Genomic DNA, 71,929 nt, shown 5'->3' with positions numbered 1-71,929 from the left:
ATGAAAAGGTGCTGTAAGCACTAACAGAGTCTCTTTTTGAAATAAAATAGTCCCAACTGGACCCCATGTTCCCCATCCTCACCCACTTGAGGAAGAAGATAAGATGTCAAAAATAATCAAGGCCTTGGATATTACTACATATTTATTAAAACTAATTGCATAATATTTCATGTGGATTATCTCTTTCAATACTCACCGAATCTGACTGGTTCTATGATCATGCAGATTGTCCTGCAACAAGGGGGCAGAAGCAAGATTTGAACCCAGACTCTGCTACTCCAGAGGTGTGAGCTTCACCTGGTGCTGTGGATCCATTTGTGGAGATGGCCTTGCCCAAGTTCAGGATGCCATGAGGGTCTCTAGACCTGGGAAAGTCCCACAGAACCTGGGGTCTGCCACTGCAGCAGAAGCTGGGAGGAAGATGGACACTGTGATCAGGCACGTTGTCTGGTTTCCTTTGTAAAGTCCCATGCAAGAGGCTGCTGTTGCCTCCATTCTACAAGGAGAATTAGGGAAAGGAAGAACTTGTCCCAGACTGTGCAGCTAGAAGAGGTGGAGCCTTGTTATCATTTGGATATGGAGTATATATGAGATAATGCAAGAAGGTTCAGAGGTGAAATGATCAGATCAGGAGAGCTGTGACTAATCAGTGGATTAATTCACTTGGATAGATTAACTGGATGGTAACTGTGGGCAGGTAGGGTGTGGCTAGAGGAAGTAGAAGACAACGCTGGGAGTGTCTTTGGGGCTTGTATTTTGTCCCCGGGAGAGAAGCTCTCTAGCTGCTTCCTGACTGCCATGTCCTGCCACCCTGTCGTTCTGCCTGACCGCAGGCCCAGGTGTCGGAGCTGCCCAACTGTGCACTGAACCTCTGAAACCATGAGCCCCAATAAACTTTTCCCCCTCTAAGTTGTTCTTGTCAGGTATTTTGGTCACAGTGACAAAAAGCTAATACAGCCTTTTGCAAGCACAAGGGCCCTGGGTCTCCTCCACTATTCCAGTTTGCCCTGGAAAGAGTTTCCCTGAGATCATGTCCTAGAGAGATTCTCCCCACTTTAACGCAGGAGTAAGAAAGTTTTCCTGTATTCTTATTCCCTGTTGACGTGCCAAGACTGAAATTCCTTCTTTGGATGTCTTTTGGAGTGTGCAGGGTCCCATGGACTGTGCATGGGGTGGCCTGACATATGTAGGGGGCTTGCATTTTCATGGTCTACTTTAAGTGCATTTATACATCCCTCAGCAGTTAAACCCCAACGATCCTCAGTGTGTAAAGAGGTGACAGCATTCCCATCAGGCATCCAAGAACTACAGGAGACTGGCAAGCCCTATGGAGTGGTGTAGGCCTGGGCCCAACGTGGCAGCTGAGGCTGACAAGGGCCCTTCCACCCTTCTGCTCAGCATTGAAGTCACCCTTTCTGACACAGGCTGATGCATTTTTGAGCCAGGGCTCTGGACTGGTAGCTGTGTGGCCTTTGGGGGCTGTGACTGCTTGAGGGGCTCAGGCAGCCATCTTGTTCCTTAGAGCTTATTTGCTCAAGAGTCCGTGCAGACAGGGAAGAAACAAAATTAGCAAACTTCTCTGTGCGCCACTCACCACATTAATATCAGAGGCTGGCAAGAATGAGCAGACGGTGGAAAATAATCAAGGTGAGCCTTCACTAGAGATGAAGATAAATTCAGAGGGATTTTTCATGCGCATGAAGGGCCTGGAGTTCAGTGAGGGAGACATGGTGGCCTCTTAAGACGAGACAGGATAATTTATTGAGAGAGAAGGAAAACAATGAAACAGAAATTCAATGAATATTTTCCCAAGTATTCAAAAAGATGCTGTGAGCAGATGCTTGGGTTGAATGCACATCCCCAGGGAGAAAGCACTACAGAAAGAAATCAAGACCAGATCGGAAAAAGGATGATGAAGGAATTAGAAATGCCAAAGACAAACAGAACTCAGACACCCCTAGAATCTGTAAGAGGGCCTGGAAAGGGGGGACTGCGGAGGGGCTCCTCCCCTTGGACTTCTGGCGCTGGTCCTTTGGGCTACAGTAGGGTGTAGGCACTCTTAGTTCCAGGTTCAGGGTGTGGAGTCAGGTCAGAGAGTGGCCAGGACTGGGAGCCAGCTCCAGGACCATGTCCAGGCTGGAAGTCCAAAGGGGCCAGGCAGAGGCTGGGAAAATAACCCTGAGCAGAGCAGGGATCATGGAATGAGGCATACAGATGTCAGAAGGGGTTTGGCCTTCCAGATTTTAAGGTTGAGCTAAGATTCTTTGGCCAGGTCAGAAAAGATAAAGGCTCAGAATCGTAGCCAATTTCTATATGGAAATTTGGGGAATCAAAAAACATAGTTTACTGAAGAGACTTTTTCTTTTTTCCTAAAGAAGACTTTAAAATGACCAACAGAGATATGAAAGGGGGTCAGCATCATTAAACATCAGGGAATTGCAAATTAAAACCATATGATTCATCCTCTCACACCTGTTAGAAGGTCTTAGCCAAGAGATGAGTTTTGGCAAGGGTGTGGAGAGAGGAGAGAGTACTGGTGCATGTTGGTACCATTATGGAAGACACTGGAGGGATTCCTCAAAAAAATTAAAAATACAATATCATATTACCCAATGGTCCCATGCTGGGAATATGCCCAAAGGAAACGACGTCATGATTTCATAGAGGTGTCTGCCCTCTCACGTTCATTGCAGCAATTATCCTCCACAACCAAGGAGAAGAGCTGAAGTGTCAACGGTTGATGGCTGGAGGGGTGGAGGACGGGAGTTGTGCAGTCTTAATAAAGAAGGTCGTTCTGTCATTTGTGAAAACGTGGACGAATCTGGAGGACATTGTTATGGTTTAGATATGAGTTGTCCACCCAAAGCTCATGCATAAGACAATGCAAGAAAGCTCAGAGGTTAAATAAGTGGGTTAGGAGAGCCTTGACCTAGTTAGTGCACTAGTCCCTGGATGATAGGGATTAACCGGTGGTAACTGCAGGCAGGTGTGGCTAGAGGAGGCGCGTGGGGGGGGGTGTGCCCTAGGGGTTTATATTTTGTCCCCCGCGAGTGGAGCTCTCTCTGCCTCCTGTCATCCCCTGAGCAGCTTTCCTTTTCTGGATCCTTCCGCCATGATGTTCTACCTCACCTCGGCCCTGAGGAATGGAGTCTGCTGGCTATGGACAGAGAACTCTGAAACTGTGAGAGCTAGATAAACATTTCCTCCTCTAAAACTGTTCTTGTCAGGTCTTTTGGTTACAGCAGTGAAAAAGCTGACTAAGACAGACGTTATGTGAAGTAAAAGAAGCCAGACTGTAGAAAGAAATAGACTGTGTGATCTCACTTATAGGTGGAAAAAAAAACCCCAAAAACCTCAAATACATAAAGGAGGGAGCAGAATGTTGGCCCCCCAGAGTGGGCAGCAGGGGAAAATGGAGAGATGTAGGTCAAGGAGCAAAGCTGCGCCTAAGTAAGAGAATAGGTCTAGGATTCTCATCCATGCCACAGAGACTCTGGGTAATATCCAAAAGCTGCCTACGCATCGATCATCCAACCCTAGTGGAAGATATATTTAAAAAATGATGTCTGTGCTGACCCTTGCCGTTATTCCTTAAACAGTATAGTACAATAACTATTTACATGGCATTTATGCTGTATCAGATGTCACGAGCAATTTGGAAATGTAAAGTATATGGGACTATGCAGAAAGATCACAGGCAGATGCTGTGCTGACCATTTTATATATGGAACTCTGGCACCTGTGGGTTTTGGTGTCTGTGAGAGGTCTTGAAACCAGTCCCTTGGGGACACCAAGGAATGACTGTATGCAGGGGAACTGCAAGGAAAGTGGATTCCAGGTGCCCATCCCACACATGTATGTGCACACAGGAAGGTAACTGTGTCAGTGATTGAATTGCTAATTTGATCGACCACCCTAATAACCATTTCATTAGGTATGTGTACGTCAAACCATCATGTTGCACACTTAAAATATAGACAGTTAAGGGGGCTGGGGAAGTAAATCAGTGGTAAATAAAGTGCTTGCCTGCGTGGGTGAGGCCCTGGGTTCTATGCTCAGCACTGAACAAAAAGAAAAAAGAAAAATTTATACAATTAAAAGAGAAATGGAAACATGGTCCATAGCTGCGAACTCAGAGCGATTAGGGGTGAAAATGGAACCCGGATTCCAGAAGTCACTGCTAGTTGTCTCTCCTAAACTACAGGAACCGCTTTTCCTATCTGTTCTATTGTCAATATCACCACCACTGTTGATTTACAGTGAAGGGACCTAGGATCTCATGGGGAAAACTAGGGATGCAAACATCTGAAATCCCTGGAAATATTTAAGGGGGAAAGAAAAAACGGGGGAAAAAAAAAGCCCGCCCAATACAAAACATATTAATGGAATTATAAGTGTCTGAATTCAGTGTATTGCACTAGTTCCCATTTACCATCCTTCTGTGCCCTAGAAACTTTTTACACGCTCCCTGTTCCTTTTTTGCAGTCTAGAATAAATTTGTTTTGCTTTGCTGCAGTTAACATTCATGCTAAAGAGACTCACTCCGAATCTGGTCCTCCTTCCAAATGTTCAGCGTGTTTCTCACTTTGCGACGGTTGTTAATTCTGTCTTCTTGGATCTCACTGGAGCCCCCCAGTAACTTGGGATGCTTGAGATAGTAAAGATTCTGCATACCTTTATTTAGCCTCCCCCGCGCTCTGTGCCTTCCTCAAGACCTCAGCCCCCGCTGCGGGTTTACGTGGCAGCTCTGAGCCAAAACACTGGCTGGCAGGCCCCGGCTGGCAGGCCCCGGCTGGCAGGCCCCGGCTGGCTCAGCTCTTCTCCCAGCAGAGCCCGACAGCAGGCCTGAAGCCTGGACTTCCTCTCCATTTCCTCTGTGTCTCGCTCAGGTGACTGCATCACACCTCCGGGCCATGTGCTCCGCCGCACTGTTCTGTGCCCGCCCTCAGTGCCCTCGTTCCAGGTTCCAGTGACCCTCAGAACAAGTCATTAGGGCACTGAGCTCCTGGGCACAGGCTTTGGAAACAGATGGACCTGGGACCTGGTTTCACATCTGGACTCTGTACCTCAGTGGACACTTGTCTTGCTCCCCGGGACCCCACCTGCTGGGTTACTTTCCTGTTGCAGATGTCCCAGTTGCCACCCATCTGTGGCTTAAAACCACACACATCTGATATCTGACCATTCTGGAGGTCAGAAACCCAAAGCAGGTCTCTCTGGCCCACCATGGGTGAGGCTGGTTCCCTCCCGGAGGCCTCAGGGAGGATCCTTTCCTGGCCGCTCCCAGCATCCTGAGGCAGCTCCTAGTCCTTCACATCATCCAGGTGGGAGGGCTTCACCCACCCTGGCCATCCTCCTCCTCTTCTGTTTAGCAGGACCCTCGTGGATGGCATTGAGAGCACTTGGATGATCTAACATAATCTTCTTATTCCACGATCTGCCACCTTAATGCCATCTGCTTCCCGAACCCCCCTTGGCCTGGCAACCCACAATACTCAGGGTTCCCTGGGCATCTCTGCAGGGGTGTTGTTCTGTCTTCCACACTTACCTGGGTTAAAGAAAGCTCCTGACTTCTGGGACTTGAAGATACGCAAAGGTCACCTCCTGCTTCAAGGGTGAACAGTGCTGGCCATTTGCTTTCCAAGGCCCAGGCTGGTCACCTAAGTCCAGCCCGTCAGAGGTGTCTGCACTGGTCTGGGTTTGGGACCACAAGAAGTGAGGGAAGGAACTTCCAAGTGCAGTGTGAGGCTGTTGTCCTGGTGGCTTCAACCCAAGCCTGGCTCTTCAGCCTTCTCCATGGCTTCATAGTCTCCCAGCACCTCACCCAACTGTTCCCCAGTGTCATTCTAGTAAAACCCTTTGCTGTTCACACACTGTCATCCCTGGTTGCTTGTAGCTGTGGGTCCTCATGACACAGAGACTTACCAGCTGGGTGACCTCAGGCAAGACACTGAACTTCTCTGGTCTCAGTTTCTTTATGCAGTACTGATCTCAAGAGTCTGGGGAAGGGTAAATGAAGTAAGGTACAAACAAATTGTCATGGAGCTTGGCATCTGAGAAACATTTAATAAACAGAAAGGAAGGAAGAGACCGGGACGATACCTGTGTCCTGAATTGAGAGCAATTAACATCTCAAGATAGCAGGAACAAGATGTACCATTTCAGTGTTGTTTTTACATTTTGAAAAGCACCAAGTGCTGCTCAGAGGTTATCTCCAAACCTACGCCATAAAAGCAATTGATTGAGACACAGCTGTAAACAGATTCAAGCTAGTCAGTTGAGACTTAACAGAAAAAGTCAACAAACAGGTTATTATCCAGCAGAGAGTCTGCAGAGCGCTACTCGGGCTGCCGCCTCTGTGGGGCCCAGGGAGCAGGGTGCTGTGAAGATCCAGCCCCACCCATGCCCAGGGCAGCCTGGCGCTTGCCTCAGAGATGCAGAGACCTAATGCTCCAACCCCGGAGAGTAACCTAGGTGTGATTTCCTGGCCATGAATGATGCACAAGGTCAAATGATGTCACTGTCAAGAAGTCTCTGTTGAGGTGACATGGTTTTGACTCGCTCACCGGCAGAGCAAACATCTGTGGGTTGGCTAATGACTCCAGGCCCTGCCTCTGTCCTCCAAGTGCCAGCCATGGCCAGTGTTTATGGAGCATTTAGCCTGGGTCCATGCTGGGCCAAGAACTTCCCCTGCCTTATCTCACAGCAACCTGCCCAGGTAGGCGTCATTATTAGGTAGGCACCTGGGTCTCTCTGAAGGGAGCTGAGAGGGAGCTGGGAATGCAGATGTCTTTCTGGGGTCTTACTGGGACATATCACCTATGAATGGCAGCAGAGGAGGAAGCAGGATTGGGCGGGCGTGGGGGAGCTGGGGATCCATGCAGAATTCCGCCTCTGACACCACAGTGGAGAATTCTAAATGTGGACCACCCAGTCCAGAGGTCCTAGCATGGGTGCAAATGGCCTGGCCCAAGTGCCCCTGCTTTGCTCAGTCACTGGCCAGTGGCTGAGCAGCTGTCCTGGGGATAGTCTGCTCCCAGCCCCTAAGCAAAGGCGGACCCTGATGGCGTTATCAGCTGGAGACCGTCAGCTTAGCCAGGGTCCTCTTTGCAGTATCTCCTGTCCCTCCAGAGCCTGTCGTCCCCATCAGAGGAGTGAGGCCGGGAAGCAGGGATCAGTTAAAGACCCTGGACTTTGGCTAGCAGTGGCAGAAGCCTGTGGTCTGAGCTGAGCTCCTAACAGCCGACTCTACCTGGAGTCCCCTTTTAGGAACTGAGGTGTTACTCAGATGAAAGGAGATAAGGCGCCTGAAAGCTATTTGAAAAGAATAAAGACCCATAAATGTTCAAAGGATTAGACAAGTGGATATTAAAGAACAATAAGCAATATCCTATTTATTAATTTCCCTCTATTTGCTCACCCTGCTCTCTGAGACATTTTGCTCCAGTTCCCAGAGAGGCAGGAAGGAAGGCTTTTTACAGCATATGAAAAGTATTAATAATTTGGTATGGTCTTAATTCATTTCATGATTCAGTTCTGCCGAATCTACAGAGACGGCTTCCAGCCTAGTAATTATAAAAGGTGCTTCCAAATCAGTCCTGACTCGATCTTACACTATTTGATCGTTTTATTATTCCGTTTTACTTTATTATTCGGTTTGATTTGGCGCTAAGAAACCTAAGGCTACATAAACTGTATGTTTTATGTCTTTAAAAGTTCTGTTGAGATAAATTCTTATATAAAAGGGCCCTAATGCTAAATCAATGTCATTTATTTTTAAAACTGAGAATATTGCTCTAAGAATGAAAATCCTTGGTACCAGATAGAGCATCACATATGAACCCAGTGCTTCTGGTCCTTCTAGACCTACAACCGGTAGGACTCAGTTGGAGTGTTTTTTTTTTTTTTCTTTTAAACATATCAGACTGAATTGGAAACTTTAACAATATGGGCTACTTTTGTGCTGATGTCAAATATGTGGCAAGATATGAACTTATTCTATAGGTGGCCATTTTATTGTAGTTGGAAAAGACAGGATACAATTCAAGGTTCTTTCGGGCAGGTGAGGCAGTTCTGCTGGTCCTCTGTCTCTCACATGGCAAATGTCAAATAATAAATGTTTGATAAGCAGCTATCAAACAAACAGAAGACTCCGGGCCCATGCAGGTCTGCGTTCAAGCCCTGTGGGCCTCATTCAGGGACCAGCTCCTTGGCGGACTGGGAAGGCGGGGTGGATAATCCTACCTCCCAGGGCTGCTGCAAGTCTAAATGGAACCTTCCATGCCTTCTGGCGCCAAGCAGAGGGCTCAGCACGTGGGAAGGCTCAACAAATCACAGTTTGTCAACCTCCTACCAGAGCTGTTCTATTCTCCTTTCCTCGTGGATCCGACAGGATGAAATACCAGAAGTGACAGGTGGAGAACTTCTCAGTTAAGCAACACTGGTTGCTTTGGTCGGGTTACAAACCCTGCCAATCAATCTGGTGCTTTTACTTGAGTGGATGACTGTGTTAGCATTATCTAGCAAAATATCACTTAAGCACACAAGTTCCTAGTGAGCACACGCCCTGCCAGGGGCTGGTCTTGCCGCTCCCTGTGCATTGGCCTCTGTAACCCTTTCAGCAGTAAGCCCCCTGATGGTCACCGTGAAGATACCACATGACTAACACTTTGCAAAGGAGGGGACTGGAGCGCAGAAGTGACCTCCTTCACTGCTGGTTCAGGTGCAGATGGGATGCACACCGAGTGGCCAGTTTCTGGGGCAGCCCTGATAGCCACCAGCCCGTCCTGCCTGTGACGCCTGGAGATACTAGCAGACGTACCTTGCAGAAAAGAAGATCAAACAACTAGCTCGAAAGATCAAAGAATTATTTTTTAAACAAATGGAGGAAATCACCGGATGCTATTGGAGATGGGAAGATAAAATTCTTTTTGTTCTAAAGCAGGTACCATCTCTGAGAGGCTCTGTTTCTCTCTCTCTCTCTCTCTCTCTCTCTCACTCACACACACACACACACACACACACACACACACACACACACACACTCATCCTAGTTCCTGAGCAGAGCAAGTAGCCCTGACCCAGCAGGGAGCTGCATGTGAACCACGTGTTCATTCCGTCTGACATTCACTTGCTCAGCACACACGTGTTGAGTTCATGAAGATACAAAACACAAAGCCAAGTGCTGCAAGAGACAGAGCCATGCAAGACCTATCCCTCGTCCTTTGGGCAAACGAGGGATCATTCAATTAGTTGTACAATCTGATGTCTTTCAGTCCAGCCAGTGTCCATGCCATCTAACACTTACCCAATTAAGTCTTCTTCAGTTTGAAATAACAGGGGTCCCTAGGTCACTAGCTCGGGTCACCATTTGAATTGCCCAGTTCTGTTGCGTGAAGGCCGCTGGCAGCTCCCTTGAATTCCAGTCAACAGTCAGGCTTGGTAGTGGTAGTTGAAGGTGGGAGAAAACAGCAGAGAGGTAGGTGTTCACAAAACGTTTACAAAAGCTATTTGAAAACCAGGCAAACCCGCTTTCTGATGGCTCTGGGTGTGAAGGAGCCTTTGTTCTGATAACAAAAGAATCCTTGATATCATTATGGGAAGAAAGGCACAGTGTTGGAGTTCCGTAATACCACACGTACATGTTTGTCTACCTGCTCAAGCACCTGTTCTCCTGGGAAACACTGCTAATGTTTGACAGTATACTGACAATTAGAGTTCTTCACTTGTTTTTTTTTTTTTTTTTTACTAATAAAGCTTTAACATTTCCAAAGCCTCTTCACATTCCTAAGCTTGTTCGATTCTCAGAATAGTCTCATCCATTAAGTCAGACAGATACCATGCCCAACCCTGGCAAGCAGGCGCTGGACATGGGAGACATCTGAACTGGAAATTATGGTTGGCTTAAGCCACAACCAATATTCACATTTCCAGATTCTGATCTTCTGGTCATTTCCCCTCCAATACTTGGATATCAGGCTATTGTGTGAATTAGGCTGTTGTTTTCAATCTTTGTAAATTAAAATGTATGCAATTGAATTCCAAGTAGGTGTTTCTCATCAGAAGTGACAAATACACCTGTGACTAGAGCAAAGCCAGCTAGTCAACTTGGTCCTCTCTTCTATTAAATCTAAGTGCAGATTTAGAAGCTCCCTGATGTGGTCTGGATATGATTTGAGTGTGTTCCCCAAAGATCCCTGTGTTGGAAGCTTGGTAAAGCCTTTAAGAGGTGGGACCCAGTGGAAAGTGACTAGGTCACTGGGGGTCCTGCCCCTAGATGGGGTCAGTGTAGTTCTCACAAGCGCAAGTTGCTCTCCAAGAGTCTGACCCCTGCCCCTCTCTCTCGATTTCTCTCTTGCCGTTTTACTTGCATATGCTTCTGACATGTGGCCATCCACCATGTGTCATAGCAACGGAGGTCCTTACCAGTGTCCAGAGGATGGATGCTAGTGCCATGCTCTAGGATCTCCAAAGTTATAAGCAAAATAAACCTCCTTTTCTTTTAAACAAACTACAGAGCCTCAGTTATTTTATTATAGCAATAAAAATGAACTAAGCCACCCTTTTAGTATGCAGTCCAGGTGATCACCAATGACTGGAGCTGAGAAACGGAGCTCCTATACCTGAGAGTGCTTAAGCAGAGGTCACATGCCCACTGGTTACTCAATTAGGGGGAATCCATGCACTGAATGAAAGGTGCTGGAGATCAGTGGTTTCCAAGCATGGCATTTAGAGTGGCATTTGTTGAGGTATAGCTCAATGGGGGACCATTTGACAGCAGAAAGGCATTTATTTTTAATGGAGATTTCTGAAGTCTGGCTACGAGCTGCGGAATCCCATTTTCTAAGGATACAACCCAAGAAGCTCTCATTTGTGAATTGTTCAGAGATGATTCCAGCACAAGAGGTCTGTGGCTTGGGCACTGGGCCAGATGAACTCTTACGATTGCTTCTGAATCTGAAATCTAAATCGTGTGACTTTCCCCCACCCAGCGGTGGCAATCTGATGCATTGTGCATTATAGAGTTTCTAAATCACAGTGAAAACAATTAGCCAAACAGGTGAAAGAGAGCACCAACTCGCCTGCCATCTGCATATTAGTGGCAAATTAAACTCCCCCGTTAGCGCTGTTCTCAGTGATATTAGTGCTGCGAGCCCTAATGTATTGTATTTTATACTTCAGAGGCTGGAAGAGAGTGCTAATTACATGCAAGTTTTCCAAGATTTCAGCTGGGAGTATTTCACATGAAAGTTAATTGTTCTTTGGGGGCTTTACCACTGGTTTATGCAATTAACGTGGAGTTTGCCTATATATCATGATTTTGCTTACAGAAGGGAAACCATATTATTCACTTGGATAAAATGGGGCTTGTTCTCAGGGTGTTTTGAAATGAGCCCCGTAGCTTCTGGAGCCCCTCGGCAGCTTCGTTCACCTGCTGCCTCCTGGGCTGGAAGGAGGTTGTCCTGCAGGAGACTCTCAGAGGAGAAAAGAGGCCAGGCCGGTCTGCACCAGGGTCTCTCCTTCTGCTCTCTCTCTACCTGGAAATGGTCCTGGATCCCGTGCACACGTGGCGCAGACAGTCCTTGCACCCATAGTGTGTGTTCCCCAGCTCACAGCCGCTTGCTTTCATCTCCTCTGACCTCAAGGATTCTGCACAGTGGGCAGACGCATCCCCAGTTCTGTGCTGGTATTTTCCCACCCATTCAGCCTATTCTCTCTTGAAAAAGCCTAAACATTTAGGTACAAAGCCTTTTTCGTTTAATGGGGCCTTCTGTCTCCCAGTGAAAGTAAGTAGAGGGTGCTTGGTTTGGTCTTGAGATTGTGTGCACGCCCAGACTGTTTCTGCTGGGCTCTGGGCAGGGCTATTCATCAACCCTGGTTCTTTTCCTCTTTGGCAGGTCTTGAGGGTCAGCGTGGGGTTGGTCTTGGGAAGAGGTCAAGGTCAGAGATTCACAGAGCGAGGATTAGGCATCCATCAACTCAAGAACAGCCCACATCTGAGAGTCAGGGACGCTATGAAAGGCAGTTACTGGGAGGAAAACTGGAGTCACCGAGAGCTGTGAGCCGGGGAGGGAGCTGACAGCAGGAAGTGGGGCCGACATCACTATCTCATCCCAGGGAGAGTCAGCAGATCTCCTTTGGGATTCCTTCCTATCTGTGGCTCTTTGGGGGCAATGTATCACTTGGTCCCTCGAGAGAGGTCCCTGTGGAAGCTGGACCCTGAGGAGACCCAGAGGCCTCACATTATGCCTTCGCTAATTCTCTGAGGAGAGTCATCGCCCCGGGAGCCCCTGCACCATTCTCCCTCCATGTCCACCTCCGTGTATGGCTCCTACTACCTGTTACTTTGCCGAGTGCGTACCAAAGTATCAGTGGGTGTGTGCAGAGGTCCTGAATGGTGTGTTTGCAATTGAGATCTTGTCATTCAGCCCCAAACCAACCCTGCAACTCTGTTTTGTCGGGCTTTGGCTGGGATGGGGCTCTACCACATTTGTTGGCCAGCGGGTTCCATGTCAGCTCCACCAGTAGGGGGCACTGCGGGGAGACGGGCATCCTGCAGGAGGCAGAGCGAGGACTACGAGCTCTTCCCTGTGGCCCTGTTGTTGCTGTCAATGTCGTTCCTTTGTTCCTTAGCACCCTCCTGGTCCCCTGGGTGGGTCCTACTGAAGGATGGCATCAGTATGTGAATTCTGAGAGGGGGCCTTCATGCCCAGCCAGAGCACAGGACCAGCTGCTGGAACTTCTGCAGTTCCTCTTCCAACACAGGAGGATCCCATGTGCCCCTGGACCTCGCAACACATCTGGGATGCTGAGGTCAGTGGCTCTTATCAAGGAACATAGGCGTGCAGGGGCTGAGCTGCCGAGCTCCTCCACGCCCGTATTCCTTTGTGGTAAGTGGAGCCACCTTCATGGAGCTATGAAGACATTGACTTGGAGGCTCATCTTGACGCCTCCCTTTCCTGTTGTTCCCTCAGAAAACCATCTGCTGGTGGTGCTAGCACAGACACCTGTGTTCATGCCTGTGCCCTGGCCCCCGTCTCTACCAGCCCCGTTCTGCCGTAGTCAGGTTACCAGAGAGCGCGGCCTGACCTTCCCAGGTGGAGTGGATCATTTTCCTCCTGGTCTCCAGGCCCTAGTCCGCAGCCTCCACAGAAGCCGCTGTTTGTTTCTGGTTCTGACCCAGCAGCTGCATGCTTCAGTCTCCTCCTGAGCTCAGGCACAGGATGGAAGGGAACACTGCTGTCTGCCATCTCTTTGTGACTTGCCTGGTGCTCAGGGTATTAGCAACCTTCTGCTGACTCCTCCTAGGCCTGTCTGATGACTGGGTGTGGTGGGTGCCTGGTCAGTGTCTGAAGGATTTGATGCACCGAAGCAGAAGTTGGTCTGCTCTGTTTGCTGAGTGGTTCCCAAGGGCGGGTCCCCTGAGAGTGGTTGAAGCTGCTCTGCACTTTGAGGGAAGAGACGAGGGACCACTCATGGGCAGATGAGGATTTTGAAATTTCTCAGGTGCTCGTTCCATCTGGATTTGATTTCGAACTTTGATGAGTGCTCTCCTGGTTTAGGGTGGCTTCACAGGAGCGTGGAAAGAGCCGCTCAGATCTCCCAGGGCCCCAGGAATCTCTTTGGACAATAGCTATTTAATTATTTGAGCCTTTGAAAGGCCTCAGACTCTTTGAAGTGATCTCCAAGAATTTGGTGATTTCCCCAAATCACCTGCTGTTCCCTGGTGGTCTGCCTGGACGCCGGCTTCTGTCTTGGGACTGTCACAGGAGGACAGAGAAAGAGGGGAAGCTTGTCACTCCTCATCAAGGTCTCTTTCCCCGCTTGCCAAGGAAAGTAGGGGTTCAGTGGCTGAGTTTGCAGTGGCTGAGAAGGTCCCAGATTCTCTCTTCTTATTTTTTTTCATCCATAATTTTGTCATTATTCAAGCTACCCACTCTAGAAATTGATTGGAAAGTGCCCACTATAGATTTAATTCGGGAGATTCTGTTCTTCCCATGGCCGAGATGGTCTGATGAGGACCTAAGTGCCTGATATCGATCCCCAGTTGGCTTCATAAAACTGATTTACTTCCCAGTAGACCTGGGACTCTGCAAGACATGGTGGCTCCTGAGCAGAAATGACAGGCTGGCCTCTGTGGCACGGCTGCTCCCAGTCCCACATTACGCATCTCATCTCTCTGGGGGGTCATTCAAAGTATGTCAGGCCGGTTGCATAAGGAAGCAGCGAATTTTATCACCAGGAGAGTTTTAATCTAGTGCCTTCACTTTATAAAGGAGGAGATGAGACTAAGAAAGAATAAACGGCCTAGCTAATGCCACACTGCCTTTTGGTGACATCTCCAGTCCCTCACAGCCCAACTTTTCACCATCCACCCAAGATCCCTCTCTCTCTCTAAGGTGAGAATATGTGGGTAGGTTTAGAAATAAAAGAGGAAGCACTCAAAAATGATAGTTATTTTTATTATTATGTTAAGCATAAAAAGCATAGGGCTTGGAACTGTCTCGCATTTTAACAACACGCATTGTTTCATCTTGCAAAAAATATTTGTCCATTGTTAGACAATTTAGGAGTCGAGAAAAAACATAAAGAAGAAATTAACTGTCTTCTGGAATTATATCATTGAGACATAAGCAGTGCTAATAGTTTAATGTATTTCTTTTCAGCCTCAATCTCTAACATTTTAGGGGCAGCGTAACTCATGATCTAGAGCAGCTGGATGAGACCCGGGAAGCAAAGGGCAATGGGAAATCAAGGTGTGAGGTGGAGACTAAGCACCGATCTTCTGAGGCCCTGTCCAGGGTTCTCCTGCTCCCCTATGCTGTAGGCAGGTGCACTCTGGCCCTGGAGAAGATGGGCTCTAGAAGCTCCTGGTGGACCTAGAAAGGCAGTGATGAGGAGGAGGACCGCTGGCCTCTGGTGCCTGTCAGGCCTGCAGGTGGTGGAGACTGGCAAACCGCTGTGAGGGTGAGACAGCCCTGCCCACCCCCCGGCCTCATTTATTCAGTAAGTATTTGCTGAACACCGTCCTGTGCCCAGCCTGTGTCTGCTCCCGGGTAGCAGGCTCCGCAGACTGGACCCCACGCCGACGGAGCTTAGCGTTGCAGACACCAGTGATGTGAGCTCCTTGGAGCTCTGTGTGTGCGGAGGAGCCAGATCTTCCAGTAGGTGGCTTTCCCTTCCCGTGCCCTCCCTTTCCCCAGTGCACCTGGGAGAACACAGCAGCTGCCCATCTGGGGTCAGGCAGCCAGGTGGAGCATCTGTGTGTGTGCTCTGCCTCCCTCTCCCATCCCTGGCTGAGGACACGGAGGGACTATGAGAACTTTTAAGTTGAAAATGTTCTTTGTGAAGATGACCTAGGTCAACACTGTTTTGTAGGCAAGAAAGGCACAGCCTGTGGACACCCCCGACGTCCCTTCCCTGGAGCCTCTGCGGCACAGGCAGAGCGGGACTGGTGTCTCTGGTGGCTCCTGGTTCTTTCAGTCAGGGGAATTGAGTGAGCAAGGAGTGTGGGCGGGCTGAGGAGGCCAGTGAGCCGTCTCTGAGTGATGACTCCGGGTTTGTCCAGGACACAGGCATGCCAGGCCCTGTGCTGATGCCTTGCATCAGTGACTCATTTCCTTGCACAGTCTAAGTGGGCTGCACAATCATCCTCGTGGTGCAGACCATGAGCTTGGTGCACTGAGGGTTGAGGAAAGCATCAAGGTCACACAGGTGATAAGGTCAGGGCAGAGGGGTAGGTTCAGGGGCCTGTGCCCTCCACTGAGACTGATCTAAGCAGGAGCAGGCTAAGGACACCTCTTCTGGGTCACACGGGCTCCTGCTCCCCTGCTGACGGGGAGGAACTGTCTGTAGGCCTTGTCCAGATCCTGCTCCTTAGGCCAGTTACCTAGGGTGGCAGAAGTGACTCTTACCTTTAGTTTATAGTGATATTGAGATCAAAACAGCATCAGGGTGGAAGGTTAGGCTGGTGGAGAGGTGGGTTGCATGCCCACAAGTGGCATCTCAGTAGACTCTCAGAGACGGCCGGGAAGGCCAGACTGTGGCAGGCTGGAATTGAATGGGGGGGGGGGGGTGTGGAGTCACATGAAGATATGAGCAGGGAAGGACCCAGTCAGTGGGAAGGAAGGCCTGCTTATTAGGGGACAGGACTGTCAGTCCCACTTCGTATGTCTGCATTGCCTCTGGAAGGTGCATGGGCACGGCTGGGTGGAAGGGTCTGCGGGAGAACCTGAGAAAGGGAGGTGAGGAGGAGGTACAAGTTGCATAGCTGTGGGCTGGGCACTTGCAAGCTTCGGGGGAAGAAGGCAGACTGAGGGGCGAGGTGCTACTGACCCTCATTAGGTAAGGTTTAATGTCCTGCAATTCTCAGCAGAGTCCAAGAAAAGAATCATTTTGTTTAAAATGTCTGCCTGTGAGACCATGGGATACTCCCTCCACACTGCAAGAAAGTGCTAGATGGAGATGCACCCCCATCACGCAGGCCCCTGTAAAGAAATGGACAGATGTTCAGAAGGTGATCTCTAGTTCTTTGCAATTGCTCTGCTGAAGTCCACGTCGAGCCTGAGGCCATGCTTTATTTAGCTCTGCATATCCACAGGGCATGTGTTGTGGGGTACCAGGCACATCACCCGTGCTCCGTGACCATTTGCTGAAGCAATGGTTGAATAGATCAGTAAGCTCATTGAGACTTCTTCTGTTTGCCTGGTCACTAGGGCCAGGTCTCTGGTGCTGGGCCAGGTTTTTAAAATCCCACAGCGGAAGAGAAATAACGATGATGATTAAGGTGTAAATATGTGGAAGCAGCTTTGGGGTATCTCCTTTCCGCTACCTACATTACAGTAGGGAGGATAATGGCTCCCAAAGAGGTCTATAGCAATCCCCAGAACCTGTGGGAACGGCATGAGCTTTGCAGATGTGATTAAGGATTTAAGACGTGGGAGATTGTCTTGGATTGGAGTAGACCCAGTGATATCATATGGGTCCTGGTGAGGGCCAAAATCAGATGCTATGTTGCCGGCCTTGAAATGGAGGAGGTCATGAGACAAGGCAGCCTCTGGAAGAACTCCTAAACCCTCCCAAAAGACCACAGGACCACTGACCCGTCTCAGACCACAGACCTCCCAGAGTGAAAGATAATAATTTTGTATTGTTAGTAAGTTTGGGACAGTTTGTTACAGCGCTAATACAACACTGATACATCCTTAAAGACGCACAAGTTCAAGAGTATGTATGTTGTTCCGGGCCATGCAATGACTTAATGCCAATGTCAGTAAGAAGCCCAAGTCTGCTGATTATCACCCAGGGACACGGTCATGATGTCACTGAGAAAGATAACCTGCATAGTCCATTCTGGGGAAGGTTGAGAGCTGTCCACCTTCAGAAACCATGCTTTATATCAATCGTGACAGGGCAGATGGTGCCAGGGTGGAGCTCTGCTCTCCTGCCGGATGTAGTCATGCTCACCTGGTGATGAGGCTTACTGTGAGAGCCAGGATGCACAGGGCTACTGAAGCCGAGGTCTAGGTAAAGGGGCCCACTTGTGTTATCTGAGGCTGGCTGTTGTGGGATGCCGTGATCCACCTTCTGAGTGAAGGAATTTCTACCAAGTGTCTCCTCTGTACCAGAATTCCTCTTCATTTTCCCCAGGAGCAGCAGCTGTAAGCAGCACATTTGAAAACCTAGCATTGAGAGGCAGCAGCAAGACAAAGCCCTTGGAACCATGTTTTGCACCTGTAAAAAGAGTTTGAAAGGCGTTTCTAGCCCTTGGGCCTGCCTATGCATGTGGGCCACTGCACAGGTCTCTGGGGGTGTGTTGGTAGAGTTTTACGCATAGGGAGCTTTGTATTTAGTGAGCTTGGCCTTGGGGTGCAAGGAGAGATTTTCAGGGATAACAGTGGAAAGAGCTCTTCGTAAAGTCAGAGTTTGTACCTTTCTGTTTCCATAATAGTGCAACAGGAATTGCACTGGGCTGGTCCAATAGACTAGAAGTTACAAGGGTTTATTGACAAAGCAATTCATTTTCTCAAGACACAGAAGTCTGGAGGTGGATAGTTCTGGGCTGGCTGGTAGCACACCTCATCAGTGGGAAGCTGGGATTCTTCTCTTTTCTTTTCCTACCATCGTTAGAGGATGGTTTCTACATTCTGCTTCATCTTAGGTCAATGTAGCAGTTGGAGCACCAGCCATCACATCCACAGTCTGAAGTGAGGTAGGAATAAAAACAGAAAGGCAAAAATGCATTTCCAGGTCTCTATCCTATTTAAGGAACATGTCTAGAAATCTTGTCCTTGACTAGAAGTACTTTCCACTTAATTCTAGTGATCAGAATGTAACTCAGAGCTATAAGAAAGGCTGTGGAACTGGGGTCCTATGGCTGGGGACAGGGAAGAGTTGACCCTGGTTAGGTAACCAGGTGTCTCTTCACATGGTGTGGTTTTAGCACACAAAATCTACCTGCAACAGTGCATGTCACCCCTTTCCCACCAAAAGACTGAAGGTCTTGTAAGAGCTAACCTTTACTGTGCAGGGGCCCCGTGAAGAACAGGCTAGAGTCAGTGACTGGACATTATTGGTGCTAGATCCATATCCTTGTGAAGAAGGACCTTGGGCCAAGCTTCCTCCCTCCTCAGGCCCTGAACTCCAGCCTCAGCCTGAGCCAGCACACACTCCTCCTGAGAGCAGGCTGGCCCCAGGTAAGTGCACGGGGGTCCTCTGTCCAGCCGTGCTACCCTTCCATCCCACTCCACCACACCTGCTCTGTCTAGCTTTGCTGACTGAGAGACTCCTCCTGGGCTGTGAGTCCTGGACACTTGCAGATTTCACTCCTGCAGCGTTCTCTTTGTTGCAATGGTATCCCTTGCCTGGGCACTTGTGCCTTCCCAAAATGAACTTGGCAATTCCCTTTTGGACCAATGTTGTTCCTTACGAAGTCCCCCGTCTCCTATTCTATTTAATAACCCCTCAGGCACTGGACAGGTCCCTGAGGGCGTTAGTAGACCGCTGTGGCCAAGCAAAACCAAATCCCTGTTCTCCAGGGCAGTCATATCTAGGGATCTTCTGTCCCTGGGGGGACCCTTGGAATGAGAGGGGCGGTGGGCACCAGGACCCCGAATGGCCTCTGTGGTTATAAATAGCACTTGTCACGGAGCTGCAGGTAGGAAAGGGCTTGCTGTCCGGGTGGTGGGGGAGCCCTGGTTAGGCAAAGTCAGACGGGCTCTCCGCCTGCAGGGTTTCACGGGTGTTCTGTGAAACCCTCAAGAATGGGCGATGGATGCTCGGACAGCTTCCCCAATTATGTGACCATGAAATGCTTTTATTTTCCAAACATCCAGAGATACCAGGTGGAACAGTCTGTCTGGGAAATGCTACTTGAAAGCCTTCCGCATCCTCTCCGACTGCCGAGTGCTGCGTGTGGAAGACAAGATTTGCCTTTGAACTGCTGGGGGGAGGCGAGATCCAGGCTGGGGAGCCAGCAGCCAGGACCGAGAGTTGGCCTCTGGGGCCTGAGCACAGAGCGGTCTGGGTCGTTAAGTAGGCGTGCTAAGTAGCCTTTGTCCCCGGGGAAACACAGCCAGCGAGTCAGATTTCCCAACAGGAAGAGGCTGTGTGTAAGACACATTTGATTTACAGTCGCTTTTGCCATGACCTTGGCTTTCCAGTTTGCAAGCGATGTCACCAGGGTGTCTGACTAATGCACGGTTGTGAATTTTTCATGGCAAGGCATGTATTTGTGCTATCGGCCTCCTGGGCACGGGAGAAAGCAAAGAATGTCAAGAGCAACATAAATTGTTAGGTAAATCTTTATTCCCCCCGGACCGCCCTGCGAAGTCCTGTTGTTCGCGTTCCAGTCAACCGTTGGCTCATTTACAAACATTTATTGAGCCACTTCCATCTCTGAGTGCTGTGGGGATACGGCGAGGTCTAAGCCACCCAACGTGGTGACGTAAGTGAATGGGCAGCAGGTGTGCGTGGGCGAGGAGGGCAGCGTGGGGAGGGAGCCCTCTTTAGCCTCTTCATGAACCCGGACATTCGACACACAGGCCTCTCCTGAGCGGGAAGTCTTTCTGGTTCTGTAAGACTCCCCTCCAGGTGCATCTGGAGGGACCAGGTGGTAGGTGTGTTTTGGGTCCAGATCTCCCCCACGTTACCTGAGGCCAGTCTGCTAAAGCTTCAGGACTTGCTCCTCCCATGTGTAACAGGAGGGCCCTGAAAGAGGTAATTCTTGAAGTTTCTTCAGTAACCAAACAATATCATCCGGAGACAGAGACATACACGTACACACGTGTGAGTGTGTTAGAGGTTTTTACCTAAATTTGTGTTTATGCGTCCCTAGGGAAGAGGGCAGGTGGCTCTGGCTGGAGCGTGTCGGTGAGACTCAGAGGTGTTGAAAAGCAGCCCTTTGCGTGCACTTTAAATGAGACCAAGCATTGGATTTAGAGGGTGGGGATGCTGGTGACACCACTCAGGGCACAGTGCAGAGTCAAAGGCACTGGGGTAGGGAGGAGAGTGGTGCAGGGCAGGTGCCCCTGGATGGCTAGGGCTCAGAGTGGGTGTTGAGGTCCAGGGTAGGAAGAAATCCTAAAGTAGAGGGCTGAGGCTCAGGGTCCTCATTCCTGGCAGCAGAGCGGTCTCCCCTTGCTCACTGGCCTCTAACCTGGCCCTGGCCTGTCCCTCCTTGGGCCACTACACATGCTGAGCTCTCTGCCTGAGCTGTCTCCTTGCCTGTGGGTCCCTTACAGGCCTCACATCCCCTATCTCCTCAGGGAGCCTCCCCAGCCCACCCTGCACATCCTGGGTCTCAGTGGGCAGCTCATTTCTCCTGGAGCCTTCAGCACCATCGGTGTTGACGTCGGCACCACGTCTATCCACCCACCGTTTGCGGTCTGTGTCCTTGGGAATGGAAGCACCACAGGGTAAGGACAGCACCTGCCCGGTCAGCCTTAATATTCCCGGTGGCTACGCCTAAGCTCAGCTGATATTATTTGAATGGATGAATGATCTGGGGTGGGTGTGAGCAATGTCAGGGAATGCATGAAGGCCGAACCTGGGGACGCTTCACAAATGTTTGATGAATGAACAACACGACTCACACTGTGGTAAAGCCTCAGAAGAAACCTACACGAGTATTCCCCCAGTGTGCAAAGCCTACATCACATCACTCAGTTGGACGTCTCCCCAGCGTCGGCCAAACTTCCAACAGACACAGACACAGACAGACATTTTAATCAAGACATTGAGAAAAAAAAAAAAAAAGATGTGGGACATTTGGTGCCTTGCTCCGTGAGCTTTGGTGAAGGAGTCTCTTTCCTGAGGCCCAGGAAAGGGCTTGGCAGACGTAGGCTGAGCTCTGGGCCTGCGAGAGTCGTCTCCTGGTGACCAGCTCTCCCTGGCCGCCAGGCATGGTCCTCCTGAGCCTCCTGAAGCCCAAATCCCACGCCCACACCTGAAGGTCTTCTGCTAGGTGGGAAGCTCGGGTTTCCTGCCTGGAGCTGGTTCCTGAAGCCTTTCCTGTTCCTCCTCCTTCCTGCAAGTGCCCCACCCGGGCACCTGGGCACAGCCCTCAGGCCTTGCCCAAAGCTGAGCCAGGGGAACACTGAACTCCGTGGGAGCTGCCCGACAGTGTCTCTGACCCTGCGTGGGAAAGCTGTGGAGGCAAAGGCACATATTGCCCAGTGAACACGTGTTACCCCAAAGCAGGGCCACACATGTGGGCGCCTCACAGCTTCCTCCTTACTCTCCTGGAGCCCTGAGGTCACCAGGCCACTGAGGAGTCACTTAGGAGTGTAAGGCAAAGTCAATCCTGCCCACAGCTAGAGACAGCACCTTCGAGCAAGCGCCGGTCCTTCCGCGCACGGGCTGGTCAGTGCCTGCTCCTGCGGCACCTGAGTGCATCATGAACTTGGGATTCCTGCCCTCTTAATCCTGTCCCAACAGCAGCCAAATTCCAACACGTGAATATTGGGGGACACAGTTGAGCTGTAGCCCTCACCCTGCTGGGAAGTGGAAGCCCAGGGCGGGAGCCCAGTATCTCAGGCCAGGGCCTGAACCTGAGCCACCAGGCTCTGCTGCATCCTGCGTCCACACAGCTGATGAGCTCCCGTGACATCTGGTTGACTGGAATTCCACCCCACAAACCCCAAAGGGAAGCATGAGATTCCCTCAACCAGTGGCCAGGAGAAGGATGACGACCTCCCGGGGTCTCCCGCGTACAGTGGCCCCGTCCCTGCTGGTGCCCTCCGACTCCCAGGCGGATTATAGGCAGGTTTGTTCTCCTGGCTTTCGGAGCACCTGGACAAGTGGTAGTCAGGGGTTTGTTTGCGACACCTGCTCAGATCCACCAGCCGTCTTCTCGCCCTCTTCGGCCCTGCCAGCAGAAGCCCTGTGGGATTCAATTGGCGGGAAAGACCTCGGACGTTCCCCAGGTGAGTGGTCACTTAGAAATTGCTCTCTCTCCCTCAGGGCTCTCACCAAACTGTGCCCAGGGTTGTTCTGTTTTTTTTTTTTTTTTTTTTTTTTTTTCTGTTTCTTCTTCCTATACCAAACTACTTGCTATTTCATTTTTTTCCCCTTGCCTCGGGAGTAGGGACCTGAATTGCTTTGTATGGAAAACCAAATTATTGAATTACAAAAAAAAAAAAAAGATCTATTACTCCTCAGAATGAAGACAAATATGCAGCTTGTGGTGCAATGCATCAATTTGAGTAATAAATACAGAAAACAGAAATGATATTTATATAGAGGCAAGGAGTAGGGAAGTCGCATTGCCATTGAGGAGAATGAAGGGGAGAAGTCAGGCTGGTGGGTAGAGCTGGGGTCCAGCCCCGGGCAGGGCTGGCTCTGCTCAGGGGTGCGGTGGGTGGGCGTCTGCATCACAGGACGGAGAGCTCTGGGTTTGTGCTCTGCTCAGCCCCACCAGCCACTCAGAGGCCTCAGTGCGTGACGTTGAGCTTGGAGAAACCCAATTTTTTAAATTTTTTGTACAGTGTGTGCACGCTTTTTTAAAAAAGAAGAAAAAGCAATAGCTAATGACATAAGAATTTCACATACATTGCATCTAATCTTTACAACAGGCTTTTAAGGTGGGGACGATTATTGTTGTCACTATTTCTATTAATGAGAAAAGACACATAGAGAACTGAGGTGGTGACTTGTCTAAAGTTACACAGCAGATAGGGAACCGATCCCGGCCCCAAGGCAGGCTGAGTCTCCTGGGCTGGAGGCCATGCCGCTCCTGGCAGGGCCCACTGGGTCTGTCTCGGGTCACCACAGGTGTGTGCCTGGAAGGATCTAGAGGAAAGCCCCTTCGGTGTGGAGGGCTGGGGTCCGGAACCTGATGGGAGAGTGAGCATTAGAGCAAGCACAAACCAGCCTCCCTGGGTTTACATGTGATCTAGAGCTGACGGGCCCAGACGCCAGCGTTACACAGAATCCGTCTGTTAGACAACCTGGACACTGGACCTGCTGTACCAGGAACTGATGACTGCAAATTCACCTGCTGTGGGAGCTGCATGTCAGGAACTGAAGGCACCGGAGCATTCAGAGGGTGTGTGCGCACACACACGAGCACACATGCACACACATGCACACATACGCACACACACACACACGCACACACATGCACACATGCATGCACATCCATACACACACACACACGTGCACACACACATGCATATCCATACACATATATTTTTAAACTAATTAGTAAATTAACTTTTGAAGTTGAGAGTTGCTTTGTGTCCCTGAAAGAAAAGGGAGAGCAGCCCTGGGGATGGCCTCACTGGGGCCTCAGGCCTGAGGTTCTTCCCCCGGCTACAGAGGCAGCTCTTTGGTGCAGAGGGAAATGCCCAGGGCAGCTGTGCCTGCAGGGGACGTCTTGCTGCCTTGGCCTGCAAGCTTGACCCCTGACATCAGGAGTTGCTGCTCTGACCTTTGACAGCTGCCTCGCCCTCGGGTGTTGCTGGGGATCCTGGACCAGACTGCACAGGCCAGGCGGATCCGTGATATGGTGTGACCACCCGCCTCTGCTCCATCCCCGTCCCTCCCTGGATGAGGCCTCGGAGCTCTTCTGGGCACCCATCATGCTCACCTCATCAAACCTTCCCTCTCCACACAGACGGGAGGAGCCAGTGCCACGTGGCTTCAGGAACACACCCCTGTGCTTCCCAAGTGACCAGTTTCCAAGAATGCAGACCTCAGGAAGTCTGTAGTGGCCCCTGGACACGTTGTGGGTCTCATCTGCTTTATCGTTTCCCCACTGTTAAGTTTGGATTTGAGAGGTCCCCCAAAGGCTCATGTGTGAGATGATGCCAGAATGTCTAGAGGTGAAATCACCAGATTGTGACAGTGTGACATAATCAGTGGATTAATCCACTTGAGTGGATTAACTGGGTGCCAACTGTAGGCAGGTCGGGTGTGGCTGAAGGAAGTAGGTCACAGGGGCCGTGTCTTTGGGGTTTGCGTTTTGTCTCAGGTGAGGAGTTCTCTCTGCTTCCTGATCAGTTGTCCTCTGCCATGCCCTCCAGACACCATGTTCTGACTCACCTCCATCCTAGAGCCCTGGAGTTCAGCTGACCCTGGACCCAACTTCTGAAACCACGACCCAAAATCGGCTTCTCCTCCTCCACGTTGTTCTTGTCGGGTCTTCTGGTCACAGTGGTGCAGAGCTGACTGACACACTCCTTCACACGTCACTCACACGTCTCCAGGAGCGATTCCGACTGTGGAGTGCGGTCGTATGCCTGTTTATCTTCTTCAAGAGATTATGAAGGGCGTGATTGTGCTTTCTGTCCAGTTAAAAGAGAAAAGGCTTTTCATGATGAGTGAAAACATCTTCAACTAGCGTCGACAGGCAGCCTGTCCATGCAGCCCAGTGCAGCATGTAGGTGACAGTCCTGGAGGGAAAGGGGGTCCTGTCAGATGGAGTGACCAGGACAGGCTGGAAACAGAACAGGAGTGTGTCCCCGAAAGAGAAGGCAGGAGTCTCCAGGGCAGGAGACCTTGTCTTAAGAAATGCCGGGTTAATAGAGGACAGTCAGTTTAGTGTCATTGCGACCACGATACCCAACAGAAACAATTACAGGAAGACTCCGTTTGTTTGGTTCCTGGTTTCAAGGTTCCGTCTGTGGTTGGCTGGCTCCAGGACTCTGAGCCCAAGGAGAGGTAGAGCATCCTGGTGGGAGAAAGCAGCTGGGAACATGGCAGCCAGGAAACAGAGAGCTCTGCTCATCAGGGACAAAAGTAAACCCCAAAGGCACACTCAGTGACATCTTCCTCCCGCCACACCTTCCCGCCCAGAGTCACCAGCCAGTTCATCCATTCAGGTGGGCTCACCGTGGATGGTGAAGTAGCTCTCAGAGGCTCACCCCCTCACCTCTCAGCACACTTGCGTTGTCTCACACGAGTTTCTGGGGGACACCTCAATTTAGATCAGGACAGAAAACCCTGAAAGGGCAAAAGCGGAGAGCTCAGGGGAAATTCCTGGAAATACGCTTGAATAGAGAGGTTAGTGCTTGATTTTGAAGGGCCTTCGTTTTAAGCTTATTGTACAGGGGATAAATAATTAAAATTGCATATGGACGTGAGGACAGTAGTATTTTGGGATGAGGGATGGATAAATAAAGGCATGGCCTCTATGTTTCTTGACCAGAGCCTATAATTGAAAACTCTCCAGCCCTTTGGTCCATCATGTCTGTCTGTCTGTCTGTTTGTCTCTTTCTCTCTCCTCCTTCTGTAAAGGAAGCTGGTGCCTGGGACCCACAGGATCGTATTGAAGAAAACCAAGTGGTCGAGCTGCAGGTGGAAGTGGGAGAAGCTCCTGAGAGTGAAGCTCGGGAGCTCCCCCCCCCACACACCTTCAAGAGACACCTCACAGGAAGGCGTGTCACACGGCTCCCCACCTGCTCTGTGTGTGCACAGCTCTCCAGGAACACGGGTTGGGAGGCCTTTGCCTCCCACGTCGTAGTGCCCTGTCAGGGACGTCTCCCATCTCCAGCTTTGTGAGAGCACGCTTTCTATAGAGGAGCGCCATGTGATGCGGCTGTTTTGACACCACTATTGTGATACACACAGCGAGCATTGTATCCCTGGCACCTGAACGCAGGCTTTCTTGATGATATTTAAATTGCGAAGTCTCGCTCATCTCTGATGATAGCAAGAGCCGTCTTGGAATCAACTCTTATTCTGCTCTACACTGTGCAGAGCACCTGGCGGGGGTTAGCCAACGCCTTCTTCCTGATCCTGCAGTGGGCGGGAGAGGCCGATCTGTTCTCTTTTACACGGGGAAACAGGCTCAAGGACTCAAAGCTGGTAGAGGGCAATGTCTGGCCTTGACCTTGGACCCCACCGTGAAGCCAGGCTCTAACCCCATTGGCCCCTGACCACCAGGGTCCTCTCTGTGCCTTTCTGGCCTCCCCAGGTTCCTGGGCTGGGGGTAGCAGGCAGCTCCACCGGGCCTGTGCAGGCCACTGGGTGGGGAGAGCTGAGGTAAAGGGTGAGATGGCCCAGCATAGGAAAGTAGTTACGAACATAAAACCCTTGCCATTTTAATGACTTTTGGGGCTAAGTGCTTCGAGCTCTCACCCGAACTAAATGGTAGAAGGAAATAGCATGTCCATATTCGTGCCGTGGAGTGGCCACCGGAGAGTGCAGGGCACCTTGTAGTGGAAGATGCTCATAAATATTTCCCAAATGAATTACTTCTTTCCTCCCATTATAATGTGAATTGATTTCTCTGTGTCTGCAGAGCTGTAGAATTTTTTTCTTTTCGTAATTAACAAAACACTGATTAAAATAGATCGTGGGAATCGGAAGGGGCTTTGGACTCCCACCAGCGCTTCCACTTCATTTAGAGAAGGCGTCCAGAGAGCACATCCCAGGACCCACTAGACGCCAGCCCGTCCTGGGGGAGCAGAGGTGCTCCCAGTTCCCTTCTTACCTATCCAGCCTGGACGTCCAGGCCACGGAGGGCTCAACGGCTGCTATTTATGAGTGGACAGGGCCAGCTCAGCATGAGGAGGGACCCAACGTGCTCCCTTTTCCTGCTCTGTTTTTAAGCCTGGCAGCCACGGTGCAAACTGCCACTTGGAGTGATATGTTTTTGCATATGGTGGCTCGTGTGTCAGCAGCAGGCAGTTGCCAGTGCCAGAGAAATGGACCATCTCTCAGGATGTGTTGGGAACCTGCCTCGGGTACCAGAGAAACTTTTCTATCCTGGGCCTCCCTCTTCAGCTCTCCAAATGCCGGGTGACTAATCTGGCCTGCCTGGGAGAGGAGAGAGGGCTTGAACTGCAGCAGGGACAACAGGTAGGGGATTGTTGTGTTACAGTGCCAGTGACTGCCCTGTAAGCTTCACCTGTGAATTCAGCCGAGCACTGGCCCCTATAGACACGGGCCTAATGATGCCCAGCCAGCCTTGGAATCCCATAGAGGTCCTGCTCAAAGCCCTTTTCTAGGAAAGTTGTGGCTTATTTTCTAAGCAGAAAGGACAATCTGGGGCCTTCCTGAAAAATTTCCCCGAGGCCCAGAATTTGAAGTGTGGTTGGTGCTTAAACAGAACATCAGACAATGAGGCTGTGAGAAGGGCCCGTGCCACAGGCAGAGTCATTGCTTCTGACAGTCCTGGGGTCTGAAGTGAGTTACTCCTTAAGAACTTAGAAGTAAGAATGGCTTCCGGAGTGTTAAACTTTCATATGGATACATAATAGATCAGAGCAGCCATACTGCAAAGTCATCTTAAAGACACAGGAGGATCAGAAGGCCGCCTTATTAGCTATTCGCCTTTCTGCTATTCACATATGCAGAGAAAGACCTTGACAATCAGGAAAGTGTCTAGAGGCACTGGGGGTCTCCTCAGGCGGGGGTGGGGACGGCATTACTTGGAGCTCTTTATGGATTTCCGATGGTGTGGACATGGACACCCCTGTCGGGGTGGATATGAAAGTTGCAGTCCAGCCCGGCACTTGTACCTCACTCTAAACTGAGAAGCTGCTGTCTGGGCTTAGACATCAAGCCTGTCAGCCTGATCAGTGTTAGTTTTCCCGGAGAGGAATCTGCTGGTGACAGAGGGGCTGGTGACACTACATTTTCAGAGAGGGAGAGAGCGGATGGAGGCAAGGTCCCCGATGGTGGTTTGTGAATCAGGTGATGATGGCCACCCCACGAAGACACTTCACGGAGAACCCACTGGTTTCCATGGGGTGGAACACAGTCCAGTGTCACTCCATTTAAGGTCACGAGTTCCACAGTGTTGCCTGATGGAAATACACCCGTGGATGTTCTCTGAGGCAGCCATCATGAAATGCACAGAAAAGGACTCTGTCCCTTATAATTGCTGCTTGGGTGAGGCTGTCTCCTGCAGCCTGGGCAGATGAGTTGAGCCCTGGAGGCAGAGAGGCTGCAGCCTCAGAGGGAACTTCACCCTGGACTGAAGTCTCGGTGACTCTGCCAGGTGCCGTTTGCATCATTTGATTTCCCCCTGACACAGGAGAGTGGCTTACTGTGACAATGATTCTATGGTTCTGCTCTGTGGTGAAAAGTCAAAAGAAAATAACATATTGCTCCACTCAGGACCAGACGTGCTTCAAGACAAAATAAAAGGCCTTTGGTAGAATTCGTTGGATTGTCCTTACGTATTATGAGTCACACAGGGGTAGCTGTTCCCCCACCTTCTCCCATTCAGCAGCCTCTGACCCGCACCTGAGCTGATGGGGTCCTCAGGAAGCCCCCCTCAGCACGCGCAGGTCTATAGGGTTTCCATATGGCCCTGCACACCTGCTTCTACCCTGCCCTCGTTGACTGGTAGGAAGAAGGGAGAAGAAGGGTGACTGAGAGGGTGTGGCCCAGAAAGCTCCATGCAATTCTTCATCTCTTTGGCTAGAGCAGTGTCGCATGATTCCTTTTCTTGCAAGGCATTCTGGGAGACTTTGGTGTTTTTTTAAAGATAACACATAGTGGCCGGATTTCTGATGGAAATGAAGGAGGGCTAATAACCAGCAATCTCTGCCCCTGGCTTCCATGCCAGAAACCTGGGGCTCTGCCCATCTGCCCCCCTGCCTCACCCTTCCCATCCTGAAGCCAACGGCTCACACCAACACGCCATGGTGCCTCTCACTTATCTCCCTTCCTATCAATTCCCCAAATGCCTGCTTTGGTTCAGGCCTCGTTTTCTTCATCTAAACTGGTTCCAGGGCACCCAGGCTCATGTTCAGGTAGCACTCTGTTGTAGACCCCCAGTGTCCCTCCCATTGCCTTCGTGGGACATCTTAGGAAGAAGGGACATTGCTGAGAGCCACAGCCGAGTCAGAATGGCCCCTAGCATTTTCCCAATAGTATTGGTTGAGAGGCGAGCCATTAAGATGATGCTGGATTGATTCAATTGTACATTAGAACTTTACTGTCCAGTATAGGGCGGCTCTTGCTGCCTCGGGTGACCGCTACTTTGAAGTTCTCATTTAATTCTCACGGATTCTGAGAGAGTGAGTGCACGCGCAGCCCAGGGGAAGGAGTCCCGGTTGGTGTGTGGTGTGCCTGGAAGGGCCGTATGGGTGGCGTTCGCGTGAGTTCGGAAATAAAGTTTGTTCCTGATTGAGTGGCTTGTGATTTGTGCCCAGCCAGACATCTTGGGTTCAGGCCTCCAGCTTCACACTCTCTGACTCCATCCGCACCGCCTGGCCTTGCAGCCCTGGCTAGGACCATCATCTTGACCCCTTCGCACCCACCCTGATCCATCCTGTGGGTGCCACCTTTAAAACACACGAAGAAGAACATAGCCCCTTTCCATGAACATCAAAACGAGCAGACGATGGACAAGTGGATGATGTCGGATGCGTGATGTGTCCATCAACACGGGCTGGCTCACAGGGAGCCGGTGAGTGCCTGCCGTGGGAACAGCACCAGCTTTTTAAGTGTTGATCTGGTGCCAGGCAAGGCTCACGCACTATTTCTAACCCATCTCATGCCCCTGTGCGCAGACTCTTACACTTCTCTCTTCTTGGTTTACTGATGATGTTAACAGCTCCTCCTAGTTGGCACAGCTTTCATGCTTACCTGGGGCAGATGTGGGGCTGAGCCCTCTGGATGCTATACCTTGGTCACCTCTCCCTGTAACCTGTGAAGCAGGCTCTGTTCCAGACCCTTCTGCAGATGAGGAAACCAAGGATAAGTGAGGTCCAGCAACCGACCCAAATTCACAGAGCAGCTGCAAAGTGCTTCTGACCCACTCTCTGCACCACACATCTGTCGGACGGGGCTGGAGACACGCCACTCACGGCTTTCCAGAGATTCAGCTGGGAAGCAGGAATTGGGGGATCCTCCTCAGTTTTCGGCTGACTCTTCTGCATCCTTTCTGTGATTTTCTATTTGCTGTGTAAACAATTCACCTTTGTGAGCACTCGAGATATAAGACTGGGGAAGGATGAAAGATGTCAGTGATAATTATCTTCAGTGCCACTGTCTGGCTCTTCCTTTTCAGGTCATAGTTGTTATTTCCTGGGCCTTGAGGGAGATGGCACAGGGTAATAATTATTACAGTCAGACGGTCTGGTTTCAAATCCTAGTTTTGTGACCTTGGGGCTGTTATTTTTCTTTTCAATGCCTCCGTTTTCTCTCCAACCCAATGCAAATGTCATAACAGATCACCTCTCATGGGGTGGTCGCAGGAAAAAATTTCAAGTGCTCATGAGAGAGCCTGAGGTGTAGGAAGCCATTCACCAGGTTAACCTACAGTAGCGGAAATCTTTGGGGAGTGATGGTACTAGTGGTTACATGGTTGCTCTTGTCTTTGCAACAATAATATTATCAGCAACAGATACCTAACCTGGTTCTGCCTCTGGGAGAAGAGTGCTGCCCTTGTGAGCCCCGCCCAGCGTCCCTTGGAGGCAGAGGTAGTGTTTGTGGCTAATCCCAGGAGCATGAGTGCTTCCCAGAATGGATCAGGATCTGTATACAGGTAGCGAACATCTGTCATGGCTCAGAATCCATTTCCTTCTTTTCTGTCGGGGATGGCAGCCAGAACTTCCTTTGGGAAATAGTTCAACATGCAACCCCAGTCTCAGAGTCAGAAATTCAGACACCCGGGGGGCTGGCAAACTTTGTTTTCTAGCACAGTTTTGCAGGTGCTTCTGAAACACCAGCCTGATCCGAGATTTTGTGATGGTTTGGATCCGAGGTGTTCTTCAACAGCTCGTGTGTGAGACAATTCAGAGATGAAACAATCAGATTATGAGAGTTGTGGCCTAATCAGTGGATTAATCCAGTGGAATGGATTAACTGGGTGGTAACTGTGGGAAGGCACAGGGTGGCTGGAGGAGGCAGATGGCTAGGGGTGTGCCTTTGGGTTTGTATTTTGTCCCTGGTGAGTGAAGCTCTCTCTTTTTCCTGGTGGCCATGTCCTGAGCTGCTTTCCTCCACCATGAGCCCTTCTACCATGACATTCTGCCTTACCTAGGGCCCAGAGCTAGGCACTTGGCCCTCCATGGATTCACCTCTGCATCCATGAGCCAAAATAAACTTTTCCTCCTCTATGCTATTCTTGTCACATCTTTTGGTCACAACAACAAAAAAAGCTGAGTAAAACTGGCTTGTCACTCAAAGTGTGGCTCCCCACGTGGCAGCTCAGTTGTGACCTTGGAGCTTGTTAAAGATGCAGAATCCCAGGCCCTTTCCCAGCTCAACAGGATAAAAATTTGCGTTTTAACAAGATACCCAGGTAATTGACAGGGATATTCATGTTTGAAAACACTGATCTAGGGCCTCATTTCCCAAGCTGGGTTGAAAAATGAGAATCCTCTGTCCAATCTCAAGAACTATTGATGACGGGAATCTATTCTGAGAGAAGATTCTGGTTTGACTGGTCGGGGGATCAGCTACAGTTTGGAATATTTTTAACTGTCCCGGAAACTCTGAGATGTAGCAACGTTTGAGTGACATTGACCCAAAGAAGTGGTTCTCCAAGTGTGGTCCCTGTTCAGCCCACATAGATCAGAAACCGGAGCTGGGGCCCAGCCACCCCCTGTGTTTTAACAAGATCTGGAGTGAATGATCCACCGTTAGGCTTAGTTTTAGTGAAGCGTGGGCAGCATTGTAAGAATAGAATCCAACAGACCAAGCAGAGAAACCCAGCCAGGTCTTTGTGAAGATGTTTCTTTGTCCCTCGGTGGTAGCATTTCTTACCTTCTGAGAGTAAGGAACGACCCTCTGAGATGAAAACCTAATGTCTGTGGCCAGCTGTTACACAGAGGTAGGAGAAGATTAGAGTAATAGTGACAAGTTTTATGGTTCTTTGGGGGAAAGGGTTCAGTCTCTGTGGCCCACCCTGAGGAAGAGGAATTCTTGTTTCCACGGCTTTCCTTGAAAGAGCACAAGGGCTGAGACAAGGAGGCAGCAAGAGACTTGGCTTCCGAGGCCTTCATTTTGGGGTAGCCTCTTTTGAGCCTCAGCAGCCGCACCTTGGTGCAAGGGAGGCTGACGCATGTGCCCAGCTGTGTGCCCAAGAGAACAGGAGTCCTTGATGAGGAGTAGGAGTGTCTCTGCCAGGGCTCCGCTGCCAGCCTCATCCTCTGAGCATGCTGGGCCGCAGACATCTCGAGATGTCTCTCCAACGTGCTGGCTAGGGAGGACACATTCTGGTTCCCCAGGGATGCTGTGCTTGCTGCCGACTTCTCTCTGCCAGTTCTCCGATGATGACATCAGCATCTGGTATTAGCAGTTCAACAGGAAAAAAGAAAACAGTCCCCAGCCCTTGCCTGCAAGTCTGCTCCCTGCTTGCAGGCGGGCTGCAGCTGGGCTGTGGCGGAGTGAGCATATGGCTTTAGGGAGTCCATTTGGTTCACTTAGCAGAGTTCTGTGGCCTGTGAATGTTCAACACGTTTTAACATTAAAGTCGGCAGGCAGCTGGCTCCGTTCCTGCCTCCTCGCACCGCCTGGCTATGACGCTGGCTGTGCAGAAACAGAGACGGGGGCAGATGATCCCTGCTGAGGCTGATGGACGGGAACAGAGCAAGGGGCTCTCTGAATGCCTGGCCCACTCCTGAGCATCTCGATTCAGGCTTTATGCAAATGTCATGTCACTTGCTGGGGCAGGGAGCTTGTGCTCTGAAGAGAAGGCAGGCCAGCCCCCTTCGGTCAGGGGGCTTCTTTGAGGCAGAGGGAAATCAGGACACGTGCCAGGCAAGCCTTGGCCTCCAATGACACAGAAAAGACCCGCTGTGGAATACATTGGAGCAGGAATTGCACATGGAGATATGTTGGGTCCCTCTGGGGGGCAAGGTTTTAGAAAGGGTTGTTTTCATCTCCCTCGAGGGAGGCCCCAAGTGTCCTGATCTTTTGGACTGTGGGCAAGGGGCCCCACGAGGGGTGGACAGAGGGCAGGACAAGGACCTAGAAGACATGAGCCCTGCCTTCCTCCCACGCTGCTCATCCTGGATCTGCTCAGACTGCACATGGCGGCTCAGGCTCTCCCAGCTCTCAGGGCAGAGACGGGAGCCTGGGGTGGGGACAGGCACGGACAGGAGACGGGAGCCTTCAGTTGCCGGAAGGGCGATGTAGACCCTGGGCCTCAGAGTACAGAGGTGAGAATGCAGAGGGCAGTGGTGCCATCCAGGGCGAGGCTGGGAGGTGGGAGCTGGAGGTCCTCCGTGGGCGGGAGGGACGTGGACGCTCGGCCTGTTCCTGCGCAGGGCTTCTTTTGACCGGTTCTTGGGTAGATGAACTTGATCTCTCTGAAAGGATCTCTCTTCAAAGGCATTTCAGTTCCATCTTACCTTTCCCCCAATATTAAACAGACCTAGAAATACCTTCTTGTTTCTTCTCATTTTCTCAGGGTCTGTAGTAGATTCCCATGACTGCTATGACAAATGACTACCAATTTTGTGGCTTAAAACAATACAGATTTATTCTCTTGTGGTTATAAAGGCCAGAAATCAGGCTCTCTGGGCTCAAGTGTGGGCAGGCAGCTCCTTCCAGAACCTTTAGGGAGGAACCTGCTTCCTTGCCTTTCTGGCTTGTGGAGGCCCCTGCGCCACTTGGCCTATCACCCCTCCTCCCTTCCCTCCCTTCCCTCCTTATGCCCCCCCCTCTCCGCTGACCTTCCTGTCTTTCTCTGACATGAACCTTGTCACCACCTTAGACTCACCCAGATCATCCAGGACCATGTCCTTATCTCCAGACCCACCATCACACTCTCAAGTCCCCTTTGCCATATCCGGTCACACTCCCGGGTTCTGGGAATTAGGAGTATCTTTGGGGGATGCTGTTATTCAGGGTACCACACCATCCTTCCTCCTGTTCTCCCATTTGAAAACACTTCTTGAGGACATTTTGTGGCAGGTCCTGTACCCGATACGGGGGACATGGTGGGAAGCAGAAATAGACCTGGTCCCTGTTTCGTGAGCTTAGTCTTCAGAGGGGAAGTTGGTGAAAGTCCAATCGTCACACAAGTAGACCTGAAGTTAGATGACCGTGATAGTGTTACACAGTCTACGAGGCTGTGTGGTGCAGCGTGGGCTTGGTCTAGGGGAGGGGAAGTTAAGTGGCTTCTGAAGGATCTACAGATGGCCACAAAAACCTTGCCAGGAGTTCTGGTCTTTCCCCTAAAGACAGAGGAGAGCCACTGGGTGTGTTCAGTGAGAGACGTCTTGAAGCTCTCTGTGGCCGCCACGTGGAGACGAGGTTGGAGGGAGCTGCACGTGCTTGGTGAGAGCAGGGGTGAGCTGGACAAGGTGGTGGCTGGCTGGGCAAGGTGGTGGCTAGCTGTCCAGAGACATCTAGAGTCTCTCCCTCTCTCTCTCTCTGGGCCATGGATTGGCTTGAGATTAAGTTGTAAAGTGAGATTATGACAAGGTCGGGCTCATTTATATGTGCATATAACTCACTGTGAATATGAACTGAGATCTCTGTGGCCACTGAGAGGATGGCAGAGGGGCACAGCTCAATCCCCGACAGAAGAGCCAGCTCTAGCATCTGCAGATTGAATGCCATGCTCCAGGGCTGGTCTAGGAGGAGGTGCCTGGCTCTGAGGCTCCGAGCTGTCTTTTTTTTGGGGGGGGGAGGGTTGTGGAGAACATTATCTAAGATGGCTTTCAAGGGTGGAGGACAGCAGTAATCAAGCTTACGTGAGAACCCAGGAGCATGTCCAGTGAGGTTTGATCTGAATGTGAATTCCAAGCGATGTGGAAGGTAGATTCCAGAAATGGACCTTTTTCAGAGAGAGAGCTGAGGTAGCGGACACCAGAGAGTGTGAAGCGTGCGAGTGGGGCTGAGAGAGCAGGAGTCTCAGGCACAGCCCAGTGGCTCTGTTCTCATATCGAGGTGGTCCCTGTCCCAGACTGGACATTTGTATCCCTCCCATATTGATATTTCAATGTGATGGCATTAGAGGCGTAGCTTGATCTTGGATTTCCCAGTGTCCAGAATTGTGAGCAAAAAAAAAAAATTCCATTGTTTATAGAATTCCTACTCTTCAGATATTTTTTATAGAATCTCAAATAGACTTAGATGGAAACAATAAGGATTTAGGCTGAAAGGAGGAAAATCGTCTAGAAACTAGAGATATCTAATAATAGGATGCTCTGGGGAACTGTTTCCAGAGAAAAACCAGGCAGCTGTGAGTCATTCCCGCAGGTAACTGGGGGTATTATGAGATATCAAGCACGCTGCGGGTGGTGGAGGTGAGGAAGACATGTCCTCGGTCCTGAGTCTATAATTTTTGAAGTCAAATGGGACCTCCAGCTATAATAATGGTCTCAAAGTTATCTTATTCAAAGTTTTCATTTATTGAAATGGAGATTCTCTGAGACCACTGAGGGTGGGCAATCACGTTAGCTTGACCTGGAGATCAAGACGAACCAGGACCGGACTGATGATGGACCCTGAGTGCAGGCTGGGACCTAGGGACAGGCAGTCTATGGCAGGCGAAGATCCACCCAGGCCTGCAGCTGGGGAAATACAGGGTGTGGCCATGTGGGGGGTCCTCATGCAGTGTGCAAGGGACCTTTCAGACAACTGTGCCTTTTCTTCCTCCACCCTCCCATGCCCACGTTCTGGAAATGACCACCTTCTGAGAGTTAAGTCACACTAACAACATATAATGCATAAGACGAGAGAGGTGTCGGGTCTTCTCCGAGAGCCTGAATGTCTCCCAGGCCAGATTAAGACTTGATTGATTGTGTTGGCTTATCAGACGAAAAGTTGCCCATTAGTCAGTCATGGAAGCATGACGGGTTAGTCACTGAGCAAATGCTGGTATTGCTTAGGCACAGATCCTCGCAGAGGGACCTTGACCCAAGGCAGAGGGCCTGTTTAAAATGGCAGGTGTAGACTGCCCAGGAGGATCATTCACCCTGTGGGGACCTGATGGCTGAAAACTGACCATGAAACCAGCTCCCCAGATTTCTGCGCCCATGCCCCAGAGATTCTGCCAACGAGTGGGATTTCCTGGAACAGGAAATAATGTCAAAGGCCTTTAGAAACGTCTCCTCGGCCAGAGGGAATTTGAGAATTTTAGATGAATTTCATCGGAGTGAATACATTTACAGAAGTCAATAATTTGTGGTTAGAAGGAGGTTGTGGGTTGTGACCCTGAGAACCAGACCCCACACTGTAATGAATTCACTGACACTCTGTCACCCTTTTTAGCCTCTGAGTGGCACCTGATGGACTCTGGTGAGAGATTGGAGGACAGAAAAGAGGAGAAGCCTTGGCAGCTACTATTGCTCTTCTAAGAAGGATACCAGGGCACAGTCCCCACCTCGGGCCCACCACAGTTCTAGCTGTGAGGTGGGCCCCAGCTCCTGGGTTCCAGCAATCCTACCTCTACCCTGTCTCTCCCCAGCCATGGGGCAATGGGTGGTCATGGTTTATCTCTCGACCATCTCACTGCCCCCACGGTGGATGCCCCAGCTCTCCCATCCCCTTCCGATTCAATTTCTCATATAAAATTCCCTCCTTTTCGGATACTTGGAGTGGTTTCTGTTTTTCTGCCTGGGCGCTGGTTAAATGCATTTCCATTTATCTCCTGTGTTTCCTGGACTGTAGACCTTCAAATGTTAGCCTGAAATATTTAGAATTTAATGCAGGGATTCATCCTTCTTCCTTAGGAGCACAAATTAACCATTGCACGTTTTCTCGCGTCCTCCGTTTTGCCTGCAGATTCAGGACAAACAAAATAGCTGTGATTTTTATGCCAAGACAAACATATTGTGGGACAAGAGTCACAGGGATTTAAGATGCAACAGGGGACTTTAAAATTGGTACTTGTAAAAGGCCAATGAGTATCCTTTTCTGTTAGAAGAAGTGCTTTCAGGAAATGTGTCCAAAGCATCGGCATAGACGAGAGGTTGGCAAACAGCTTCTCCAGTGGACTGGATGGTAAACATTTTATGTGCTGTAGGTCATCTGATCTCCATGGCAATGACCAACCCTCGGTTCCAGGGTCAGTGAATACGCAAGTCCTTTTTTTATAAAGTGGTGCGGGATCTACCTAGAACCGACACACATCCTTCTGTGTTCCTTAAGTCATCGCCAGGTGACTCATACCAAATGCCATGTAAATACTATGTCAATAGCTGCTGTACTGTATTTTAAGGAAATAACGACGAGGAAAACAAAGTGTGTGCACGTTCAGCTCACATTCTTTTTTTCCCCACACATTTTGGATCTGCTATTGATAGAAGCAGCAGATGCTGAGCCATGGGTAAGGAGGGCAGACCATACTCCATTCTGCCATCGGAGAGCTGAGTAGCTGTAGATGCTCTGTAAATGAATGGCTGTGGGCCGTGTTCAAATAAAACTTAATTATACATCAGCAGCAGGTGGTTTTTATCCCCAAATAGGTGAAGGGTTGTGGGAGTGTTCGAGATTCTTAACAGACAATTACCTAGTTGAAAGTGTGAGAGGAAGATTGACAACAGCTGACTATGTTTGCTTGTAGAGGCAGAGAGGCCAGAGGCAGGCAGATGGGTTAAATGACCATCTCTGCTTTCCAAGAGGGCTGGGTAACCTAAAGCAGTAAGGTCAACAGTTTGCAATATCAGCTCCTCCCTTCCCAGGCACGACTCCCAGAGGGACGGTTGCAATGTCCCCTTCTTTCTCCCAGTTTTGGGAACTCTGAGGTATTACTTTTCCCTTCTTTTCCCCTGGATATCTGCAACTGTTTGCAGAACTCTTTTGGTTGCTTCGGTTTGTTCTCAGGTACCCCACCTGGCACGAACCTGGATTCCTGCCGTTGACCTACCAGTTCCATGGAGAAAGTGGCTCAGGGCTTCTCTTCCAGTTGGCAAGTGACTGCCACATCCCCCAGTGGCGGCCCTGAATGAGTCTGACTAATTAGCATTTGCAGAGTGATTCCAGCAGGCTAAGGTGAGAGCTACCCAGAAGGGCCAGGTATAATCACAGTTCTATCTGTGGCTTGCATACTTCCTGGTCCACCCTGGAATGATTTTTTAAGCCTTGTTAATTGGGGAATTACAGTGTGAGTGCTGAAAACCAGCTGTGGTTTTAAGTGCTATGAACATTTCTGTAGGTGGTATAGAGCTGGGCGTAAATGTTGACGGATGTGTTAGGGAAATTACAGCTCGGGTTCCTGTGCAGCTGCTTGGAGGGAATATTGGACAAAGGACATTTCTCAGCAGATGTGCAATAGGCAATTAGATGTTTTAAAAAGTCATCTGATCAATATTTATGCGTGGTGAGAAAAAAAAAGAAAAGATATTCCCTGTGCATCTAAGATGGGAGTGAAACCAGAACAGCAGTCCCAAGTGCCTGTAATAAGCTTGGACTGGAAGTGAAGTGACCCCAACTCTCTCCAAGTGACAATGTCTCGCACCTAGCAGGTGCTTCGTAAGAGTCTGTGAATGAATGAATGGGTGGATGAGCGAATGAGGGACCCTGCTGAGCCCCCTATTTCCAAGTCTCTTACTTGGAAGTATTCTTCATGGAGGATCATTGGCTTCGAGTGAGGCTCCTTCACTGACCGGATGTCCACAGGTGGAGGACTTCGGGCAGCCTGAGGCTTCAACAAGAGGTGCATTGACCCAGTTCATTGGATGAGGAAGAACCCCAACTCGCACTGTCTGCCTGGTGAAGGTGAAGCCTGTGGAAGGCTCCAGAGCCAAGGACCAAGCCCTGACCAGTTCCTCCATGCCAGGCAACGTGCTGGCTTGTTCCAGCGCCGTCCCTGTAACCTCCAACCAGCGCTGTCAATTATCATGTTCACTTCATGTAACTGGGAAACGAAGGGTCAGGGGTCATGTGGAAATTCCTGGGTCAGGTAGTGCTAAGATTTGGATTCAGATTGTCCCCCTAGGGCTCCTGTGTTGGAAGTGTGGCCACATGAAGACATGGAGCCCAATGTGTGATCCTTAGGTCACTAATGTTAGGGGACAGACAGATGAGGTTGGTGGGAACACAAGGCTAAAGAAAAATTATATAAAATGGACCCACTGTGCTGACCCCCATGTGCTTTCTTTGCTAAAAAAAAAAAAAAAAAAAATTTATCTGCAGCCCTGCCTGGCCTAAGTGGACAGGATATGTCACATTCCTCAGCAAACTACCTGTTATCTGCAAGGAAATGCAGGCAGGAAACACGGTTGATAAGAAGAACCCAAGTTACTTTGAAGGAAGAGACTTTTGTGACCCTTTTCACACACCAGATTCTGGAAGATAAGGACAGTTCCTCCTAACCATAAAATCTATAAGAATGTATGATGAAGAATCCAATTAGAACGGTCAACACGGGCCAAGGGGACCTAGAATTGTCATGGTAATAGGTACACAAGTCATCTTGCTATCAGTCAAAAGCCAAGAGGTAGACCTGGGCGGGACTTTCTGGAAACTTCTCTGGGATCCCCAAGAAAACTGGATGCAGGAAAGGCAGGATGTTCCTCTGCTTTGAGAAGGACCCACTCCCTCCCTTAAGAGTATCTCCTTCCCCTTCTTTTATCCCTTCAATAACCTCATTCCAGTTACTATGAGTGACATGTCTGAAATTTTTCTGACTCAATTGCAAGAATCAGAGTTTGAAGGGGGGGGTCTTCATCCTGCCTCAGTTTCTCAGAAGGCCCCAGTTCTGTAACAACTGGAGTCTATGCCCTGGCAGGGGACTAATGTCATTGAACTGGGACCCCAGTTCTTCTGGGTCTATTGCTGACTTCCTGTCCCACCACAGGATCTCTCACACATGCCCCCACCACGATGCCATTTGCTGTGGGAGCCTCCTGAGCTTACTGATATTGGGGCCATGCCCTTGAACCTACTTGTGAGCCAGATAAACTTATTGCCTCTGCAAATACCAATCTCAGATATTTCATTATAGAAATAGGAAATGGGCCAGAATGTGGCAGAGCTGGGATCAATACTAGGCATCTATGACTCTAAACCTCGTGCTTGTCACTGTTCAGGAACTGGCAGCCTCTCTGCAGCTTCCTGAGGATGTGGTGTTATTGTTTTGCATTGGATAACAATTATTTTTCAACTTGAATTTCAATGCCCTTGGAAAGGGTGTGCATTGCCCCTTCCCCGGTCTGCACTGGGGCAGTTTTCTGTACTTGTGTGCTCTGTCCAGCCCAGAAGGCACCTTGCATGTGCATCTCCTGCTGGATGTGACACATGGGATCTTCACGGTCACGCGTCTCCTGTGCCACCTTCCTGTTCTCATGGAGAAATCTTTCAATGCTTCTCACAGGGGCTGATGTGTCTGACAGCACAATGAGCAGTGCATATAGGAAGCTTACCCGTCCTGGCTCCATATTTACAAGAGAAAAATGATTACCCCTCACTTTCAATGGGTATGGTGCTCAATCCAGTGCATAACAGGGCTGCGGTGCCAAGACGTTCATCCATGCGAGAAATAAAGCATTTGTTCAGGAAAGCAGGCCAATCAGAGGGCGGACTGGGGTGGAGGTGGGGGCCAGGAACCCGCCACGGAGAAAAAGGGTGTTGATGGATGGGACTTGAAAAGCCATGGAGCATGAGCTTCCAGCTGGGCTGCAAGACAGCTGGGCCTTGAGAACCTGCCCTCACCCCCAGCCCCCCACCAGAGCAGGGAGGGTGATGCCCAGGGCTTTGACAGATGCTGGGGAGGGGGATCCACGCTGAAGGAGAGCACTAGTATTTTTTTGTGTTGTTTTGTTTTTTGCCTGGTTGGCTGTTAACACATGATGGTTCTTGAGTTTAATGAATGACACCCGATGGCACTCCTCATGACACCGAAGCCATTCATAGACTCCCCCCTCCTGCAGGGAGCCATCGGGAAGCAAGGGGCAGTAGGAACAAATGTGCAGTGTCACTGTGGTCCTTCTTGCTTCTGTCCTTGGGTGGCTCTTCCCTGACAGCCCGGCCAGCCTTCCACTTGTTTACCTGCATGAGCCGCAAGCCCCAGCATAAAGCCACCCTAGAAATAATCGGCTTTGTTCTCTGTGCAGGGAACAGAGAACAGTCCATAGCAGGGAGACAACAAGGATGGCATTCAGGAGTCAGAGTAGTTGGATCCTGCTGCTGTCAGCCTCGTGATCTGTTGCTTTAGGAGATGCTTTGCCTGCAGCCAAGCTGCCAATACCATGGGGACAAGAAAACGCACGTGGCTTGCCCTGGTGGGCATGGATTCTGTGTCTCGCCTTCTGTGGCTGTCTGGGTCATAAGACTGGGTGGGAGAGACTCAACCACAAGCCAGCCATCTGCTGGTGAGGGATGCTGATCCTGGCCCTGGTGGGCAGTGGCACGCACCGTCTGGCACTCTTAGCCATCTCTAAGGAGGCTGCTTCCAGCTGGGGCAGAGAGGGAGCTGCCCTGGAATGCACAGTGCTCTTGGTGTTGGGAGGAAACTTTAACAGGGAGAGCATCCCTGGCCTTTCCAAAATGAGCTCCTTGGTGCAATCTTTGTAAGAGCAATTTTGCAAAACTGTAGTAGATGCATTTACAGTGTCTCAGGACTTTTGATCCTTTAATCTCATGTGTATTAGGAAAACCAAGAAAACAAAAACCAAAGCTCCAACTCCTTCCAGTGTGTGGTGAGTGGGGAGGCTCAGGGCTGGGCCACATTCAGGACTGTTCCTGGCCTTCTAAGGCTCTTGCATCCCACACCTCTCAGCCAACCCAACCTTTTGCTGTGGCTGCTACCCAGGACTTCTTTAGCAGAAAACTGAAAAAAAAAAGTCTCTTTTCCAAGTTGGGCTTCAATGAGAACTTTAACAATTGGATTTTGTAATTGTTCTTCCTGGCTGTGGACGATCTCAGTATTAAACTCACACATTCAATAAACGGAATGATAAGTATACATCAAAACTGCCCTCTCAGTATTTTATTCAAGCTACAAAAACAAAAACAACAGAAAAAATCAATACAGCTTGTTCCGATTCGATACATGACCAAGAGCAACATGTTCATAAACGTGTGTGTAGAGCAGCCGGCTTTGTTCTTGAACATCTCCCTTTTGCAGAGACAAACACTGAGGCAGGAGAAGGTGGGTCGGGTCCCTGGGGCCCTGAGCAAGGGAAAGAACGTGGGAAAAGAGAGTCCAGTCAAGGCCCTCTGCTCCCATCCCCTGGCAGGCTCTGGAGAAACCTGAGCAATTAACCACAAAGCGCCTCCTATCCATCCAGAGCATTCCCCGGGCCTAGCTGGGTCTGCAGCTTGTAATGTGTTATTTATTTTGGGTTTTAATTGCTGGCAGTCCCAGAAACATTAGCGTTATATATAGTGCTGGGCTCAGCAGGAGTAATTAAAAGGCGGGGGCCCTCGTGGTTGGTAGTAAAATACCAAGTACCGGCTGTTTAAGAAAAATGTGCCATTGATTTGCCATCAGCAAAACACAGGGTGGTAGGGAAAGGACAGAAGCCAAGCAGAAAAATCACACGGAACAGGGAAGGTTTATACAAAGGCCAATGTGGCTGAGTTTTGTGGTGGGGAAGAACCGATTCGGATCAAGATCCTGAGCAGCACCATGACTCGGACAAGAATAGCACCTGGTAAAATTGACACCAGTCACTCGGATCTGTGTGACCTCGTCTAATACTTACGACACCCCTCCCAGGCCAATGTGCATGCTTCTGTCTATTTCTGTTACATGGGGCACAAAACCAGGGTCCAGAAGGACTGCCCTACCTCGCTCAAGAGGAAAATATAGCAGAGTATTCGTATTAGCTGTCCCTTGGAGGCAGATCATGGGCAATCTCTTTTTAATTCTACTGTTCCCCTGATGCTTTGGGAAGAGACAGAGGAAAGAGAAGGAAAATCAGGTGGCAAAGGTGACCGGAGAGTTTGCCGAATGATCTAGAAAGAAGTGTGCACCCTTCAACACAACTTTCATCAGGAGTTTGCTAAAAGCTCTAGAAAGAAGTGTGGGAGGGGAAGGGGCAGTGGACACTCTAGATGAATCGTCTTGTGTAGTTGTTGCTTATTTTACTAATAAGATGAACAAGACTCAGAAGAGTCTTAAAGGAACTTTCCAGAGCACAAGAAATATGGCTCTGTTTGCATACCCATATCATTTACATAAATGTATGGACAACACTGTCCTCTTTATGCATGACCCTACTGCAGCCTATGGCACACTAGAGAGGGCTCCCTCATGTCCTTCACTAAGGATTGGTTTTGTGACTTTTAAAACCTTCCTTGGAACCATTTTCAACTACAAAGAAATATGGAGGGTGCATACCAGCATGGTAGGGCTGTATCACATTACAGCACAACTTTCATCAGAGGATCATCATCATAAACATCATCCATCGTCATCATCATAATGAGCACATAAAAGGTGCTAACTATTGCATGGGAAAGGTATGGCTCCAAGTGCTTTTTACCTGCTAATAGAGTTAATCCTCCTGCTAACTTGGGTGGTCAGTATAACTGACCTCATTTTATGGGGAGGTAACTGAGGCACCAAGAGCTCAGGAGAATTGGTCAGGTTTCTTCAACTAAGCAAGAGGTAGAGCACAAGGAGCGATTTAGAGAGTCTGGTGGCAGAGCAAGACTCTTCACCACTCTTAATAGGGGCGATTATTAATACTCTTTGCAGGTACTAATTTTTAGCGTCTCAGAGGAACTGAAGCAAGAGAGCATGGCAGGCTCCCAAAGGGCAACTGGTCTTAGGGAAGTCCAGTGGGCATGCCCAGGGAAGGCAGAGGTTACTGGTGAGCAGGGTTCCTGGTCAGTTTGGAGACCTCCCTCCAGTGGACTTTGCAGGAGTAAATGCCCAGTAGAGGGTCTGGGTAGGAGTGAGAAGGGCAGCTGCTCTTTGAAATGGGGCTACTGGGCACCACTGTACAGCTGTGGCCTGGTCAGTGCACTGGACTGAGGGGTGAGAGGGGCTGGAGTTCAATTCCAGTTCCACATACTCATTGTGGGACAGCATCCATCCTAATGGAGTCTAAAGAACCACAGGCTTCCTGAGCCATGTATCCTGGGATCTCTATCCATGGAGAGTAGACACCTTTTCTAATTTGCATCATGGAATCCTATGGACTAGCCCTCAGTCCAGAAGTGCCAAATACAGTGAGTTGTTCTCCTGAAACTCACTGAGATGCCCAAGGCCTGGGAATTCCCTTTCCTTGACCTTGGATCTTTGGCGCAATCCATCTTTCCTCATTTCTTAAGTGCCTGGCCGAGGGCCAGCACTGGGCTTCTACGAACAGCTGTAAAAACAATTGGAGAAGGGAAAACAGAGACTTAAAATGTGACTGAATTTTAAAGGTCTTTCTGTCCTGTGCTGAGTCTCTGAAGGTTTTAAGATGTATGAAAAAATCCCAGGTAAGAGTCTGCTTTGCTCACCTAAATTGGCACCAAGATCCGGAAGGTGGTAAATGTCAGCACATGGATGTCAAGTGGGTGCATTAACAGAACAGGAACCCACCGCCCAGGATGTCAGGGTGGTGTCTGAAACTCCTGGAGACTCTTGGAAAGTACCAGGAGGTGGGTTTTTGTTTTTCTTGGTTGATTTATTCAAGTTTCCTTTATTTAAATATTTATTTATTTAAGATTTGAAGTTCTGCTTTTTTTTCCCATTTAATTAGCATGTAATCATTATACATGTTTGGGGGTACAATGTGATATTTTTATATGCAAATACAGTGTGTGCCGCTGGTCAGATTGGGGTGACAGGCATCCTCTCTCCTGATCATTTCTTTACATTGGAAGACTTTGCGTTCCTCAGTTCTAGTCCTCACAGGGCATGCAACAGATGACAATCTCACATATGAAAGAGACCCTGCTGTGATGCTTGGCCTTCTGCGTCTGGTTTTCCTGAGGGTGCTGGCTGAGTACCTGAGGAGGTCAGGAGTGGGCTGAAGCTGCCCCTGAGGCTACTGCAAGACCCCCAGCTGGATGCAGGGCAGGGTTCTGGATGGCAGGGTCTCACCCACCCCATGTGTCTGCCTGGCCTCTGTGTCTATTATTCCTCATCCTTTTCCAGCCAGTGGTTAAGCACGGATCCTGGTACAGACGAGCCCTCTGTCGCCATGCACTGGGGGCTGCGTGTGGGTTACTGGTCTGCAGCGGCTCTGAAGGGCTCCTTTGTGCTCAGGACCTTCTGGTACCAGCTCCTGCAAGCGAGGAGCTGCCCAGGGACAGCTTTGCCTAGGATCGAGCACTCGAGCCTGTCAATCTGGGGTTCTTAACAGCCCAGTGGGGAAAAGCGAGAGCAATTTCTCCTCTTGGTTTTGCCTCAAATGCATCACAAATTGGAATCACTTCGTGTCCGAAGGCTCATTAGAAAATGTTTCTGAAAAGCAACGCAGCCCATTAGGGCTCATTCTGAAGAGTGGTTTTATGTTCTTCACATTTGTGTCTATATTTGTTAAAGATCAAGTTCAATTTCTGCAATTGCCAGATGTCTTGGCTCAGCTACAGAGTCAAAGTCAGAACTCTTGGGGGATACCCCACTTGGTAATAATAAAGTCTCCCTCCCTTACTAAAGCCTGAAATTTTAGCCAAGGGAATCATTATTGCTGCTTAAAAATCAGAATTGCAGATTGAATTAATTTTATCAGAATCATTTTGTGTGAAATGACTGATCTCAAGTTTCAGTAAATTTAACTGATCTCAGCTGCCTTATTCCGTACCAGTGGTAATGAGGTAACTTTTTTGGATGGATGCTCATTCTTAGGACTGGGTTCACTCCTTCTTACTCTCTTTCCCATCCCCCTACCTCCTCCTGTCACTTTCAATCACTGGCATTTTAGTCCTGAGTTGCAATTTTTTGAGGCATATTGTATATTAAGATCTCCAATTTTTAAACTTCTTTCTTTCTTTCTTTCTTTTTGGGATTAAACTCAGGGGCATGTGACCACTGAGCCACATCCTCAGTCCTATTTTGTATTTTATTTAGAGACAGGGTCTCACTGAGTTGCTTAGTGCCTCACCATTGCTGAGGCTGGCTTTGAACTCACAATCCTCCTGCCTCAGCCTCCCAACCCATTGTTAAATTTATTTTTGATTGACACTTAATGATTGTACATATTCCTGGGCTATATACAATGTGATGTGTCAATTTACTTATACATTGTATGATGATCAAATCAGGGTAAGTAGTGTGACCATTACATTAAACATTTATTAATTATTTGTGGCTAGAGCATTCAACTTTTATTTTCCTTCTAAGCTATTTCAAAATATACAGTACATTGTTATTAATCGTTCCAGCCTACTGTGCACCAGAACTCCAGAACCCATCCCTCCTAATAGTGCCACTGTATCCGAACACCAACCTTTCCCTATGCCACCAGAGAAGAACAGTGGGTGTATTAACAGAACAGGAATTAGAAAATGATTAGTGACAACCTGGATGGAATTGGAGGACATGATGTTTAATGACATAAGCCAGCACAGAGTGACAGGTAGCACATGGCCTTACCTGTTCCTCATCAACCTAAACAGTTGATCTCCGATCTTCTGTGAGGAAACTAAATCAAAAAGAAGGAGTGATTGGGCTGGGGATGTGGCTCAAGTGGTACCGCTCTCACCTGGCATGCGTGCGCCCTAGGTTCGATCCTCAGCACCACATACAAACAAAGATGATGTGCCTGCCGAAAACTGAAAAAAAATAAAAATAAAAAAGATTAAAATTCTCTCTCACTCTCTCTCTCTTAAAAAAAAAAATGAAGGATTGAGACGGAGTCCCCCCGACATCTAGTAATTTCACACTCCTCGGTGATGGGCCAGGCCAGGTCCACCGTGGCCTCAGCTGAGGGCTGTCCTGTTCAGGCTGAGTGGGTGCGTGGCTCCTTGGAGTGACAGAGGGAGGTGAAGCCAGGAGGACAGGAGGAAACCGTGTGCAGGACACAGCTCCAAGGGCAAGAGACACGGCAGCCACACATGTGCTCAGGACCAGAGATGGTCTGGGGTGGGAGCTGCTGACCCCAAACGGAGAAAGCAGTGGAAGAGGGGGCCGAGAGGAGGAAGGGCAGGGACGGCTGTCGGAGTACAGACCCTGGGCCAGACTGTGCTGGGGTGGCCAGGGTCCGTTCCTGAGTCCTGGCCGCAATGGCAGGTTGGCCTAATTTCAAGGCTCTTGCCAGCTGCAATGGGAACATTTAGGACAGAAATGAGGCTCCCAGTCCCTTAGAATGCCACATTCGGTCCTGCAGAACATTCGTAGAATGCATTATACATGAACCATTGTACATGAACCATCTTCAGTTGGCGGATGTCTTTATTTGCTATTAGCAGTGGATCATAGAAATTTCCCAGGAAGGTGAGCCCAGAGGCCTTCAAATCCAACCAACCAAACAAATGAATGACTAAATGAACAAACAAAGGGACAAGCAATAGGGCAAGCTTTCTGGGGCTTCTCTAGATAATGGATACTCTAAAACCCGAGAGCTTAATTAGGCCCTCAGAAATTACTTCCTCCAATTAAGCCCGTTTTAACCATTGGAAGTAGCAAGCCCCAGAGACCCAGCCATGCCAGCTAGTTAGTGCCGGTTTCCGGACCAAAACCAGCTTTCCCGCCCATTTTAGAGATCTGTTCCTGTTTGTTAATAAAGTTTTAACCCTTACCATGTTTATGTTCTAATATTGTCTGTTTTTTAATGCAGGCCCAGACTCCAGGGAAACAATCCTGGACATTCTGGAGACTTGGAACACTGGTCTTCTGCCTCTGGTGACGACGTAGGCTGAACAATGCTTATTCTTTGACAGGCCTGGTCTTGCAAGAGAACCCTCTGCAGCTGCCTGCGCCCTCGCCCTCTCTTCTGCTCTGCCCTGGCCAGCAATGTTTAGCACGCAGTTAAAGACAGCAGGAGGGCGCTGGAGTTCATAGTTGTGGAGAGGACTCTTTCTGGGTTTGAAACATGGTTGACCTCTTTACAAGGCATGTGAGCTGGGGGCAATTCTCTTAGCCAACTAGTCACTTGTTTTCTTTTAATTGCAAAGTAAGGAAAATAATAATGACCATAATCTTAGTGTTTGGGGCTGTTAAAGAAAAAATAAACAACTCAGTGAGGCATGTTAAGGCCTGGCAGGGAAGAAATTCTTCCGGGGGGGAAGGACCATTGTGATAGGTTCAGGGACCACCATGATGGGATTTTGCAGTGGGGGGGTCAAGGCCTGGACTCAGCTCCAAACCATGTGGGCAGGGACGACACACAGCCAGGAACAGGGCGGGTCAGTGGAAGGAAAATTACTGAGAAGAAACCCCAGGGAGGGGTAGATTCTGGCCAAATCAAACTCACAAGCTTCCTGCTGAACCCAGGCCTCAGGGGAGGGGTGGTAGAGAGTGAGATTTGAGACGTCACAGATGATCAGACTCCAGGCGGAGAGGTCTTGTGCCAGGAGGTAGTTTGGAGTTTAGTGGCACAAACATCATAGAGAATGCTTACACAATCTGAAAGGGCCCCGACTTCACTAGGCAACAAGAACTTCCCAACTCCCTTGTAACCTCGGGAGACCACTGCTGTGTATGTGGTCCATTGACTGGAAGGTCACATGACTGTACCTAATAAGGGAGTATTTTTTTTAAAAAGAGAGAGAGAGAATTTTAATATTTATTTTTTAGTTTTGGGGGGACACAACATCTTTGTTTGTATGTGGTGCCGAGGATCGAACCCGGGCCGCATGCATGCCAGGTGAGCGCGCTACCACTTGAGCCACATCCCCAGCCCATAAGGGAGTATTTATCCAATTATTCAGGAGTTTCTGCAAGGTGGATCCTCCCTTGGATACTCAGGATTCCCCTTTCCTGGCCTGTCTCTGGGAACTCCTACCCTAGCTCTCCAAGTGAGTCTCTCTCCCTTAAGACCTCCAGTGTTCCTCTCCTAGCAATTGGTCTCAGAGTCGGATCCCCAGGGTGACGCCAGTGCCTCTTGTCACTGCCTATGTCCTGGGCCTGCCTGGGTGACTCTGCTCAGGTCTGGCCCACAGCCCACATCTTTTGGGAAGGCCTCCAAGAGAGCATTGTTCATCTCGTTGCTGAACAGGCTTTGACCTTGGGTGCTGTTTAGAACAGGTGGCCAGGGCCAGCTTCATGTCCTAGGACCTGGCTATTCTTACTGGCTCACAAAGGCTTGGTCTATGCTCTTACAATGTTGTCTTGAAATTATTTATGATTTAAAAATTTATGTTGAATTTTAAGTATTTTTGAATCAGCATCCTCTAAAATTTTATTTTGCACCAGACAAAATTGTAGGTAGCTGTCAAGTGAGGACTGGGTGCAGCTGAATTTATCGATCACTCTTACTTGAACAGGTGAAGCAAAGGGAAGTGGTTTGTTCTGCAGGAACATGGAGGGAAGGAGGCGTTGGATCACAGTGCCCCTTGGTAGCCGTAGTGGGAACATAAGTCGCTTGTTCTTTTAGGAGGGATTTAATCTCTTTGAGACTCACCAGATTGGAGTTCCTCATGGAAGGACATTGTCAATAGCAGGGAAGGAGGGAGATTTCTCAGCTACTAGGATGGCCAGGTGTTTGCAACACCTGATCATGTATTTGTTTTGGAGTAACTTGAAAGATTTCTCTGGAGAAAACTTGATTAAGGTCAACTCAGGCACAAAGCAGCTTCCTAGATTAGGTCCACATGGTTTCCTGAGCCTGAGCAGCTTGCAGATCTGACTACTGATCACAGGAGCCAAAGGAGGGGGGACTTGTGTGCCTTACTGGTGCCTGCGTGTGGGTTTGGGGAGTCTTGGTGGATTGCAGCATCCTCTACCGGGGTCTGTGGGTCTGAGGACCCTCTAGGCATGCTGAGGACCATGGATTCAGCTGTCAGGACTCTGTACAGCTGTTTCTTTGTCACCCCATCTTTGAATTACCCAAGGAAATCACAGTCTTCATGCCTTTCCTTGACAAAGCAGAAGCTCGGAGACGATCCGGCCAAACTCTCTGTCTCTCGTGTTCAGGGTTCTTAATCTCTGAAATGAGACAACATTATGAGAGCTATCGTGGAGATAGATCTCTGTGTCTGAAAGCATCATGTACTTAAACATAATCTCCTATACAAAGCAGATGGATCTTTCAAATCAGATTTGTGGGGGGTATGTGTGCATGATAATGGTTCCGTTGACAGGTGGCTTAGTGAAATTTCTTTGTCGAGTTATTTTGCCTGGTGTGTTTAAAATATACTTTCATTTAGAAGAAAAATGAATATAAATATACTCATTCTTGAAAAATCTCTCAGTGCTGCACGAGCTAAAGACTGTTTATATAGCAAACAAAGATGGCAGAAGGATGACTACAGGAAAGAAAAGGGGATCTTTACATTTCCCAACAGCCAGGATTCCAAGTGAGGTAAAGATTTAAGATAATGTGAATCACGTGGCGTACCACAAACACGTGTGAGGGAAAGCAGTCAAACGCTGTAGCACTCACAGAGTACAGAGGGAAAAGGACCTCTTCACTGGATACACCGGGGTCCTGTGCACCAGCCCAGAGGGGGCCACCCCATCAGTTTGGACTGTGTTCTTTTATATGCTTCAGCATGCATTTCCTTATCTGATGTGCATCAATCTAACCTCACAAACTCTGATGTGCAAGAAACGTCATGTTTTTCATTTTCCTTATCTCTGTATAATATTGATTCCAAGCCTTGGCTCTGTCAAGTTGGCAGAAAATTTAATTTCAGACGTTTGAGGATTCTGCCTTGTGACGGGGCTCTGTGGTGGGTCCTGTGCTGGGCTGAGCCGTGGCAGGTGTCCTCAGGGTTTTGGCCAATGACTCCCCACAGTTTACTCCCCAGAGGTCCCTTGTCCCAGTGTCTCTTGTAGTTATCTCCATGCCAGGTAGCGACCATCTCATTCTTCCAGTTGCTTTGAAGAGAGAAATCTGCGTCTGTCACACCTCACAATGACTCCATTTTTAAAACTGTTGGGTCCACCCTGAACCCGCAGCCAGGACCCCCTGGCCCCCTGCCATCGTCCAGGTCCAAGGCAGCAGCCTTTCTCGCTGGATCTGGTTAACAGCTTTCTCCCCAGGAACCTGTTCTCAGCACAGTGGAGGGAGTGGCCCCTGGGATGCAGAACTCCCTCCTCAACCTGTCTCTGCCCACGCCCGCGCTGAGGTCCTCAGATGGCGCCCAAGCTCTCCCTGTGTGGCCCGGCCACCTCTGTGCACTGTCCTAGCTGCTTTGCATCTGCTCTGCCCCTCCCCTCCCCTGCCCTGTGGTCCCTCCACCTGGGGAGCTTTGTCCCCATATGTCAGCATAGCCCTCTCCTCCTTCAGACATCTGCCAAACTGGCCACCTGGTGCGTGTCTCTGCCACGGGGCCTCCTCCCCACCACCCTGTCTTCTCCTTCCTCCGTGGCTTCCACCATCAGGCCACACCTTGGCTGTGCTGATGGCTACTTACTGGTTTTTTTTTTTTTTTTTTTTTTTTAAAGAGAGAGTGAGAGAGAGAGGGGGACAGAGAGAGAGAGAATTTTTAACATTTATTTATTTTTTCTTAGTTCTGGGTGGACACAACATCTTTGTTGGTACGTGGTGCTGAGGATCGAACCCGGGCCGCACGCATGCCAGGCGAGCGCGCCACCGCTTGAGCCACATCCCCAGCCCCTACTTACCGGTTTTATGTCTGTCTCTTCCCACTATTGAAATTGAAATTCTGCAAGAGTGAGGCCTTTTACCTTCTGATCATGGTCTGTTCTCTGACACGGAGGCTGTGGGGGCCTGGCCCTCCCTGGGAACACGGGGTACGCCTGTCGCGTGAAGGGCTAATGGAACAAGTGATCCCGAGGAGCATTTTTGGCTTCTGTGTTCCGTATGAACTGGATCGTACCACAGGGAGGCTGCCACAACTTGCTACTTTTTGTGTTTAATAATAGATGTTGATGGTCTTTCTATGACAGGACATAAAGCAACACAGGGTTCTCTCTAATGACTGCGGCAGGATCTGGTGGTATGGCTGTAATAAAGGGTGTCCAACTGGTTTCCCTCTGATGGACTCGTTTGCATTTTCCTCTCTTACTAATCATGCTGCCTCTTTGTGTGTTCAGGACATTTCTCCAGGAGAAACACCAAGATGTGGGGTTGCTGGGGGAACAGGGGAAGTGGATTTCGACAACCTCATTTGCATTTCTTCTGTGTCCCCATGTAGGTGGGCATGTTTACAGTCCTGTACTTTCTCTCCCTCCCTGAGTTTTCTCTTCCTCCCTCCCTTGGTGAGGGGAAAATTTCAATGATTTCCCGGTGGCAGTACAATTGGTGGGAGTGCACTATTTTCAGCTGCTCTGTGCGTGTGAGCCACGAGTTGGAGATTTTGCAGAATCAGCTGTGATGGTTCTTCTCTTTTTCTCCACTCTTTTGGCATTTAAAATCTGCACTGCCCAAATTGGGGCTTGATTGTACATTCTCTCACATTGTTCCACGGAATTAATCTTACTCTTCAGTCAGAGAGTTAACTCCTTGATGACAGAAACCAGTGAATCCTAAAAAAATCCCTGCCTGCCACCCCGTCCCTGGGCCTGATCTCACCAGGGGGAGCATGTCCCTTGTTCACCTAAACCATTGTCTCGTCTCTGCAATGGTTTCTAGCAAGGTGTGAGCCCAGCCTTGAGGGAACAGATGAGGGCTTCCAGATAGACCCATCGGGGAAGAATATTCTAGAGAGAGGAAAAAGACTACACAGATATGGACTTGGGAAAAGGCATGGAGGAGTGTGGATTTGGGAAACGGCACAGTGGTTTGGATTTGGGAAAAGGCACAGTGGGTTGGGGGAACCACAGCGATTCTCTGAGGTGTGAGGTTGGTGGGCAGGTGAGGGAGTGGCCAAAAGCAGGCCGAGAAGGGTGGGCCAAGAGCTTTTCCTGAAGGACGGTGACATTGCGACAGGTCTGTGTGGAAGCTGCGTCTGCTCAGGTCCTCCCTGGTGGACAGAACACCAGCTTTCAGGCTGTGCCTAAACTTGAGTTTCTCCATTTTTATAAGGGCAGTAGTCTGCCCTGAGTGGCTCTATTTGAATACAAGTGCCACGGCAGAGTGCGTCAATACCTTGTTTGTACAAGTAAATGACCACCCTCTGCCCAGTACAGCCACAGATGGATAAATACCTTATCCATGCCGACTTACTGGACTAAATCAAGGAGCACCTGGACACGTGGACGTCCCACATCATGTCTGGAACACCAGCCTTGGGAGCCTGTCAACCTCCCCAGATGCAACCCCTAACTAAGACCCATAACGGGAAGAATCCCCAAGACTGAACAGGGTAGGACCTTGACCCTGTCACCTGGTCACTTGTCAGGAGCCTTGCCCAGGAATATGGCCACAGTGACAAATCTGTGTCCTCAGGCTTCAGCAGAGAGCGGTTTCCTCTGCCCGCGGTGACCATACATACCTGCTCAGAGCTGACTTCTCGAGCTCACACTCCAGGCTGATACTCTTGTTTTATTTATTTTTTTCTTTTTCTGGTCTCAGGGATTGAACCCAGGGGCACTTGACCACTGAGCCATGTCCCCAGCCCTATCTTATATTTTATTAGAGATAGGGTCTCACTGAGTTACTTAGCACCTCGCCGTCGCTGAGGCTGGCTTTGAACTTGCGATCCTCCTGCTTCAGCCTCCCAAGCTGCTGGGATCATAGGTGCCCCACTGCGCCCCCGCCAAGCTGACTCTCTTAAACTATCTGCCTGGCTCTCTTAACCCCTCTGCTTTGACGATTCTGCAGAAGTGGTTTGTTAAAATTCTGATCTCATCACCCACCGTGACCCTGGCTCTGCAGTCACCTCTCTGCCTCTCTCTCTTTGCCTATGCTCTTGGCTCAGCCTCCTGAAGCTCTGTGGCCATCTTGACCCTTTCTTAGTCTTTCTGTGACCTGTGCATATCATTGTTCAAAGCATAATGTGTGACTTGAGTGTTACAGATATTAGAAATTAAGATTGGAAGATAAGAACTTGTGCTTGCTCAGCTCATGACTATCAGGGGACCTGTGAACATATTGGAAGTGCCACCCCCAGACGTGGTATAACCTGTGACTTGACTGTTATCTGTTGAGAGCCACAGCCAAAGGGGCCCCAGCAAACTTCCAGCTGCCAGCTGATGATTGGCTCACAGCGGCCCCAGCAACATCTAGCTGATTGGCTCCTCCATGGAGCTACTCATTGGGGGACTTCTTTGGCTCCGCCCACGAAACCCAGCCAATCGGCCTCAAGAGCAGGAGGATTGTGGGAGGTTGAGAGGCTGGTGTGGGGGAGAGGCTTGTGGAAGCTGGTGGTGGCAGTTGGGTTCTGAGGGTTTTTTCCTGAGGAGCTGTTTTGCTTGGCGTTTGTAGTTCTAAAAATAAAGTTAGTTTCTTTTGACAAGTGGCTCCTGAATTGTGCCCAGCCAGACTGCGGCAGTTATCCACACATTCTGACGTGGTAGAGAGACACAAAGGTGCTGGGTCTATGTTAATGACATCGCTGGCTCATGACAATGAGAGGGGTGTTTCTGATCCAAGTGCCAAAGACCCAGTGGCCTGGCTGAAGTGAGAGGGGGGCTCTTTGTTCTGTGATCTGGAAGAGCTGGAGATTCTCGGGGCCTGGAGATGTCGGGGCTCCAGGCAAAGCCTTCCTTCCACCCCTGTCATCTTTCCGGCTTCATCAGCCTTAGAAGGAAGCTCTGCTTCTCTCCCCACTCTCAGTCAGTGAAGCCCAGGAGAGGCGTTGACGGGTTCACCTTGGACTAGGTTCACCCTTTGGTCCTCTCCAGGTGGCAGGAGTCCTGAGGGTTTCATTGGAGCAACAATGTTTTTTGTCTTGTCTTGTTTTATTTTTTGGTTGGGAAAAGGAGAAGTTCTTCAAATAAAAGAGAACACCCCCCCCCCAAAAAAAGTGGCAGCCTTCTCGTTTTGCATCTGCTACAGATGACGATGAAGTCTGGCTTCCTTCAGCGTCTTCAAAGGACGGTGCGGAGGGCCTGCACTTTTATTGCTCTCTAAGGAGCCCAAACAGCTCTAGTCACCGATAGGGGCAGAGCTCAAGTGCCTCATTAGAGAGGAATTTTTCACTTTCCAAATCTCTAACACAAAAATCCATTTGATGTTATTTTAGGATTATGAAAACCTATTTCTGCCCCCCAAATGCGGCTGAAGACTTGCCTTCAGCCAGGAGGCCCCCAGGCGCTTCTCCAGCCCAACACCGCGTCCTGGTCCTGGCAAGGTGAGTAGGGGCATGTGGTGCGCCTTAATTCTTTGGTCCCCTCCATCTGGAACCAGCTTAATAAATGCGCCTGCTTACAGGGACGACTGAGCACCTCTCTTGATAAAACATGGGACGGTCCCTTAAGAAGGAAAGGCTCATGGGAAGGAGCATAATTCTTGATTACTTGATCTTAAGGTTTAAAAAAATCAGGTGTGATGACAATGGTGACATTGCCTTTAATGACTAGCACCATCTGGTAGGGTTTGAAAGGGATTTATAATTTTCAACACTTTGACTGCTGTAATCTTATTCATCTTAATAGAAATCTTGGGTGGGAAGCAGAGAAGCCATCATCCCATTTCGTAGATGAGCACCTTGGAGATCTTCCCCTCCATCACTTCCCTTTTTATTGGTCCAAAAGCCAACTCCATTGTCATGACTCAGGCTTCTTACCCCCAGGCTCAGCCCAGGCGTGGCACCCTGCCTGGTGGGCCAAGTGTCAGGGAGTAGCAGTCAATGCGGAAGGGAAGACCTTGATCTCTGGCAGCACAGAGGGGCCCCAGGAAGCAGGGGGAGGTGGCCGCTGTGCAGCTGCCAGCCGCGGAGTTTAAAAGAAAAATCAAAAATGAAATAAGAGAAGTGACAGCAGAGAACATAATGAAGTATATAAACCTGGATAAAGTAGTGCAATGGGTAATAAAAAGTGAAATAGGGCAGAGGGGGCGAGCAACTGCAGCCACATACATCACCGAGGCGTTAAGCTGGGGAGGCGGAGGCGGGAGGAGAGCGGGGCTTCTTGCAGAGCTCATTAAAGGAGTCTCCAGGTGCTTTTAGGGGGAGGCCACCGGCTCTGTGGCTTAGAGATTGGCATGATGGCATTTATTTCTGCAGCTCTCACAAAGCTCCTTGAGCCCGAGCCCACAGGACTGGGGCCAACACAGAGTTCCATTCCCAGGGTGGAGTAGACCTTCCTTGGTCTCAAGGTGACTGCCAACTTGTGTGAACCGCCCAAGAGGCCCTGGAGGTACCACCCACCAGGAGCCTGTCTGGGGGCCCATACCAGCCAGGGATCCCCAGGCATTTCCTGCCATTAATGAGCAGCAGCCTATTGGACTTGGATTTTTTGGAGGCCTCAAACTTGGTACCATGCAGAGTTCAACCAAAGGGTCATTTTTCAGTAGTTATTTCTAATGTTTTTGGGGGGTTGGGGGGATAATCTTTAAGCAGGAGAAAGAAAGCTTGCACATAAATCTTCCTAAGCAAACTCCTGTAAAGTACTGATGCACTTTATAAGCTGTAAACTGGGCTTTTATTAGCCATTTATGAGCCATTTTTTATGAAGCAAGTTTAATATTAAACTATAAAGTTCACAATGCACTTATAAAGACAGATAGACTCCTTCCCTTTATAATTCTTGACTTGGACGCTTGGCAAAAACCAACCGTATCCTGTCATTTCCGTACCCTGGCCCAGTACCCTGGGAGTTTGGACGCTGGTGCAGGATTAGGTCTGGGAATTGACAGGCACCGGGGTATGCCGGAGGCGGGAGTGGGAGGAACAGTCAGCTACAGCCATAAAAATAAATGCACGAGCTGGGAGGTAATTTTTCTTCTGACTTTTCTGGAGCATGGGGCCTTTATAGCCATTTAGGAAGGGAGTATTCTCCAGAGGAGCAATTCTTTTTTAGAGCAGCAGCACTATATTGCCATTTGATCCTGGGCTACCTCCCCCTTTTCCTGATAGATCAGCATGGCTGCGGTATTTTATTCCATGGGATGAAAATTAAGTTGGTTTGGAGCGCTCCACGCTGCATAACCAAAATAATAAGAGATAACCAGGAGCTTGCCCAGTTTAGGATGGCAATGTTCATTTTATCTGGGAAAGAAATATTCGGCATGTGGAAAGTCATGGCCCTCAGTGGACTCAGGCTGAAGGTGGGAATTATCAATGGAGGGTGATTTTCATCCCACGCCACACACACACATATTAAATCTCAAGTGCTTTTGCTTTGAACATGCTTTTGAAATAGTGGAATTTTTCTGGAAGGTGGTAGGGCATATTTGAGGGAAATCAAACACTCAACATAGCAACCAGTGAGTCAAGGCACCACACTAGAGAACCCACACACTCTGTCCAGGCCCTAGAAGATCTGCAGTTCCCCCGCACCCCGCCCCAGTTACCCTTGGTGGCCTTTCCTTTCTGGATGGTGCTATGATAAGAGTTAAAACCCCAACCTGTCTCTTGAGGCAGAGTTTTTATGAATTCCAGTACACCTGGGATTCATTAATCAACGAATTCATTCTCAACCCTCTATCAAGTGCTGGGCTCTCTCCTAGGTGGAGAGTTTCGTTGGGGATTTTAAACTGGGCCTTGTCACCATTTGATAGACACCTTCCTGATCCTGGGTTGTACTTGGCTGTTTGGTGCCAGAGTGCCCATAGTTGAATGGGCACTTTCTCTCTGAAAGACCCTAACAGTTCACACAGTCACTTGTGGGAACACTAAATTGTGCTTTTTGATTAAAAAACAAAAAAACAAAAAAACATGGTAGTATGTTCAGAAGACTTGATGTGGAAGGACCCCAGACCCTTGGGACTGTGGCCAGTACTGGTTACCTCCACCTTAAAGGGCCTCTCAGGATCATGCCCCTCTGACCTCCCATCTCTGGGGACCCTGGAAACCCAGGCTGTCCCTCCTCCATCGCCTCTTGGTTCCTGTTTCCGTGCTACTCTGGCCAACCCATAAACCGGTCCTTTCGTATCACCCCTCACAGCCCCCTTTCCCGTGCCTCCCCGAGCTCTCAGAACTGTGCTCCAGAGCGCCGAGCACTCAGTCACGTGGGGGCTGAGCCCTCTGTGGGACATTCCAGGGAGGAAGGAGTCTTCCCCACCCTACAGGGCCACCTCCACGTCACCTGGGAAGCGCTTGCCATCTGATCAGCGTACTCACCTGCTGATAGCCAAGAAGGACTGCCCTTCCCCTCCCTCCCTCTCCTTCACAGATCTTTGGGATCTGATGCTGAGTCCCTCTCATCCCTACAGTCGGGACCTTGGCCGCCATCTTTTCCTTCTGCACTCTGCAGCTGCTCACTTCCAGGTGTACATACAGATGGCTCCTGGCCTGTGACGGTTCCCCTCTGGAGTTTTCATGTTTATGACAGTATGACAGCTATTCCCATCAGGTAGACCCACACTTCCGATTTAAATTGTGACCAGGCCAGCCATGGGGTCCAGTCCTCTGTCATGATGCTGGTCAGAGCAGCGAGCCACAGTGGCCAGTCAGCCCGAGACCACAAGGACAAGCAGCTCTTTCTCTATAGTGTTCTCGGTGGCTAGGTTGGGGGGCCTGGCGGGTGTATGAAGTGCAATTTCCAGCTTATGACATTTTCCATTTATGATGGGCTTATCAGAAGGCAACCCTGCCGTGAACCGGGCATCAGCTGCGCTCCTTCTTAACACCATTGTAGGCCCCTGCCTGTGAAATCCCCAACTCAAGCCTCCCTCCCTGTGTCACCACTTTCTGCCCTGCCACTTTATTCACTTGGCTCCCCCCAGTGCCTCTCGTGTTGAGAATACCAACTCATTATGTTAAAGCTCTTCCTATTCTCTGCTCCCTGGAGTCTCTCCATTTCTCTAACAACTAAGCCTGCATCCTGTAATCTGGCCAATACCTTAACTGTCTTACCTGGCTTTCTCTTGGCTGTGGCTGACTGTATAAACCCTGCACTTGACGGGCCCAGTGATCTATGACCCACAGTGCTGGGAAAGGGATATGTCACCCTTCAGCTGGCAAATCATTTTACACAGGAGACAACATTTTGGAATTGGCTTTTTTTTTTTTTTTTTTACTCAAATGATTCCTTGGGATTTATTCAGTTGTTGTTTGTATCAACTGTTAATTTTGTTGCTGACTAGTTTTCTTTATATCTGGTAAGGAAAACGTCCATAGACCAGCCACCTGGGACTCCCTTAGGAATGCTCATTAATCCTATGCACATCCAATCTGAGAGATGTGATAGCCATCAAGTTATGTTATGAAAATTAAAATACGAAAACTGGAGTCTGAGCCCAAAGGTCTTAATGCCAGCCTTTCTGGACACTTCCTGCCCTCAGTGTTTAATTTCTCCCAATATAGGTGGGAAGAAATCATCTAAACCCCATTATTTTATTGGTAGTTCCTGTAGGTCTCATATGACACTCTCTTACTTATAAGAATCTACTCCAGACACTTAATTGTTGTGGAGAAATGTTCTTCCTAAATAATTTTATTTAACAAAATCTCTTCTGTTTTTGTACTGTTGTTGTTTTAGGTATATGATCCACTCTCATAATTATTGATTTATATGGTTTTATGTCTTTTTAAGATGTTAAAAAATAATGTATATATCTGTATATCTTGCTCCATTAACCTTCACATGGATCTCTCTGCATATTTCTGTGAATCTGAGTTACCATTTATTGTTCTTTTCTTACTCCAAAACTGATTTGTTTCATTTACCTCCTCTGTGCTTTTATAAGCAAACAACATTTCTTTATGTTACAGGACCAACAATACAATTACATGTGAATTTTTCAAAAATTTTTTTGCAATTGCTTTCAAAATTGAGAAGTAAAGAGGCATGCAATTGTAGTATCTTTTACGGATAGCCATGTGATTCATGACAGGTGCTCTTGGTGGTGTGTAACTGTGTGTGTGTGTGTCACAGGGGTCCAACAAATTCCATGAATTTTCTGAGTGCTTGGAATTATCTTTGTTTTTCCTTCCTTATCAACTGATAATTTTGCTGATATTAGATTCTTATCTCACAGATTTTCATCTTTCAGTATTTTGAATGTGTCATTCCATTGTCTCCTGGCCTGCATTCTTCCAGATGAGAAATCATCTGCTAATCTTTTAGAGGTTCACTTGAAAGTGATGATTCATTTTTTTTTTCTTGGAATTTTCAAGATTTTATCTCTCTCTTTTCATTCTATATCTGAGTGTGGATCTCTTCGACTTTCTCCTTTGGAAGTGCATTGAGTTTCTTGGATGTACAGATTAATATTTTCTACAAAATCTGGGAAGTTTCAGCCATTATGTTTCAGTCAGCTTTTTCATGGGTGTGTCCCAAAGACCTGGCAAGAACAATTTTTGAGGAGGAAACGTTTATGTGGGGACTCATGGTTTCAGAGGTCTCAGTCCTTCGGTGGCCAACGGCTTTGCTCTGAGCCTAAGGTCAGGAAGAACATCATGGCAGAGGAGAGCAGCTCAGGGTGTGGCAAACAAGAAGCAGAAGAGTTCCGCTCACCATGGACACAATCTTGACTCCCAAAGGCACACACCCTATGGCCCAACTCTTCCAGGCACATCATAGTTGGTTACCACCCAACTCATCCTGTTCACTGGATGAGACCACTGATTAGGTTACGCCTCTCATGACTCAGTCATTTCACCTCTAAACTTCCTTGCATTTTCTTACACAGGAACTGTGGGGGGACATCTAGAACTTCTCAAAGGCTATATTACTCTCCACTATTTCATCCAACCAAACCCTGTTCAGTCACCCCCTGAACAGTAACAGGGTGGTTCTGAAAAGAGAGTGCCCCAAACTATCTCGAGAAGGGGACTGGGTTGGGACTTCAAAGAAAGAAGCACTAACCACCAGGGTGAGCATCACTGGGGGAATGGACCTGGAGAGTGCTGCTGGTCCTCCTCGTGACCCATAATGAGGGCGAGGGAGGCTCTTCCTAGGCTTGTGTGCATGAGGGGGAGGGGTATGGGGTTTACAGAGGGCCTCAGGACTGTTGGCCCAGGGTCCGGGCTGGGGGTTTTAAGTGCTTTGGGTTACAACCTAAACACTTGCATCAGTGACGGGAAAGGTTCAAGGCCCTGGTTTGGGATCCAGTCTAACTGGCTATACCACAGAGAAATTGAGAAAACTCTGAGACTTTTGCTGAGGGTAGAGGAAGAAAGTAGGGGAATCATGGGACCCCACACCTGCTCTTCACCCACCTGCAGAGGGGTGGCACTTTCTCTGTTCTTTGCATGTCTCATAATTTTTGTTGAAGCTCATGCAGCAATTCTGGATACTGATCCCCCCCACCTCCTTTTCAGGGCTTTTTGGTCTCTGTTATTGTTTACATGTTTCTTTGTTTAGGTTTTTGGATGAATGATTTCAGAGAAGCCTAACTGCACAGTGTGCTGCCTCTGATCTAGCTTTAGTCACTGAAAATTTGTTGAAAAAAAAGAATAAATAAAATATACTTTTCCATTCTTTATTTTTGAGGATTTTAGTTGAGACATCTCTTTTGATAGCTCATGCATTACTTTTAACCAAAATCTGAGAACTTATTTTTGGCTTAATATGTGACTGAACCATGACTTTGAAGATGCAAAGGGCAGGTGTGAAAGCCAAGAGGTGGCTAAATGGCATGACGTGACCTTTTGTGGTTCCAGCAGATGCTGTCTCGGTTTACACTTAACATCACATTTTAGCGAACTTCACCTTCCGTCATGGTGCACGTGGCTTAGCTCTAAAGACACCCACCACCAGATGGAAAACCCGCCTAAGCTCTGCCTTTTCCTTGAATTCTTCGTGTGACTGGGTATTGACTGGCTCACCAGCAACATGGCCATAAGAACGTTTTGCCCTTCTGCCTTGAAAGAATCTTAGGCGCTTAAAATGAGATGACAAACATGCTTTGAAAATATTTTTGAAATATCACTATGCAAGATGTTGTTGTTGCGATTGTTGGTGATTAGGAGGACTTAATGTTCAGTGGCTCCAGGACGTGCGTGTGAACACACACACCTGTCAGGAGAGGCCATGAAGAGAGGCCATGACTTCCTCTCTCATTTGAATCCATGCCCACGCCTGTTCTGGCCACAAAAAAAAGCCATTCACTCAGGTTTAGAGTCTCCTGCAGCTAAAACCTGCCTTTTATAAGGCGCCTCCTAGACGAGCCAAGGCAGGGAAACACGGGTTTTGAGGTTGGTGCTGTGAGACTGGAGCAACTGACCTGGGTCCCTGGAAGTCTGGTGTCACCTGGGGGCTTCATCTGGGGGGCTCGGCTGCATCCTCTGTCATGGTGTCAGGAGGAAGCCCCCACCGGGGTCCTGGCTTCAGGAGAGCTCAGTGTCCATGGGAAGCACCTCCCTGCACTTGCAGCTCCCCTGGTCCCTGGCATCTTCTCAGTCAGAAACGTGTAGTTCAGACGTCTCCCCTGGAGGGGGGCGAGTCTCATCCCACCTTCCTGACCCTGGCCTGGCGCTCAGCAGAGGAAATGCGGAGCCCTGCAGTGGTCGGCACTGAGGAGAAAGGCGTACCTCGAACAGGGGCCCATCAGGTGGGGCCACATGGGGACAGGGGGTCCCTTGCCACTGCCAGAGGCCTGGGTGTACTGAACACTTGGAAGTAAATTAGGAATGAGCAGGAACAATGGCACCCTCAGGGAGCAGGAGCATTTCAAAGAGCAAGTTTCAGATTCATTGTCCCAGAATTAAAAATGAGGGGCGACGCCCACCGGCCGCCCCCAATCCTGTGTCCCCCTCAGGATGCTTTGCCATTTTCTGTTGTGGAAATCCTATCTTTAAAATTTTGATCGAGTAAACAGTACATTTAAGTCATTTATCTTCTCATTTTTAGTCATCTACCGTACACCCATCTGTGGAAGGGAGTTTCTGGTCTTTATGAGACAGATTGAAAATGACCTCTCCTCTTTCTCTTCTTCCCCGACAGCCCTCTCCCTCTCCTCTTTTTGAGCTTGACTTTATAAAATGGATCCCATCCAGGTTCTGCTTACCAAACCCTGTGCAAGTGACAGTCATTCAACTCTGCCACAGCCACAGGCTGTACCCATGGTGCAGCCATCCGCGTCACTGTGCCCAGGAGGCCCGAGAGTGCTCATCACCGGCTTCTCACCCAGCGCAGTGTGTTCTACACGAATTACATCATTATCGGCTCTGTCATCGAGACAACCATTTTACTCTGTGCCTACGAGAAGAAAATCACAGTGTTATGGATTCTGCGGGAGCAGCGCGCCTGCTTTCACACATGTCCTTACACGGGCAGGCAGACCTTTGATACATAGAGGTGGCCCCTGAACCACAGCTCTCGGGCAACACTGGGAAAGAGCACGTGGTCTTCAGCCTGAAAACCAGGCCTCAGTTGTTTGCTTCCCTTAGAAAACATGAGCCCACAAACAAGAGGAAAAAAATCACTACCCAAAAGGCTTCTGTCTGATCATGACTTTCACTAGCTCTGTCAAGCCGAGGGAAAGTATTTCTAAGCAGCCTCCCCATCGCTCATCTCTGATTATGACCAGGGTGTGGAGAGTGGTCGATGGTGGGCCCGGAACAGAGTCTACTTAATTAACTTCTGGGATGCATTCCAGTCTCCAGGGTCTGTTCTGTAGGATTTATCACCAGGTCATTCTTGTTATTGATGATAATAATAGATCCGTGCTTCCCCTGGTCCTCTGGGTGATTCGTTCCAGGACGCCCGATGATACACCAAGCCCCACAGGTGTTTAAATCTCTTTCATAAAATGACATAGTGTGCACAGAGACCTACGCACATCCTCCCACACACTTCGAGCCTTTGCTACCTCACATATGGTACCTAGAGCAACGAGAATGCATGAAATAGTTGTCACACTGCATCGTTTAGGGAGAGAGACAAGAAAAAACGTCTGTATGTGTTCAGTACAGAGGTGGTTTTTAAAAGACTGATTTTGATCCATGGTTGGTTGAATCCAGAAATGTGGAACACATGGAGATAGAGACCACAAAGTCATCACATAATTCATTCACTGAGTTCACATGCTTAGGAAAGTCCATTTTCCATTTCAAAGTCCATATCCCATTTTTTTTTTTTTTTTGGTACCAGGTGTTGAACTCAGGGTCACTCGACCACTGAGCCACATCCCCAGCCCTATTTTATATTTTATTTCAAGACAGGGTCACACTGAGCGCTTATCACCTCACTTTTGCTGAGGCTGGCTTTGAACTCACCATCCTCCTGCCTCAGCCTCCGGAGCTGCTGGGATCACAGGTGTGTGCCTCCACATGGAGCCAAAGTCCATATTCTTTCCATGACACTCTGACTTGGCTTCTCTTCCTTCCATTCCAGATTACTAAAGCCACTCAGCTGGGACAGTCATTTTCAGTGCTTGGAAGTCTCATCTTCCAAGTCCCCCTAAATCCTCAGTCGAATGACCGTGGCCTCGGAACCCTGGTATTATTGTGGACGCCTTCTGGCTGAGAGCATGTGTGCTCCTGGAGTTGCTAGTTTTGCTCTATCTCTGGTTCCCTGGACACTGGGCACAGTTTGCGTGGTTGTTCTCCCAAGTACCAGCCTCTGGATGTAGGCTTATTTCCTCCACCTTGCTGTGGCTTGTGGCCACGTGATTCCAGCCACTGCTGAGTTTGTGAGGCACAATACCAGGTGTCCAGTAGCTGTCCCCTTTTCCCTAGTGAGACTCCCCTCAGTCATTCCAAGGGCCTGGTAGACCAGTTGACCATGCTGCCCCTGTCCCTGGCAAGTGACCAAGTGAGGCCATCAGGCTCTCCTAGCAGTAGTCACTGGGTGGCGGGGGACTCTGGTTCTGAGGAGGATATCAGTGAACATACCTGGAGAGTTCTCTTCACTGAGTTTCTGGCCTTTGCTCCTTGGAAGTCCTGGTTTGTCTGACATTTGACTTTGTGACCAGCTTTCCAAATTCTGTCCCATAAATCCCCTTTATTCCTTCAGTCCAGCAAAGCAGAGGTGTGTGTGTGCTTTGCAGGTCTTCTCTGGCTGATGCTGAAACTGGCAGAGGTGTGAGGTTGTCTCAGGGCGGGACTTGTTAGGATGCAGTCAGTTTTGTGCCTGAGGAAACCGTCATCTTGGACAGGATCCTGGAGTGGTTACCATGGTGTGTGCTGCATCTTTTTGTTAGAGGTGTGAGGAGCATTTTGCAGAGAGCTGTTTCCATACTCCCAGCACAATTCCTTCCGTGCCACCAGCCTGTGTTCACCCACTCATGGGTGGTTCTGCATGGAGAGGCAGAGGATCCAAGGCTGGGGAGGCCAGCCAGAGTGGAGGCTCCCAAACAAGAGCCCTGCAGGTGGCCTGCTCTTGAAGTGATGCAGACGTTTTGGGGCCTGTCCTGGTGAGGGACATGCTCCAGGATCCTGGGCTGGTTGAAATGGTGGGGAAGGAGCAGGCCTTGCCACCCAGTGTTTCATAAACCCTACTACGAATTAGGTTCCTTGGGCCTTCATGTGAGCAGCTGACACTGCTCCTAGATGTTGCTGTGTCCTCACATCCTCAGAAAAGTGACAACTATCACACAGAACACTAAAGTCACCAGGGATTTGAGGATGCACCTAAGGGGCTTCAGAAAAAAAATCATTGTATTTTCTTTCCTTTTTCTTCTTTTTTTTTGGGGGGGGGGTGGTGGTTACCATGGATTGAACCCAGGCACGCTTAATCACTGAGCCACACCCCAGCCCTTTTTATATTTTTTATTTAGAGACAGGATCTCGCTAAGCTGCTTAGGGCCTCAGTAAGTTGCTGAGGCTGACTTTGAACTTGTAATCCTTCTGCCTCAGCCTCCCATGCCACTGGGATTACAGGTGTGTACCACTGCGCCCCACTGTATTTTCTTTATAGCATATCATTAAGACATTAGGTAATGATTAACATTAATTAATATTGAATGCATGCAACACTTCCAAACATAATCTTTGCAAATGTTACAATGAGAAGCTTGAGCATGCTTCTCTCTGCAAAACATGTTTCTCCAGTTTCACCGAGATGTAATTTATCATGTAATAGAATTCATCTATTTTAAATTCATCTATTTTGGACAACTGTTTACAGTCCCATAACTACCAAGACTAGCAAGATGCAAAAGAACTCAACATGTTCCAAGCTTCCCTCTCATGATTTTGCAGAGGATTCCCTAACCTGACTTCCCACACTGGGCAACACTGATCTGATTTTTGTCACTGTGTCACAGGTAAGTTTCTTCTGATTTATTTTTATTTTTTTTGGTGCCGGGGATTGAACCTCAGGGGCACTCGACCACTGAGCCCCATCCCCAGTTCTTTTTTGAATTTTATTTAGAGACAGGGTCTCACTGAGTTGTTTAGCACCTCGCTTTACTGGGGCTGGCTTTGAACTTGTGATACTCCTGCCTCAGCCTCCCAAATCACTGGGATTACAGGCATGTGCCATTGCACCCAGCATCTTCTGACTCATTTCCATGGTTCTTAGTAGTATAATGGTAGGTTCATAAAGTAAATTGGGAAATAATGCCATTACTTTCTGAGAAGAGTTTGTGTATAATTTGTTTCTTATATATTTGATATAATTCACCAGTGAGAATATATTTGGGTTTTCCTTTTGGAAAGTTTTTTTCTTCTTTAATTCAATTTATTGACTATATATAATGCTATTCAAGTTGGTTATTTTTTTCCTGGGTCTGATTTGGTAATTTTGATCTGCAAAGGAATTTGTCAATTTAATTTAAGGTGTGGAATGTGTCACGTAAAGTTGTCTGCACTATTCTTATTTTCCTTTTTCTGTTATATGATCTACAGTGATACCTGCTATTGGTCAGTTGCATGCTTTCTTTTTCTCTCTCCTTCATTTGTAAGATAGAGGTTTATCAATTTTATTAAACTTCCCCAAAAATCAGCATTGGGTTTTATCGATTCACTTACTGTTTGTTTTTTAAAATCTCATTGATTTCTCTCCACTCATCTCTATGAATTATTAACAGTTACTTAGTTACCTTGGGCATAATTTTATGTATAATTTTTTTTCATTTTAATTTGGGAACCTAGAGAACTGAGTTTAGATCTTTGTGAGAGCTTAAAGCTGTACAATTCCCTCTAAACGCTATTAAAGCTACATCCCTAACAGTTTTCTAAGTTGAATTGTCATTATCAGAAAATTATTTGAGTTCTTTTAGAATTTCAGCTTAATTTTCCTATTGCAATTTAACTTGATTTGTAAAAAAAAATTTTTAGTGGTAGTTGGACACAATACCTTTATTTTATTTATTTTTATATGGTGCTAAGGATCAAACCCAGCGCCTTGCACGTGTTAGGTGAGTGCTCTTCCACTGAGCCACAACCCCAGCCCCAGCTTGATATCTTTTGCCAGCTGGGGATTGAACCTAGAACTTCTTGCATTACATTCAACTAATTGATTGATTTAGATTACAATAAAAATCCTTGACTTTTAACAGTTAACTTACAGATGATTTAGAGCATTTCATGGAAAACCCATCCACTTTGCCATGGGGTAGGTCCACATTGGCTGAAGCCTTGGCACTACTCAGATACATCCCAAGTCCACAAAACAGGTTTGTAATTTTTTCCCTCAAAGACTCATGAATATTATAACGAAATCATGAGGGGAACAGGCAAAAGCCGTTTCATATTTGCTGAGACTCTTGCTATTTTAAACGCTCCTCGTTTCCTTCTGAGGATCTAGTTTTCGTCTGGCACAGCCCCTCCCAGTGTGCACAGCTTCTCTTAGCTCTGGTTGAAGAGCTGCATCCAGCACAGTGCCTCAGTCTCCATTGGCCTCATTATGATTTTCCTTCCTCCACATGTTTAAAGGAAAGTTCACCAGCTGGGCACGGTGGTGCACACCTGTAATCCCAGTGGCTCAGGAGGCTGAGGCAGGAGGATCATGCGTTCAAATCCAGCCTCAGCAAAAGAAAAGCCCTAAGCAACTCAGTGAGACCCTGTCTTTAAATAAAATGCAAAATAAGGCTGGGGATGTGGCTCAGTGGGTCGAGTGCCCCTGAGTTCAATCCCTGGTACCAAAAAAAAAAAAAAAAGAAAAGAAAGAAAGAAAATTTTACTAGATATAGAATTTTGTGTTAACATCTTTTTCTTTCAGTACTTTGAGACTGAAAAAAAGAAAAGAAAATATATTGGTCTGCTGTCCTCCGACCTTTGAAATTTCTAACAACAAATCTTCCTTTAGTTGAATTGATTTTTTTCTTGCTATTTCCACTATTCGCTCTTCATTCATTTAACTTTGGACTTTGGGCAGGGGGTTTGCTTCTCATTTTTATCCTGCGTGGCAGAAGCTCCCAGGTTTGAACCTGTGAATTTCTCTCCTTCATCACATTTGGAATATCTGATGATCCTTTGATCAAATCCTCTTTTCTACCTGATTTGTTGTCCATTGTCCTTTTGGGACTCCAATTATGCCTGTGTTAGACTGCACCGTGGGATTTAATAAGTTTTTGAAACACTTCATTTCTTTTCAGTATTCTCTCTTTTTTCTTCACACTGGGAAATTTTTATTGATCTTTCCTCAAGTTCCCTTTCCTAAGTCACTGGCTTGCTGGCCAATTAATGACGTTACAAAGCCACCCGGGGACTTTTTATTTCAAATATTGTGTTTTTCAGTTATGCAACGTTCCGTGTGGACACTTTCTGTTTCTATTTCTCACCTCCCACTTTCCTCCTAGTTACCACCGTGCTTGCCTCTCCGTGCAGAGGTGCTGATGGCTGGGAGCACAGGCTGTGCGTCCCCCTGCGCTGGATCTAACAAGTGCTTCACAGCAGAGTTAGCGGGAACGTACCCAGTGGGCTTCCTAGTGAGCATGTGTTCCTGTTTCTCCTGCCTCATTTATCAGCTTGGTTTTCAGATATCCTGGATATTATAAATATCCAGCTGTGGAGACTGTATTACTTAATTTTTCCTCTCTTGAGGGTGGCTGGTTTTATTTTGGTAGGTGATTAACTTGGACGGTCACCTCTGTCGCCTGGTGGCACTTCTGACCCCAGTTCTGATTTCTGGCATGTTCCTGAGTTCCTCTAATTCTCCTCCATACATTCAAGGTGTAGGGGTCACCCAGGGAAGATAGAACTTCAGGCTTCATCTCCAGCCTTTTGCAGCCTCCACTTGACCAGATGGAACAGCTCCTGTGGACGGAAGCTGTGGTTTGTCCCTCTAGCACCTCCGCTGCCCCACGCTCCCTGCCAGCCGTGTTTGGCTTCAGGCTAACCTGTGTAGGAGAAGCTATCCATTCCCCTTGACCCTCCTCCTCTGGGCATGGACTCCCCAGAGGAAAACTCCTCGTCTCTGGACTCTTCGGGGCCTTAAAACAACTCCGATTTGTGTTATGCCCACTGTTTATTTGCTGTCTTCACATAATTTGGGCCGTTTGGATGAAGCTCCACTATTTCCCTCCATGGACATCAATTTTCACATCAGGTTTTATGCTCAACCAGGCTATCCTCAATTCTTGATTATGACCTTTCAGTGATGATCTTTTCAAATTTTTGATAGTCACCATTGGCAAGAAAATGTATTCATACTGGTAGGTGATAAAAAATTTAAAGCCATTTTTACAACTATTCACAAATTTGCAACAGTTGAAGTGTATTTAAAGGAGCTAACAGCTCGTCTTTCTCTGCACTGTCAAATGCAATGTTGAAATTTCTTGTGATAATGCAAATGGGTTTCAAATCCAACAGAATGTTTTCATATCAAGTATTTCAAAATAATGATGATGCTCTAATTAGTAGAAAGCTCACGCATTGTTAAAGCTTTCACCCTGCAGCTAGCCTGTGTGCTGCTCAAAGGGCAACTCAACTGCCAGAGCTTTTGATCTGGGTGAAGGCAGCGAGTTGGGGCCCTGTGCTGCTCTGCAAGGAGCACCTGCTGACCCTGCAGCCTCTTCCACTCCAACTTTTGCAACTTCACCCATGAACTTGACTGCTTGGGTATTTGGAAGAAAATGACACCAGTCAGTTCCCAGACTTCTACTTTAGGGTGATGAGGTACAACTTGAAGCTGGCTCTACCACAGAGGTTCAAGATATAGAGAAACCTGTTGGCTGTGCTTAGAGAATAATGGCAGGTAGGAGGCGCTATGCTCAACGTTTTCTGGGGTTTGGGATCCACTATCAGACACAGCTCCACTTGGAGCGGTAGTTTAAGCTGTTAGTGGCTTCCACACACAAGCCGTGGGTCTCTGTGGGCTCCAAGCTCCACTTGCATGATAGGAAGGCTAAAGGGATAGTATATGGCAAACTGCCATAGACTTGGATAGGCCCAGGGACTGATTTCCTTCCAATAAGTCTCTACAACCAGTACTACTGTTGACATTCTGAGGTACTTCCATGGTGGACAGCCAAAAGCCTGACTTGTTCCCCCTCTACCCTAATTCCTGGCCCCTCCCTAGGACCTATCCTTAATTCCTCTTTCTGAGTGTGTATTATCAGTACCATTTGGGTTGGTGTTGCTCAGTGTTTCTTTGATGTGCCTACTGGTCACTTGGAATCTTGTGCAAATGCAGATTCTCGTTGGGTGGTGGCTGGGAGCGAGTAGATTCTGCATTTTAAACAAGATTCCAGTGAATGTGAAGCTATTATGGACCAGACTGAAGTGATAGGGACATACTTTAAATGCCACAGATCTCTGAATGTACTGCAAGACACCAGTTGGTATGTGAAATGGCCTAGTGGTTATGATTGTTGAGGGACAAGGAGCTTAAATGCATTAAATTCAAATGCTAATTCATTTGCTGGCTAGCTTTGCAATATTGGGCATGGTAGTAAAACCTGGGCCTCGGTATCTTCATTGGTAAATGACACGGTACTACATATCTTCTGTTGGGGTTGTTGTGGTGATTAATGAGGCAATACATGTAAGAATTTAAAACAGTGCACAGCACCCTATATATAGACTTTATGTCTCAGTAAATATCAGCTATTGTTATTATGCATGCTCTCAAGTTACTTACAAATTTATTGTAGAGAGGCAAAATCTCCCAATTAAGTAGAAACACAAATTTATCATTGGATAAACGGAATATAATTAAATTCCAAAATATCTAGTAGAAAGTATATGATGTGTTTCATTTCAGTGTGTTTCATTGGTCTCAGGGAAGTTTCCTCTGAAGAGGTAAACCCAGCAGGTCCAGTAGAATTTAGAAAGAGTCACCCATGTGGGACAGAGCCTTGAATCCGGATGCTGTCTTTTGAGGTTGAGCTAATAAATTTTAATCGGGGTTTATGGACTCACAGGCTGGGAAGAAATGCGGTGATTATTCTGGCTGGGGATGTGTTGATTGTGGGAAATGGAGCTGATTCAAACTGCACAGGAGTACGAGATGTATTTACAGGATTCCCAGGCAGGGCAGCCGAGAGAAAGCTGAAAAATAGAGATTTGAGGAAAGACAGGAATAGAGGCCACCCTGGGGTCACTATCTTATTTTCATCTCATTTACTTGGTTTCTTTCCTATGTGCCAATGAGCCATTTCCAGTCTTTCCCTTATAAATCAATAATGTCTACAGAATGTCTGGCGACTGCCTGCTCCTATTCTAGACACCAGCATCAGATAGATCTGTGACGCCAAAAGAGCACATCCCTGTCCTTCTGGAGCTTCTACTTAGCAAGGGG

Source organism: Ictidomys tridecemlineatus, chromosome 10 (assembly GCF_052094955.1).
Source record: "Ictidomys tridecemlineatus isolate mIctTri1 chromosome 10, mIctTri1.hap1, whole genome shotgun sequence".
Classification (NCBI taxonomy): Eukaryota; Metazoa; Chordata; class Mammalia; order Rodentia; family Sciuridae; genus Ictidomys; species Ictidomys tridecemlineatus.
Note: the sequence above shows the minus strand (reverse complement) of the source record.